This window comes from Triticum dicoccoides, chromosome 6A (assembly GCF_002162155.2).
Source record: "Triticum dicoccoides isolate Atlit2015 ecotype Zavitan chromosome 6A, WEW_v2.0, whole genome shotgun sequence".
Classification (NCBI taxonomy): Eukaryota; Viridiplantae; Streptophyta; class Magnoliopsida; order Poales; family Poaceae; genus Triticum; species Triticum dicoccoides.
Genome location: NC_041390.1, coordinates 167,590,308 through 167,654,827, shown reverse-complemented (window position 1 = coordinate 167,654,827; position 64,520 = coordinate 167,590,308). Strand labels below are relative to the sequence as shown.

General features: G+C 46.4%; 2 protein-coding genes across 2 annotated transcripts; both read left to right on the top strand.

The window, feature by feature from the left end:
- Positions 1-3,996: 3,996 nt before the first annotated feature.
- On the top strand, positions 3,997-10,537 carry LOC119316451 (putative UPF0481 protein At3g02645). The gene is made up of 2 exons (XM_037590769.1): positions 3,997-4,581; positions 9,124-10,537. The coding sequence occupies exons 1-2, from the start codon at positions 4,193-4,195 to the stop codon at positions 10,430-10,432; spliced, it is 1,698 nt and encodes a 565-aa protein (XP_037446666.1). The 5' UTR covers positions 3,997-4,192; the 3' UTR covers positions 10,433-10,537.
- Positions 10,538-57,315: 46,778 nt separating this feature from the next.
- On the top strand, positions 57,316-59,527 carry LOC119319036 (protein trichome birefringence-like 19). The gene is made up of 3 exons (XM_037593555.1): positions 57,316-58,171; positions 58,339-58,893; positions 59,062-59,527. Exons 1-3 carry the CDS (start codon positions 57,539-57,541, stop codon positions 59,317-59,319), a joined length of 1,446 nt encoding a protein of 481 aa, XP_037449452.1. The 5' UTR covers positions 57,316-57,538; the 3' UTR covers positions 59,320-59,527.
- The last annotated feature ends 4,993 nt before the right edge of the window (positions 59,528-64,520 follow it).

Below are 64,520 nucleotides of genomic sequence, written 5' to 3'. Positions count from 1 at the left end.
AACCCTAGTCGCGCCGCCGCCGGCCACTCCCCACCCCTCCCCCTGCTTTGCCGCCGCCGGAGGGAACGCAGGCGAAGCCGTGCGTGACCCAGGGAAGGCGGCGGCGGGGCTCTCTTCATCGGCTCTGTTCCCGCGCCGTGTCGCAGCCACCAGGTGGTTCTAGATCCGCGCCGCTCCGGGGCGGCGGCCTCTCGTCCTGGCGGGAGGGCCGCGCGACAGAGGGCGTCGGTGGCGGTGCTGCTCGGCGGCTGTTGCCCTGTGGCGGGCTGCGAGGTCAGATCTGGATCCCTCAAGGTGCGGCGCCCTGCGCGAGTTCGTGGCAGCGCTGGGGGCTCTCCACGGCCATGGGGGCGCGGTGCAGGCCGCCCATGCTCCGGTGGTGCTGCCCAGGGCGCGTGCCGGCGTCGCTCTCGTTGGTGGTCCGGGCAAGGCAAGCTTGGCGGCGGGGTTGGATCTGGCTGGTGGTGGTCGGGGTGAGATGGTCAGGATACGGTATGGCTGGATCTCTACTCTGGTCGACGCTGGTGCTCGCGGTGAGCAGTGGCGTCACCAGAGGTACCTTTTTGCTTGCTCCGGCGGGGACGCTCGTCGACGAGTTGCAGGAGGTGGTAAGGTCTCGTGCTCTTTGCTTTGCCAGACTGGGCGGCCGGCGTAAGCGGTGAGGTTCGAGGTGCGATGCTTCAGGCGAAAGCCTGGTGTCGGCCTTGTGTCGACAGCGGTGACGGTGACGCCTTTGGGCGCCATTTTTTCCTTCTTGGAGGAGTCATTGTGAAGCTCCCGCAGCTCATCCTTACAATGTGCTCCGGGCGAAAGCTTAAGATCCACTGTTGGATCGGACTACGACGATGTCCTTGATGTCGTTACCCCCTTGGGGGCGCAGTCTGGGAGCCATTGATCCGTTGTTGGTCGTTTCTAGTCTTGGCTCGAGCACGATTGGTCAGGCTGGGGATGTGGGGTGTCTGGTGGTGGTGGTGGAAGCGATCTATGGGTATGGCTACTGCCTTGGTCATCCTGGTGTTATCTGTTGACCTCTCTTTTGGGGGCTAGTGGCGTCGGTGAAGTCTCGGAGCTCAGTGCCCTTCGGCGACGCATGAGGTTTGGTTGCCTCGCATAGTGTTCTGGTTCTCTCTATTTGTGATGGTGGCCGTGGTGTGGCTCAGAGGAGGTGTAGGGCTGTCTCGGCGAAACATTGCCCTTCGGCGCGGTCGGCGGCTCTCTCTATCACGTCGTGCCTCGGCAGTGGGAAGCCCTTCGACGGTGGTTGCGACTCTCCTAGCTCTTCAAGGTGCAGAGTGATCGCAGTGCAGCAGGCAACTTCTTCTCTACGTCTACTCGGTGTTGATTCTCCCTTCGACTAATCCAACAATGCTAGTTTCCCGTTTCTTCTCGGTCTGCTTATGGTGTTGGGTGCTAAGTTCTTGGTGTTGGCAATTTGTCATAGCTTGTTTCTGGTTCTTCTCTGTTGTTCCTTATTCCTTCTTGTGTGTGTTGGGTGCTACTTCCTGTAGCCGTTGTGTTGTATCTCAGTCTCTCTTATCATAATGAAAATGGTTCAGGCCGGTGTAAGCCCGCCGTAGCACCGTCAAAAAAAAAAACATGATGCAAATATCGATTTCCCCCTATTATTTTTCATGATACTTCCACAAAGAACCAAAGTGTTACATTTTCTTCTCAAAGGATACCATGTCATAATTAAGGAGAGGGTTCTGTAGAGATTAAAATAGGGAGCGGACACCAATAAGACGAACTTTGTACCCGGTGAAGCCATATCTTTTGGAGATAATTGACAGATGAAGCATTTGATGTATTAGAGAAAATAATCAGCATACCTCCAGTGTAGTTGCACTTTGGTTCAATGCAAACAAACTGATTTCTGTTGGGCTTGGATTCTTGTTGCACGTTTTGATGACATTAACAACCTCCTGCTGCTAGCTTTAACAGTGTAAGTAACAATAGATTGTATATTGTCTCCCTGATAGTCAGGGATGACTGCGTAGAGAATTGGGTAAGAAAATCAAAGAAAATATGTACAACTGACAAGATTCTCATTTGGCTAAATAAAATTCAGTTACTCAAGTTTAAAAACTTCCGGTTCAGATTTCCGTAGATGTAGAAAGTTGGTGTGTGCAAGTGAAAGAACCTGCCCGGCAAAAGCGACGCACACCCTCAGCACGTCTCAACAGAGATCCCCAACCAAAACTTCCCTGACGTCCGCGTGTACCGCCGGCCAGGTGCTCGATGCTGAATCGGGATCGAGCAATCCCCATCGCCTGCAATCATCACAGAAATCGTGCAGCCTAAAAACATGGGTGGTAAAATGTGTAAGGATAAGGCTGCGCTTGGATTGCCGTTTTGCGGCGATTTACAGGCGTAATGAAGACACCTGTAAAAATTAGTAGGTGCGGATCGAAGGACTCCTTGGTTGGTCGTTCAGATCCGAGAAAACAGGGCAGTTTTCTGCCTTCCTCCGGAAAAACTATACACACCTTCCACCCTCCGTTTCATTTCCACCCGGATTATACGCGTGCCCAGTATAATACACGCGGAAACAGTTACACGCGTAAAAAAAATACATCTGCGAAACGGCAATCCAAGCGGGCCCTAAGGTGTGGAGTAATTACATGTCGATCGGAACGTCATTTTTAGATTATGAACTATTGACCAAAAATATTCCCAGTACCAAAGCTCCAGGATATGCTCAAATCAGTCAAGTACAGCCAGCATAAACATAACCTGTACGTAGAATTTTTTGTATGAGAGGAAATCAGGATAACGTAATTGCTTGGAAGAACAATGAATCATACATGAACTGGAAAGAGGAAACCTACCCGAGAAACATGCTGGAAGATGTGGTACCGAGAGTGGAAAGGGTTAGCGAAGACTGGCAGGGATGGAAGCATATATAGATCACCCACCATGAATATTGGCTGAGAAACTGAAGTATGATTGCATCTATCAAGTCTCAATGGAGCAGTTTTGATTAGCTGAAGCGTTGGCCTTCATCCCCGCGTCCCCTCGCTTTCTCAATCAGAGCCTGATCGAGGGCATCGGCTGGATCCCCTCTCGCGTGACGACTCGATCCCCTCGCAGACGATCGCCCGCATCGGCTGGACCGATCGACCACATCGCCTGCATCACACGCGCCTCGATCGACCCCCTCTGTCAGCGATGACCTATCTGGCCGACAAACCCGCTCTTCCTCTGTTGAGCGCTCTTTTTTTCTGAAGACGGGGACGGAAGGACAATGACAGATCACTCTGGACCATGGGCGGTAGCTAATTGGGCTGTAGAAATGACCCAGTTAACCAGAGGGCTCCGTTTTTTCTCCTGGAGCAGCAGCCCATTAGGACAGCTGGGCCAGGAATTCTTCACAGCGCTGGAGATTGATAGACACAGCACATCCAACGTCCAGAAACGCCCTAATCTCTAAAACGGACGGCCAAAAATGGAGGGCGCGTGAGAGGGCTGGGTTTCGGCTCAGTTATACTGTCCTAAATATGATTGCTAGTTAATGGACAAATCCAACCTGGCTGGCCCGACTTGAGTCAATAATCAGGGCTCCATTGTCGCAAAAAATAAAAAATAAAATCATGGCTCCATTGAGCTGCACCAACTGGGCGCGTACGTCCGACCGAGATATGCTCATGGCACCATCATTCCCCGACACCCACCACGTACAAAACGTTTGTTTAACACGACGACATTCATGACGTGATGCCCACGCGCATGCGGCCAACACGCACGTACGCATAAGAAGAAGCTCATCCATCGTCTGGCATTAAAATTCCCCGGTCTCTGTCGCGCGTTTCTTCTAAATTCACTCGGTGACGACGACCCTACTAATCTACTTCCGCGCATGTTTCACGATAGCTGTTGATTAGCTTGGTTTTAACTCATGATTACGCACACAACCACCCACCCACTTGCATGCATACTCGATATAGCACCCAACTAACCCAGCAGCACAGTCCATGATGCCCTATTGACCTAGTTAACTCTCCATCAAGTTAGAAGCCATTGGAGGCAACCAGCTCACATGCATGCTACATACAGCTCGGATCGGATCAATTCGGATCGTGCAAGAAGCTAGCTAGCACCAAGTAGCTACTAACGACTAAGCTCAGCTAAGCTAAGCTAGGGGAGGAGAGAAGAGCAGAGCAGAGATCTAGATCGGCGAGCGCTAGCTAGCTCGATGGCGTTGGCGCAGCTGCAGGCGCAGGCGCGGTTCGTGGGGGTGGCTGCCACGAACGCCGGCGTGGAGCTGGAGCTGGACGACCACCAGTCGCGGTGGGTGAGCCAGGTGCGGCGGCGGATGGAGGCCGGGGCGGAGGAGCTGGGCGCCGTGGCCAAGGTCTTCGACGTGCCGCGGCTGCTGCGGGCGACCAAGCCCGAGGCGTACTCGCCGCAGCACTTCGCCCTGGGGCCCTACCACTACCAGCGGACTGAGCTCAGGGACATGGAGCGCTACAAGCTCGCCGCAGCCAAGCGCGCCGAGAAGCTCTTCACCGGCGACCGCAGGTTCGACGACCTCGTGCAAAAGTTTGTCAAGATGCAGGAGATGATCCGGACCCCCTACAACAGGTACCGTACGTATACTTTTTTTTTCCTTTTTCTTTTTATTAAACTGTACTAACGAGCTACTCGTCTCATTAAGGGTTGGCTCATTAAACTTGTGCTCGTTAAGACTCGACTCGTTAAGCTCGTTAAAATTAACAAGCAAAAAAATCTCTGATTGCTCTGTCCGTTCTAACCTCATTAAGCTCGCGAGCGCTCGTAAGTACTTGTTAACAAGAATTGGGATTGTCTCCCATGGGCTAGGTCGGATTGAGTAGATGGAATAGATATGTTGAGGTGCCAAAAAATGTTGCCACTTATAATAAAAAAAATGTGGTCTGTTGTATATCAGTGAGCTTAACGAGCTGTTCATAAAACTAGCTAGTCTCATTAAGCTTGTTAAGTTTAATGAGCTGAAACATGTGCTTTTTTTTCATAAAAAAGTGAGCAGCAAGCTTAATGAACCAAGCTACCGAGCTTTCATTAAGCTCGTGAGCTACAAGCTTTTGGTCCGACCCTAATTATACACATCCATCTGCCTCATCTCTCTTAGGGGTTATCTTTTATAATCAAGCACTCGCCAAATTAATTCTCTGCGTTATTATTCTGTGTTATTTAAGAACCATGCATGAGTTTTAAACTTCAGACATGAGTGCTATCTTCTCTTGTGCTGCCTGAAATTGAAATGCCAAGTGAGGGTCTACTTTTGTTTTGAATGTTTCTTAAAGGCATGCTGCTGAGAACTTGACAACGCAATGATAAGCACAGTGATTTGACATTTCCGGCAGGCGATCACAAAATCGGTGTCATGTAGCTTTCACGAAACACTTATCCTCAATGATATTCTGTAATCTAGCGTTGTACTATTTGATAGGCAAATATAAAATAGGAACCTTTTTTTATATAGAGGATTGCAACTTGCACTCCCAAACAATAAAATAATAATAATAAATACCATTCAAACTGACGACATGGACGTATACACAGACAGAACATAATACTTTCAATGTTTAACTAGCATTATCCAGTTACTTCTGCAAGCTAGCCACCCAAAAACAAAATGGCAGTGGCACTTTTTTTTCGGAAAGTAGGTTAAACCTCCTGCCTGCATCATTACAATGCATACATTCATTTTATTAATAATTAATCAGAGTATTGAACAATTGCAACTATGATTGAATACTACAACATAAATGAAATAAACATCTACTACACTACTTTTTGCGCAACAACGTCTTCAAGAAGAAGTAATTAAGCGCCCTCGTGCCACCCTTGCCATATCCGGCCAAAAACGTCCAAGACAAGGATTTTTATCCTATTTGGCGAGACCAATCACTGAATGCCAACACACATGCAAGGAGACAACACTTTCAACAAGGTAATGACATAAGTTCATCGCTGCTGAGCCCAACCAATCAAGGCCAAAACAAGAGTTTTCACACCAGACATGAAACAATGTTCTAGCCATTATGTTGAAGACGGATCGTCCAATAATCATGCTAGCTTGTACTTTGCGCTAGACCGGGATGTCACTAGCCGGTCGATGGTAGATGTTCCCATCATTGACCACTGCCCCGACCGTAGGTGGTCGCTCCTGACTCAGTGTGAATGTTGTCACAGCCACTCCACACCTACATCGTTTACCAAATCTATGACTATCATCATCTCATTAGGATTCTAGATGTTTATATTTGTTTCAGTTTCTTCAATCTAATGCACTATGTTTAGTCAATCAATAAAATCAAACTGAGGCAGCCGTATATAGTTGCAACATCTATCAAATTTTTGAATCATGATCTCATTAGGATTCTTGATTTTTGTGTTTATTTCAGTTTCTTCAATCTGATGCACCATGCTTGTCAATAACTCGGATAGCCTATTAATTTTTTTGACTTGTTCCATGAACCTAATAACGTAAACCACATTGCAGTTTTTTTAGCATGGTCGTAATTTTATCTCTGAGCTTTGTTCTGTTTTCATTGCAATTTTTTTTGTTTCATATTGATTTTCCGGGAGTCTTGTGAACCTATAAGAGAGGTAAGATATCATTGCAAGCTTTATACATAAGCAACAAATTATATGCAAGATAAACGCAAGAAATTATTTGTGTGCTAGCAAGGTAAATACAACAACTAAAACGACGAGCAACTGATTTAGTTAAATTCATAACTAGAAATAGAACCAAGTAAAGTGGTTAGTTAAATTCATGAAGAAAACATTCCCAATGCTCTGGTTGAAAAAAAAATGTCGTTCCAAAAGGACTAATTTTAAAAGCAATTTGGAATGTTGATTTTGTTATTTTTACCTAGACCTCCATGAACGTGATTTGGAATCACAAAAAAAATTGCAATGAGGAAGGAAACTAAGCAATGTTTGCCTTCAAAAGAAAATTGAAAATCTTTTGAATTTTTTTATTTGTTTCGATTTTACTATTTATGAAGGAGCATTTGAGTTGGGATTTTTTTTTGGCGAGAGTACTTCAAAGGTGCATCTTATTTTCATAGAAGGCGGCAAAAGTCTTGAACTCGGGATTCCTTCCTTGCGTCTGTCTCTTTCCAGCCACTGCATGACCAAAGAAGCGTGCATTCATTGGATGCATATTCCATATTGCATGGGTGAATGTGGGCATGGATTTTTTCTAACGCATTGTCGTGCCCAACGCATATCTCTTCCACACATCTAGCATGCATGTCAAATCAACATGCAGGCAGGTCCCACAAAGAATCCCTGTATTCTAGTGTATATGAGTTTTTCTTATGACATTCTCTCTCCCCCGTATTGCATATACATCTAGCGTCAAATCAACACCAGACTGGCACAATGAATCTCTCTGTTTCCACTGTACAATTTCAATTTTAAACTACAGCTACGCGAGAGACAGATGGGCTTCGATGGCTAATGGACCATTAAATTACATGCTTAATGAATGATTAATCGTGTGTCTAACTATCTGTGATTAATAGTTTATTGTCAGAAACTTATTGTCAGAAAAAAAACCAATGAAATTAGTTACTGGATAATAACAAGGGAATTTTTAGATGGGTGTCGAGAACTCTGTTTGAAATCCCACAGAACTTAATAAAATACAAAGTAATTATTAGCCATGGCAAAGTTTTCTCTAAAGTTCTTTTGATTTTTATGGCAAAGTTCGGATACCGTGTTAACAAAGTCACCTCATGTTCAATAAAAATCTTCAACTGAGCAACAAAGAACTTTATGTTGACCGTCCAAGAACTTGACTTAGACAATTAAAGAACTTTCTAAAATTAATGAGATAAGTTCTTCATATCTTAGAAAGTCCTTCGAGTTTCTTTCATAAAGTTCAGTACAAATATGCTATTTGATTCAATTTTTATTAAGTCCTTCGGATTTTTTGATAAAGTTCTTCTGAAAATATTCATGTATTGTTAGTATGATTCTTGAGAAATATTTGCAAACTAAATTATTATGTTTCATGTACAAAACTAAGGCAATAATAATTACAGTGACCAAACAGTTCAGAGATAGCATTAGAAAAAGGTCCTCGTTTCTTCCACTAGTTCAGGTAACGATTACAAGATACACATTCAGATCAATAAAAAATTTCCTGAGTATGGAGAGGGACAAAACAAGTGCAGTCTTCTATCCCAAAACTGCAGGAGAGGAAACAGAATAAGATCAATCAATATTCCTAAACTTGCTGGATGAAAAATACATCGGATAGAAGCCACTATCGCACGCGAACCCAGATGCATCTGAAAAGATTGAGAAAAGAATAAAAATCTTGTTTAAGAAAAAATAAGGAGAGGAATCACTGCTACCTAAACTTTTCAAGGAAGACGACGGGGAAGATGAGGAGGAGCTCTAGACTCCTCACTGTGCCTTGCCGCCGAGCCGCTGGACTCTAGATCTGGCCACAACCAAGCTGCTCACGGTGGTGATGATGCTGCTCGTGGTTCGTTGATGCCCAACATCCTCTCACCACCCCCCACCATGGCGATGAGGCAACCACGCTGCTCCATCTTACCTCGATGGCGGATCTGGCGAAAGAGGCAGCAGGGCGTGGGCGGAGGACAATCGACTATCCGTGAGAAGCACGTCTCAGGAGAGGGAAGGGGGCCATGGAAGAGGAGTAACCCGGCGATGCACGGCCATGGCGAGGGAGGAGGGAGCCGGCGGCAAGCCGGATTCGACAGACACGGGATGAGGAACGAGAGAGAGAAGGAATGAGGTGTGGGGAACGGCCGAACGAGAGAGATACGATGTGACATGTATTCCTGCCGCCGTGCCGCGTATAGCGCTGAGAAAATAAAGATATGGGTTGTTGGGTGGAACCAGGTGGGGCATGCTCGTGCGGATCCACATGATGCAGCGACAAAGACGATTCGAGTTGCGCGCGCAACCAGTTAGGCAGAGACATATTCGGGTGAATGCTTCCCTGCATGCATGCGTGAAACAGATGCATGCATGCATTCTTTATATGTTTAGCATTATTGATGTTTTATTAAAGCAAAAGCGCGTTCAATATAAGATGTCATGAAAGTTAATACTATCACTGATCATGTATACGTACAAATACAATGAATGTAGGTTCCTTGAGTTGAATGGGCAGACGCTGGCATGGATGATGGCCATCGACACGTGCTTCCTCCTCGACTTCCTCGAGAGCTACCACGTCGACGGGGCCACCGACATGGTGTCCTCCGCCACCAACTGGATCAACGCCATGGTGCGCGACGCCATGATGCTCGAGAACCAGATCCCGCTCTTCCTCTTCGCGGGCGCGCTCCAGCTCCGCCACGCCTCCGAGGAGGCCGCCGCCGACGCCATGCACGCCGTCCTGGACCGCTTCATCAGGGAGGTGTACCCCATCAAGACCACCGCGCTTGCCATCGCCGGCGACATCGCCAAGCACGCGCACCTGCTGGAGCTCCTCTACCACTTTCTCGTGCCCGCCTCGGCCGTCTTCGCGGAGGACGCCGCGGAGCTCCCGCCGCTGGTCCCAGAGGAGGTTCTCTCCCTCGACGCGCTCGAGCAGCAGATTCCGGACTACGACAAGGTGAAGCAGGCGTGCATGCAGGTGTCCAGCTTCGACGTGGCGCCTGTGCGGTTCATCAAGAAGAACCTCATCTCCAAGCCGATGAGCGCGGCTTCGAGCCTCCCGGGGATGATCATGCGCAAGGTGCCGCTGCTGTCGGCGATGGCGCCGCTGCTCGGGAAGTTCATGGCTTCGACGGACGTCGAGGCGCGGCTCAAGGGCGTGAACTTGTCCACCATAATCAACTCGCCGCTGGCGCAGGAGATCATGATCCCGTCGGTGGCGCAGCTGGCCGCGTGCGGCGTGCGGTTCATGCCGGCTCCAGAGGGCATGGCAGGGATCGGCTTCGACGCGGCCACGGCGACGCTGACCCTGCCGGTCCTCCACCTCGACAGCAACACGGAGGTGATCCTCCGCAACCTGGTGGCATACGAGACGGCCGCCGTGCGCGGGCCGCTCGTGCTGGCGCGGTACACGGAGCTGATGAACGGCATCATCGACACCCCCAAGGACGTGAAGATCTTGAGAGAGTGTGGGATCATCTTCAACACCATGAAGAGCGACAAGGAGGCCGCGGACATGTGGAACGGGATGTGCCGGGCAGTGCGGCCGAGCAAGGTGCCGCTGCTGGACGGCGTGATCAGGGACGTCAACGCGCACCGGAACCGGAGGGCGGCCGTGAAAGCGAGAAGGTTTCTCAAGCGCTACGTGTTCAGGTCGTGGAGGCTGCTCACGCTGCTCGCCGCCGTCGTGCTGCTGCTCATGACGGCGCTGCAGACATTCTGCACCGTCTACGACTGCAAGCGCTGGTTCGGCGGCATACTGGAACTGCCGCAGATAACGCCCGGAGGAGGGCAGTAGCATGCATGTGTGTACAATACATTGCAGTAGGTTGCACATGTGACTATATATATTCAGTAAATCAGTGGTTCTATATCATCAGTACTGAGATAGTGAAAACGAATACTTTCTGCTACGCACTGTAGTTAAGATAATTTGAATGGCCGAAAATTGTTTTCCTTGTGAAAGGCGTCACTAATAAGGAAATGCTTATAGATAGAAATTTAATAGTAGCGCTGGTTATAGGCACAACGCTACTGATACTTAGTAGTAGCGCTGTTTGACACCGAACGCTACAAGTACAACAATAGCAGTAGCGATGGGACCTTTTGCAGCGCTACTGCTAAGTAGTCCCATGGCCACCCGCAGGGACTACACATAGTAGTAGCGGTCGGCTGGAACCAGCGCTACTACTAGAGACATAGCAGTAGCACTGGGCCACCAGCCAACCTCTACCGCTAAGTCTACACGGTGGGCTGAACTTAGCAGTAGCGCTTGTGACGAACCAACGCTACTGCTAATGCTACCTTATCCTCTTCCCCCGCCGGCCCGATCACTCTCACTCTCACACTCTCATCGTCCAACCCCCGTTGTCGCTGCCCGCTGTCGTCGTCGCGCCGCCGCCGCCGCCCACTGTTGTCGTCGCCGCCTCTTCCTTTCTCATCGGTAAGCCGCCTCCCTCCTTCCCTCCTCCTGCTCTCTCCTTTCTCCTCCTCTCCTCCCTCCTTCCCTCTTGCTCTCTCCTTTCTTCTCCCTTCTTTCCCTCCTCGGTCGGCCGCCCTCCTCCTCTCTCTCCTTCCTTCCTCCCCCTCCTCCTCCTCTCTCTCCTCCCTTCCTCCCCCCTCCTCCTCCTCTCTCTCCTCCCTCCCTCCCTCCTCCCTCCTACCTCCCTCCTCCCTCTGTTCTTGTAGATTGTAGGTTCTTTTTTAATGTTTTTCAAATAGAATAGAATGTAGATAGATGGATGGACGGACGGATGGATGGATGTTAGGGCTAGAACTAGGGTATTTTTAGTAAATGTATAGGTCTTTTCAATTTTTAGGGTTAGAACAAGGTATTTTTAGTAAATGTTAGGGCTAGAACTAGGATGTTTTTAGTAAGTGTTTAATAGAAATAGTTTATTTAGGAAGTGGTTAATAGAACTAGTTTATTTATAATAAGTGGTTAATAGAACTAATTTATTTATAGTAAGTGCTTAATAGACTAGTGAATAGGTTTTTTGAATATACAAAAGTTTTATTAATAGAAAATTTTAGTAATATAACTTTTTAGGTATAGAAAATTTTCAATTATAGAAATCTATTGAAATGCTATATGAGAAATTTTTAGGTATCAAATTTAATAAGAAAAATTTTTAGTAAGAAAATTTAGGTATAGAAATTTTTTGTAATTTTGTTTTTCAATATAGAAATGTATTGGAAAATTTAATTATTTTTATGTCATAATCACTTTGTCATCAAAGAATGCTATATGAGATTTGATGATCTAAAATTTTACTCGGTGGAATATGCAGGCTTTGTGGAGTCGTGTCTCCTTGGAGTGAACGTCATCTGAGCTATCTCTACTTCCTCTACACCCGAGTTGGTGAGCTAAAAGTCCACCTCCTCCTTCTGTACTCCTTAGTGTTGAATAGAGTACAACTAGGGTATTTAGTTATGCTTCTTAACCAAATGAAATGTTCAGGTTATAAGATATATTGAAATGTTTTTGTCAATATTGAACCATTGAAATGCATCGTTGTATGTGTATGGACATCTTTGTATCGCAGGGAGAATCCGAGTGGCCTATGTTTTGCCGGAGTGTTGATTCATTTCCGTTCTGGCAAATTTCAGGCGCTCGATATGTCCTATTTTAGCAAAGGTCATGCCGGATTTTTCGATGAATTTAAGCATGACTTGTGCTAGAATATGTAGGAAATATCAAGTGCTCCGGATTTTCTAGAAAGAGAATTAAACGACATTTCGAGTTGACTTTAAGTCTGTCGGGGCTCCATACATGACAGTCAAAAAATCAGCGAGGGAGAGTCTTCACCATATATGAGAGAAGAAGAATGCTAACTGTTGTCGTGGGGGTCTCTTCTCCTTCTTCTCTTTGTGCTAGACCTTTGTTATGCACTAGGGAAAGAAGGAGTAGTGACCATCATCGACGGTCGAAAAATTGGTGAGGGAGTGTCCATCATATATGAGAGAAGAAGAAAGCCGATTTTTGTCATAGGGGTCGCTTCTCCTTCTTTTCCTTGTGCTAGATATTTATAATACACTAGGGAAAGGAGGAGTAGCGACCATCACCGACGATCGCAATATCAGAGAGGGAGTGCCCACCATATACGTGAGATGAGAGCTTAGGAAGAAAGACTCGACAAACCTAATGTCAACCCGTTGCATATTGAGTAATAGTGATCTATGTGTTGAGTTTCCTGATAGTTGCCTTCGATCGATTTTCAATTAATGTTTCAACTATGAACATATGAAATGTCTGACAACGAAAGGGAATTCATTATGTGCGAATACTGCAAAGACGAGCGTGACCTGTGCGACAGGCCTCACCTAGTTGGTGAGCATCATGTTAGATGAGAACTTCAAAGTGGATACAGTAAGTCACAATGACAAGTCTTTTTCGTAATTAAGCATGACTTCTACTACTTTTGCTTCAACTTATAATTTTAATTTTTTACTATTCTACTAGTGTATCCCGTGCCATGCAAGAATTTATGTCTTGGATAAGATCGGTTTCAGTACTATGGAAAGTATGGAGGTAAAGAGAGTTCACTTGAGGACCGAGTATGGTTATACTTTTGCCGTAAAATTATACAATGCAGACACCTACTCCTATTTTGAATGCAAAAATTGGAGAGCACTATGCAAGGCTTATGCATTTGAGCCTAATATGCTTATCACTTTTGATATTTGTTCGGAAGATGAAATTGAAGGTAATATCGACATCTGGGTCGATGTGCAGACGCCTCCAGTTCTATCATTATGTGAGTTTTTCAACCATATTTGTTAAGTAATTTATATTGTCAATTTAAAAATAATTGACAACTAATTTCTATTGACAGCTTATTTCCATTTAAGCAAACATGTCCGGCGCTTGGTAGACAGCACCTACTACTCTTCCGGGGTTGAACTAAACTGCGAGGAGATAAGTCATTATGTTCCATGGCTTGAGGATCTTGATACTGTCAAGACAGGTTCTTTTCCTGGACTTCGAAATATTAGTACTCAAAACGTGTGACCACTACGGTCACATTATTTAGGAAAGATGGTAAGATTTTTACTATTTGTCCTCAGTGCATCTTTTGCATACATTTTTTAAGCTAAACTTCATTGCTAAGTATGCTATTATGATGTTCTTCAACAGGGACTCCTGATGAATGTTGTGCCTCGTTGGATAGAGCCTAAAGGTCGCGTGACAATGGTTAGCTTACGGCCAAGACATCCTACATTACACAACGTGAATTCATGATTTCTCAAAGCGAGCAAGTCTTAATAGTCAAAGATTGGAACAAAATTGCGAAGAATCGTAGCAGAGAAGTACTAGGGGCAACAACCAAAAGTGCAACCCACAATTAGGAGACAGGTTCATCTGCATTCTTTAATATGATGAAGCAGGAGTGCTACACATATTTTATGCTATTTAACCTAAGAGAGAGCGGCAAGAGTGATTAGCTAGCTAAAATGAGTTTGAAGATGATGTGTGTGCTACACTAGGACTATGATGATTAAATAGCTAGTATTGACGATAATGACTATGATGATTATTATTAACTAGTGTTGGTGGTGATTATATAGTACACTATGACTATGATGATTAAATAGTGTTGGTGGTAATGACTGATGATTATTAGCTAGTGTTGTTGGTGATGATATAATGCAAGAGTTTTTATATTAATATGACGATGATGTTGATCATGATAGAATGTGGATTAGGTCCAAGTATTTCACCTACTGTTGTATATATTGTATATAAAACCAATACAAATACAGTGAAAATAAGCTGCATTTTTAAAAATACAGGAAAAATAAGCAGTAGCGCTTTTTCAAAAGAAACGCTATTGCTACTTACTATTATCAGTAGCGCTTTTCCCTACCAAGCGCTATTGCTAATTTGGTATAGCAGTAGCGCTGCAAAACCAGCGCTACTGCTACCAGTTAGCTGTAGCGCCTTACTGATAGCACTTGTACAAGTGCTACTAGTAGCTATAAAACCAGCGCTACTACTAGAGTTTTCCTTAGTAGTGTGCACTTGCGTTTATATCTAGTTGTCTAGTGTCACCAATCCAGAAACGTGGCAATTTCATCACATCTCTTTTTGTGCCAACTAGAATGATTAATCTCTTCTTATTATTAGATTTCGTAAGAAAAATCTTTATTAAACCAAACATAAAAACTTATTTCTAGTTTGCTTCCTGGCAGCTATTATAGTTGTTGTATGGCAACTTCCAGGGGAAAAACTCTAGAATGAGTTTGCACACACTCATTTACCATAATGTAGATGGCATTTTTAAAAAAAATTCTCCATGTCTACATCACACACACTTCTTTTAGAACTTGCCATCATGACGAAAACAAACAAATATCTTAAATTGTCATGTGAAACATCATAAACAATTTTTGTTGTATGGATTTTCCCATTTTTAAAGGTGACCCAGGAAAATGGAGTCCCGCGGGGCGACTCCGCCGCCCACTACCCCTGACAGCAAACCCATTCGCCGGTGGGTCGGTGGGAGGTTTTGGGCGCTCGCGGGAGATTCGGATTGTGAAGATGAAGATGAAGACGCCGACCCTCGAGGTTCACCGGAGGCGCCGTCGCCGACACCGTTGGACACCTTGTGCGAGGTGCTCTGGGTGGGGTACTCGGAGGAGGTCCTTGCGGGCCTTGTCGACACGGCCGTACCAGACGGAGATCCGGCAAGGGAAGGGTTATGTGCGGCGGAGACCGTATGAAAGGGCATTTCCCTACTTTATGTTTTGGATGATGATGACAACCCTTTGTGGTCTAAATGTGTGCTATATGTTTCAGGTTCTCGATGCTTAGGCTTACGTCGGATTGCCATTACCTCTCGAAGGAAAAGATCAAAGACGTGTCCTCTATGGTTTTATTTTCTTTGGTCGTAGAGTACCCGTACTATCAAGAGGGAATCCTCATTAGGAAGCTCTGGGGGAATCAGTTCACGTACACTTTTCTCACCCTCTCTTTGCCTTCCTCCGGTGTGTGTGAGTGAGAGAGTTTTCCTTGCCTCTTCCCCTCTTTTCTTTTCTGCTCACTGTTTCTGCCCAGCGGTTGTACCGCTCTCTGGAGCGGTTGTACCGCTGGGTCTTGTCGCTCACCAGCTGTGCTCGAGCGGTTGTACCGCTGCCTCCGGGCGGTGGTACCGCCACCATGCTCTGCAACAGCTGGGGCGGTGGTTCCGTCCATGCACCGCTCAAGTACCGCTCTCGCTTCTGGTTTGATGCGGTTCTTGGGTGATAGTGGCCCGGTTGGTCCGGTCGTTCCACGATGACCGGTACCACCGGTGGTCCGAGCGGTTCTTCCTCTTAGGACTTAGCCACCCAAGAGCTCAAGGCCATACGGTTGTTCCGGCCAGGCACCACTCAAGTACCGGTCAAGCTCCTATTTTGATGCGGTGATTGTGCGGTGGCCAGGCGGTTAGTCCGGTTATTTTTCTGAGCCGGTACTACCGCCCCCTTGGTCCGGTTGTACCGCTTGGTAGGGTTCTGCAGATACACCATGAGTCCCGGTTGTACCGGGACGAGGACCGGTTGTACCGCTACAGTGCTAAATTCGCAGTAACGGTTGGAAATTGAGGGTGACTATATAAGGGAGCTTCTCCCACCTTCCTCTCCTACCTTTGACCTCTCTCACTCCACCATTGATGCCCTTCAAGCTCTCTTGCCTGATCTCTCTCTCTAGCCACTCAAACTTGTTGATTTGCTAGGGATTGAAGGAGGAGACCTAGATCTACACTTCCACCAAAGGATATTTGGTTCCCCCATACTTTCTTGTGTGGATTTTGTTACTCTTGGGTGTTTGAGCACCCTAGACGGTTGAGGTCACCTCGGAGCCATATTCCATTGTGGTGAAGCTTCGTGGTTTTGTTGGGAGCCTCCAATTAAGTTGTGGAGAGAGCCCCAACCTTGTTTGTAAAGGTTCGGTAGCCGCCTTCAAGGGCACCAATAGTGGAATCACGGCATCTCGCATTGTGTGAGGGCGTGAGGAGAATACGGTGGCCCTAGTGGCTTCTTGGGGAGCATTGTGCCTCCACACCGCTCCAACGGAGACGTACTTCCTCTCAAAGGGAAGGAACTTCGGTAACACATCCTCTTCTCCACCGTCCCCACTCTTGGTTATCTCGTGCCTTTATTTAAGCAAGCTTACTTGTTTCATATCTCTTGCTTGCTTGTGTACCTATCCTCGTTGCATCATATAGGTTGCTCACCTAGTTGCATTTCTAGACAACCTATTTTGATGCAAAGTTTAACTTGTTAAAGAAAAGCAAAAAAATTGTTAGTTGCCTATTCACCCCCCCTCTAGTCAACCATATCGATCCTTTCAATTGGTATCAGAGCCTCGTCTCTTTATTAAGGACTTCACCGTCCAAAGAGTATGGTTGATACCATAGACGGTGTGGAGGAACACTCCGGTGTGAATCCGATCTCGTCTACGGGAGATGGGGGAACTTCGGTCTCTCGTGAGGAGTTCAATGTGGCCTTGGAGACATTGAAAACCTCCATGACGACCGAAGTCGAAAGCATGTTTACTAAATTTCTTGAGGGGCTTAAACTATCCACCGCACCGTTGAAAGTGGGTGATCCCGCCAACAAGGTGATGGATGCTATCCCCGACAAGGGGGAAGCTAGTAGTGAAAAGGCTCCTTCTTCTAGTGGCAAGAATGGCACTGACATCTTTGCCCATGTGGAACCACCACTTGTTTATGGTGGATCGGTTCCTTCCACTCATTTGAATCATGCCGGTCCTCCCCCTAAGATTGTGAAAAATGAGGATTTTGATTCTTGGGTTTATCGCTTTAAACGTCATTTAAATCATGTGAACACTAACCTTTGGAGAATCATTGAAGAAGGTTTCTATCCACATGATCCAAGAAACTTCACTCCTCGAGAAGCCGCGGACAATCAATTCAATGAGAATGCTCTCTTCATCATTCAAGATGCTATTCCACCCGAAGACCTACCTCATCTTTGTCCTTTCGCCTTGGCCAAAGATGCATGGCATTGTGTCATGTCTCTCTACCGGGGAAGCGCAAGCATTCAACGCTCCAACTATGAAGTGGTACAAGATGAGGCCGATGAGTTTGCAATGAAGGAAGATGAAGAACCTCGTGAGCTCTATCGGAGAGTAACCAAACTCGCGGTCTCACTACGAGATCACGGGAGCAAGGACACGGATGACAATTGGATCAAGCGCAAATTCCTCAAGGCAATGATGCCCTATCACAAGGCCATGTCCTCCGTCATTCGTCAAAGACCGGACTTCCACACTTTGACCTCAAGCGAAGTGTTGGATGAGTTTGTGGCCATGAACATTTTGGACAAGACCGCCGACAATGCGGTGCTCCGTTCTCAACGGGCAAAGAAGCCTAACCTTGCATTGAAGGCCAAGCTCATAGTGGAAGACGGAGAAGAGGAAGAAGAGGAGAGCAACCCCGAAGATACGAAGTATGCATATCATGAACACATGGCACTTGCTTCAAGGCAATTTTGGAGCAAGAAAAACTCAAGGTCAAACTTTAGCAAAAACAACTCGAGTGGTACAAGGGGCAAGAAATGTGTAAGGACTTGCTACAATTGCGGCAACGTGAGTCATTTTGTTGCGGAATGCCCGTATGAGAAGAGGGAAGACAATGGTGGCAAACTCATCCGAAAGGACAAGGCCAAGTCGTTCCTCAACAAGAACAACTTCACCAAGAAGACTCATCCCAAGGCCTTGGTTGTGCAAGAAGAGTACAATGAGGATGATGACGATGATGAAGATGATGAGTCGGTTGCCATGGCCTCCGTTGCCATTGCAACAACGTCACGGGTGTCTCTCTTCGACTCACCCAACGAGAGCATCACCGCCAAGTGCCTCATGGCTAAAGCCACCAACAAGGTAACCTCCAACATCAAAACTACCATCATTAATCATCCTTCCCAAACGGATAGCATTAATGAATTTGAGGGAGCTAATGTGGAGGCTAACGAGTTTGAGGCCTTTATGGGCAAACTCAAGGATATATCCAAGAAGCACTTTATTGCTCTCTTGGAACAACTTGGTGAGGCCAATGACATGATCGAGGCTCACGAAGACACCATCTCTAAGATGGAAGAACATAGTCGTGACTATGTCGATGAGATTTCGGATCTTTCCAATGCTCTTGAGGAAGAGCGTGGTCTTCGTTTGGCTCTTGAGGAGTCACACAACGTAGATCATGCTAAGTTAGAGAAAGATTATGATCATGCCCTCGTTGTTTCTCGTGTGCTAAATTCCGAGAAGGCCAAACTCGGGGTTGATCTTGCTAGACTCAAAGAGGAGTTTGATATACTTGACAAGGCCCACAAGGCCTTGAAGGGTATTCACGCTAGTCTCAAGGAGTCTCATGATCAACTCCAAGTGAAGCTAACTAAGGAGAAAGCTACTTTTCCTCATATGGTTTTAATTGATAATGCAAATGCTACTAACTCGTGTTGTGAGCATATACATCTTGTTGAGGAAAATGCTAAGTTGAAGGAGCAACTTGAGAGAGGTCTTGCGACTTGCATACAAGGCAAGAAGAACCTCAACGATCTCTTGACCAACCAAAAGGGAGGTGTGGCCAAGGAAGGGGTTGGGTACGTCCCCGACTCCAAGAACAAGAAGAAGAATGACAAGACCAAACTGCCTCCTCCTCTCATGCAAACCTTTGTGAGGGAGGGAGAGAGTGCCCCCGAGGAGAAGAAGAAGAACAATGTCAAGAAGGGCAATGTCACCCCTCCCAACAAAGCCGGCGATTTTAATCCTTCTTATGTGTTATGCCGTGCTAGTGATGGGCATGTTTATGCCAAATTTGTTGGTTCTCTTCATGAATACATTGAATGGTCTATTTGGGTTCCTAAGACCCTTGTTACTAACATCAAAGGACCCATTACAAAATGGGTACCTAAAACCAAGCATTGATCTCTTGTAGGTGTTTGCTTCCGGTGGTGGATCATAATTGCTTGATAGCAGAGCTACAAATCATATGACCGGAAGCAAGGACTTGGTGGTGGACGTGCACAAGGTTCCATCTATGCCCACCAATGTCGAGTGGGGTGACGCCTCATCTTCTAAGGTATTGGGACTTGGCAAGGTGGTCATCTCTCATGATCTCACGATCGAGAAGGTCATGCTTGTTGAGTCCCTTGCATACAATTTACTTTCCGTTCGTCAACTTGCAATCATGGGCTTTGCCACTTTCTTTGATATCGATACCGTGGCCCTCTTGTGGAGCAAGACTCTTAAAGTAGCCTTTGTTGGGCATGTCGAGAACGGTCTATATGTGATTAACTTTTCGGAGCGACCCACTAAGACCGTGACATGCCTAATGGCTAAAGTTGATGTGGGATGGCTTTGGCATCGCCGTTTAGCCCATGTCAATATGAGATCTTTACAAAGTCTCCTCAAGGGGGACCATGTCCGTGGACTAACGAATGTTGGTTTTGCTAAAGATCGTGCTTGCAGTGCCTGTATTGAAGGAAAGCTACATGAGAAGGCTCACCCTCCCACGACTATCATTTATTCAAAGAGGCCTTTGGAGCTCCTTCACATGGATCTCTTTGGGCCTCCATCCTTTGATAGTCTTGGAGGTAGGAAGTATTGCTTGGTTATTGTGGATGACTACTCAAGGTACACGTGGGTGTATTTCTTCAAGAGGAAGAGCAAGACCCAACAAACCATCATTGACTTTGCAAATGAAGCACAACGTCAACACAATGCAAAGATCTTGACAATAAGAAGTGACAACGGCACCAAGTTCAAGAACTACACCTTGGATGAATTTCTTAGTGATGAGGGAATCAAGCATCAATATTCCGCACCATACACCCCTCAACAAAACGGTGTTGCGGAAAGGAAGAACCGGACATTGATGGATGCGGCAAGGACCATGATGGCGGAGTTCAAGTCTCCGTACAACTTTTGGGCCGAAGCCATCAACACCGTGTGTCATGCATCCAATCGGCTCTACCTCCGCAAGGGCTTGAACAAGACTTCATATGAGATACTCACCGGTAACAAGCCCAACCTCAAGTACTTCCGGGTGTTCGGGTGTAAGTGTTTCATTCTCAAGAAAGGTGTTCGGTTGTCTAAATTTGAGGCTAGAGCTCATGAGGGCATATTTGTTGGTTATGCTACAAACTCTCATGCTTACCGTGTCCTCAATAAATCCATGGGACTTATTGAGGAGACATGTAACGTGGAGTTTGATGAGAATAACGGCTCCCAAGTGGAGCAAAGTGGCACTTGTGATGTAGGTGATGAAATTCCTCCTCAAGCCATAAGAAGAATGGGTGTTGGTTTTATCCTACCCATTGAGGAACCCCTTGTGGCCGAAGGAGAAGTACAATGCTCCACTCAAGTGGAGCCATCACCAACCCAAGGCCCACACGCTTCCGAAGAACAAAGTGAAGGCCCTCAACCTCATGAACAAGACCAAGGGCAAGATCATACTCAAGACGGTGTTGACACACCAAGTGATGCCCAAGGTCAAGTTCTTTCCCCCGAGCAAGTTCAAGATCAAGAACAAGTTCATGATGGCGCTCAAGATGATCAAGTAACCGCTCCTCAACTCACCACCGAGGAGGAATTGGAGCGTCGTGCCGCCAAGATTGCATCCAAGCTCTCCACCAAGGATCATCTCATGACGAATGTGCTTGGAAGCTTAAGAAAGGGGGTAAGCACTCATAGACAATTAGCAAATTATTGTGAGCATCACGCGTTTGTCTCTTGTGTGGAACCCCACAAGGTCTATGAGGCGCTAGAAGATCTGGATTGGCTCAATGCCATGCACGAAGAACTCAACAACTTCGAGCGCAACAAAGTGTGGAGATTGGTGCCAAGGCCAACGGGGAACCACAATGTCATTGGAACCAAGTGGATATTCAAGAACAAGCAAGATGCCCATGGGATTATCATTCTCAACAAGGCTCGTTTGGTAGCACAAGGCTACTCCCAAGTCGAGGGTATCGACTACGGTGAAACCTTTGCTCCCGTTGCTCGTCTTGAATCCATTCGCTTGTTAATTGCATATGCTTCTCATCATAATTTTAAGTTACAACAAATGGATGTGAAGAGTGCTTTCCTTAATGGTCCCATTAATGAATTGGTTTACGTCAAGCAACCCCCCGGGTTCGAGGATCCCTACTTTCCCGATCATGTGTATCAACTCGATAAGGCGCTCTATGGCCTTAAACAAGCCCCACATGCGTGGTATGACCACCTTACCGAGTTGTTACAAGACTGTGGTTTTGAAGTTGGGCTAATCGACCCACTCTTTTTACTAAGGTCAAAGGGGAGTTGTTTGTGTGCCAATTATATGTTGATGATATTATCTTTGGTTCTCCTAATAAAGCTTTCATTGAGGAATTTGCCGCTCTCATGACCTCAAAGTTCGAGATGTCCTCCATGGGAGAGTTGAAGTTCTTTCTAGGGTTCGAAGTGAAGCAAAGAAGAGAAGGAACTTTCATCAATCAATCCAATATACACTTAAGACATGCTCAAGAGATTCAAGCTAAGTGACGTCAAGCCGGCTTCCACTCCAATGCCCACCAAGTGCCAAATTGACTTAGATCCCAATGGTAAAGTGGTGGATCAAAAGGTATATCGTTCCATGATTGGATCCTTGCTTTACCTTTGTGCATCTACACCGGACATCATGTTGAGTGTGGGAATTTGTGCACGGTTTCAAGCTGCACCTAAGGAAAGTCACTATGTGGCGGTCAAACGAATATTTCGATATTTGGCTCATACCCCAAACTTTGGCCTATGGTACCCCAGAGGATCAAACTTCCGGATAGGATGTCCACTTCCGGAGGGTGCCAATTCCTTGGTTGCTCTTTGGTAAGTTGGTCTTCCAAAAAGCAAAGTTGTGTGTCTCTCTCGTCCACTGAGGCGGAGTATGTTGCTGCCGGTAGTTGTTGTGCTCAACTCCTATGGATGAGGCAAACTTTAAAGGATTACGGTGTCACTTGTGACAAAGTGCCTCTTTGGTGTGACAATGAAAGTGCCATCAAGATCTCTCTCAATCCGGTACAACATTTCAAGACAAAGCATATTGAGATCCGGTATCACTTCATCCGGGATCACATTAGACGAGGAGAGTTCGAGCTCAACTATGTCAACACTCATGACAACCTTGCAGATATTTTCACGAAGCCCTTAGATGAAGCAAGATTTTGCGAGTTAGGGCATGATCTAAATATCATTGATTCGAGCAATGTGGCTTGAACCCTTGCACACCCTACCACGCTCAACTTGTTGTCTAGTTTAGGTGTAGGCATGGACATAGGGGGAGTGTTGTTCTCTCAATGAACTCTCCCTTCCCCCATTATGCATAAATTGATTGTGTCTTTCACATTAGCCATATTTGATGGTACTTGTGCTTCAAAGACGAGTTTTGGTCATGGACCCAAGGATAATTCTTTGCGGTGCCATACCAATTGACTCAAACATAGGTGGCCTCGGCTACCGTCCTCTCTTCGGGGAGTTGGAGTTAGCATTGCTGTTCTCATGTTGTTTTCTCTCTTTCTCTCTTTGCTCTTTGTGTTAGGTTCTCCTAGGGTGTTGTTTCTCTCCTGTCTTTGTGCCCCTTCTTCCTCCCTCCGGATTGCACTCATTTGATCTTGGTTTGGGCTTGGGTGGTCGGGCGGTACAACCGGTACCACGAGCGGTTCTACCGCTGGTACCAGGTTGTGCCGTCCCAAGGGTTTCCGTTCGGTACTTGGGCGGTTCCACCGCACAATCCCACAGTAACCCACATCCGGTACTACCGGTTGTTGCCGTGCGGTACTACCGCTGCCTTCCAGGCACCGGAAGTACCGCCTCCATCCACCGGTCTGTACCAGACGAGCGGTACAACCGCTGCCCTAAGAGGTTCTACCGGGGCGTGCGTACGGGCCTATATATATCTCGACGGGGCTGAAGGTTTGTCTTTTTCCCTTCGTCCTCATTCCTCTTTTTCTTGCCCTAGCCGCCGGCCATCTCTACCCCTGCCCCAGAGTGCATCTCGCGCTTCGGATCCTTGGCTCTCCGTGGATTCTCTCCGCAGAGGCCTTCCGATCTCTTCCCATGGATGGTGGATATGCCTCGTGTTCTTGTTGGAAATATGCCCTAGAGGCAATAATAAAAGTGTTATTATTATATTTCTTTGTTCATGATAATAGTCTTTTATTCATGCTATAACTGTATTATCCGGAAATCGTAATACACGTGTGAATACATAGACCACAATATGTCCCTAGTGAGCCTCTAGTTGACTAGCTCGTTGTGATCAACAGATAGTCATGGTTTCCTGGCTATGGACATTGGATGTCGTTGATAACGGGATCACATCATTAGGAGAATGATGTGATGGACAAGACCCAATCCTAAGCCTAGCACAAAGATCGTGTAGTTCGTATGCTAAAGCTTTTCTAATGTCAAGTATCTTTTCCTTAGACCATGAGATTGTGCAACTCCCGGATACCGTAGGAATGCTTTGGGTGTACCAAACGTCACAACGTAACTGGGTGGCTATAAAGGTGCATTACAGGTATCTCCGAAAGTGTCTGTTGGGTTGGCACGAATCGAGACTGGGATTTGTCACTCCGTGTAAACGGAGAGGTATCTCTGGGCCCACTCGGTAGGACATCATCATAATGTGCACAATGTGACCAAGGGGTTGATCACAGGATGATGTGTTACGGAACGAGTAAAGAGACTTGCCGGTAACGAGATTGAACAAGGTATCGGTATACCGCCTATCGAATCTCGGGCAAGTACAATACCGTTAGACAAAGGGAATTGTATACGGGATCGATTGAGTCCTTGACATCGTGGTTCATCCGATGAGATCATCGTGGAACATGTGGGAGCCAACATGGGTATCCAGATCCCGCTGTTGGTTATTGACCGGAGAACGTCTCGGTCATGTCTACATGTCTCCCGAACCCGTAGGGTCTACACACTTAAGGTTCGATGACGCTAGGGTTATAAAGGAAGTTTGTATGTGGTTACCGAATGTTGTTCGAAGTCCCGGATGAGATCCCGGATGTCACGAGGAGTTCCGGAATGGTCCGGAGGTAAAGATTTATATATGGGAAGTCTTATTTTGGTCGCCGGAAAAGTTTCGCATTTTATCGGTATTGTACCGGGAGTGCCGAAAGGGGTCCGGGGGTCCACCGGGGGGGGGCCACCTGCCCCGGGGGGCACATGGGCTGTAGGGGGTGTGCCTTGGCCTATATGGGCCAAGGGCACCAGCCCCAAGAGGCCCATGCGCCAAGGAAACTTGGGGAGGGAAGAGTCCTCAAGGGGGAAGGCACCTCCGAGGTGCCTTGGGGAGGATGGACTCCTTCCCCCCTCTTGGCCGCACCCCTTCCTTGGAGGAAGGGGCAAGGCTGCGCCTCGCCCCTCTCCCTTGCCCCTATATATAGTGGAGGGGTGGGAGGGCATCCATACCTGAAGCCCTGGCGCCTCCCTCCCTCCCATGACACCTCCTCCTCTCCCATAGGTGCTTGGCGAAGCCCTGCAGGGTTGCCACGCTCCTCCATCACCACCACGCCGTTGTACTTCTGTTGGATGGAGTCTTCCTCAACCTCTCCCTCTATCCTTGCTGGATCAAGGCGTGGAAGACGTCACCGGGCTGTACGTGTGTTGAACGCGGAGGTGCCGTCCGTTCGGCACTAGGATCTCCGGTGATTTGAATCACGACGAGTACGACTCCTTCAACCCCGTTCTCTTGAACGCTTCCGCTTAGCGATCTACAAGGGTATGTATATGCACTCTCCTTCCCCTCGTTGCTGGTTTCTCCATAGATAGATCTTGGTGATTCGTAGGAAAATTTTGAATTTCTGCTACGTTCCCCAACAGTGGCATCATGAGCTAGGTCTATTGCGTAGATTCTTTGCACGAGTAGAACACAAAGTAGTTGTGGGCGTTGATTTTGTTCAATATGCTTACCGTTACTAGTCCAATCTTGTTTTGACGGTATTGTGGGATGAAGCGGCCCGGACCGACCTTACACGTACGCTTACGTGAGACAGGTTCCACCGACTGACATGCACTTGGTGCATAAGGTGGCTAGCGGGTGCCAGTCTCTCCCACTTTAGTCGGAACGGATTCGATGAAAAGGGTCCTTATGAAGGGTAAATAGCAATTGGCATATGACGTTGTGGTTTTGCATAGGTAAGAAACGTTCTTGCTAGAAACCCATAGCAGCCACGTAAAACATGCAAACAACAATTAGAGGACGTCTAACTTGTTTTTGCAGGGTATGCTATGTGATGTGATATGGCCAAGAAGAATGTGATGAATATATGTGATGTAAGAGATTGATCATGTTCTTGTAATAGGAATCACGACTTGCATGTCGATGAGTATGACAACCGGCAGGAGCCATAGGAGTTGTCTTTATTTATTGTATGACCTGCGTGTCAATGAACAACGCCATGTAATTACTTTACTTTATTGCTAACCGGTAGCCATAGTAGTAGAAGTAATAGTTGGCGAGACAACTTCATGAAGACACGATGATGGAGATCATGATGATGGAGATCATCGTGTCATGCCGGTGACGATGATGATCATGGAGCCCCGAAGATGGAGATCAAAAGGAGCAAAATGATATTGGCCATATCATGTCACTATTTGATTGCATGTGATGTTTATCATGTTTATGCATCTTGTTTACTTAGAACGACGGTAGTAAATAAGATGATCCCTTACAACAATTTCAAGAAGTGTTCTCCCCTAACTGTGCACCGTTGCTACAGTTCATCGCTTCTAAGCACCACGTGATGAACGGGTGTGATGGATTCTTACGTTCACAAACAACGGGTGTAAGACAGATTTACACACGCGAAACACTTAGGGTTAACTTGACGAGCCTAGCATGTACAGACATGGCCTCGGAACACAGAGACCAAAAGGTCGAGCATGAGTCGTATGGAGGATACGATCAACATGAAGATGTTCACCGATGATGACTAGTCCGTCTCACGTGATGATCGGACACGGCCTAGTTGACTCGGATCATGTAATCACTTAGATGACCAGAGGGATGTCTATCTGAGTGGGAGTTCATAAGATGAACTTAATTATCCTGAACATAGTCAAAAGATCTTTGCAAATTATGTCGTAAGCTCGCGCTGTAGTTCCACTGTTTAGATATGTTCCTAGAGAAAATATAGTTGAAAGTTGAAAGTAGCGATTATGCGGACAATAGAAAGCTTATGTCCTTAATGCACCGCTCAGTGTGCTGAACCCCAAACGTCGTTTGTGGATGTTGCGAACATCGGACATACACGTTTAGATAACTACGTGATAGTTCAGCTAAATGGTTTAAGTAGAGGCACCAAAGACGTTTTTCGAAACATCACGGAACATATGAGATGTTTCGAGGGCTGAAATTGGGATTTCAGGCTCGTGCCCACGTCAAGAGGTATAAGACCTCCGACGATTTTCTTAACCTGCAAACTAAGGGAGAAAAGCTCAATCGTTGAGCTTGTGCTCAGATTGTCTGAGTGCAACAATCACTTGAATCGAGTGGGAGTTGATCTTCCAGATGAGATAGTGATGTTTCTCCAAAGTCATTAACACCAAGCTGCTAGAGCTTTGTGATGAACTATAACAAATCAGGGATAGATATGATGATCCTTGAGATATTCGTGATGTTTGACACCGCGAAAGTAGAAATCAAGAAGGAGCATCAACTGTTGATGGTTGGTGAAACCACTAGTTTCAAGAAGGGCAAGGGCAAGAAGGGATACTTCATGAAACGGCAAATCAGCTGCTGCACCAGTGAAGAAACCCGAGGTTGAACCCAAACCCGAGACTAAGTGCTTCTGTGATAAGGGGAACAACCACTGGAGCAGAATTACCCTAGATACTTGGTAGATAAGAAGGCTGGCAAAGTCGATAGAAGTATATTGGATATACATTATGTTAATGTGTACTTTACTAGTACTCCTAGTAGCACCAGAGTATTAAGATACTGGTTCAGTTGCTAAGTGTTAGTAACTCAAAATAAAAGAGCTACGGAATAAACGGAGACTAGCTAAAGGTGAGCTGTCGATATGTGTTGGAAGTATTTCCAAGTTTGATGTGATCAAACATCGCACGCTCCCTCTACCATCAAGATTAGTATTAAACTTGAATAATTGTCATTTGGTGTTTGCGTTGAGCATAGACATGATTGGATTATGTCTATCGCAATACGGTTATTCATTTAAGGAGAATAATGGTTACTCTATTTATTTGAATAACACCTTCAATGGTCTTGCACCTAAAGGAATGGTTTATTGAATCTCGATCATAGTGATACACATTTTCATGCCAGAAGATATAAGATAGTAATGATAGTACCACTTGCTTGTGGCACTGCCATGTAAGTCATATTGGTATAAAACGCATGAAGAAGCTCCATGTTGATGGATCTTTGGACTCACTTGTTTTTGAAAAGTGTGAGACATGCGAACCATGTCTATTGGTGTATACGCATGAAGAAACTCCATGCAAATGGATCGTTTGGACTCACTTGATTTTGAATCACTTGAGACATGCAAATCATACCACATGGGCAAGATGACTGAAAAGCCTCTTTTCAGTAAGATGGAACAAGATAGCAACTTGTTGGAAGTAACACATCTTGATGTGAGCAGTCCAATGAGTGCTGAGGCAAGCAGTGAATATCGTTATGTTCTTACTTCACAGATGATTCAAGTAGATGTTGAGAATATTTACTTGATGAAACACAAGTCTGAATTATTGAATGGTTCAAGTAATTTCAGAGTGAAGTAGAAGATCATTGTGACAAGAGGATAAAATGTCTATGATATGATCATAGAGATGAATATCTGAGTTACGAGTTTTGGCACGCAATTAAGACATTGTGGAAATTGTTTCACAATTAATACCGCCTGGAACACCATAGTGTGATGGTGTGTCCAAACATCATAGTTGCATCCTATTGGATATGGTGCGTACCATGATGTCTCTTATCGAATTACCACTATCGTTCATGGGTTAGGCATTAGAGACAACCGCACTCACTTTAACAGGGTACCACGTAATTCCGTTGAGACGACACCGTTTGGAGAAACCTAAGTTGTCGTTTCTTAAAAGTTTGGGGCTGCGACGCTTATGTGAAAAAGTTTCAGGTTGATAAGCTCGAACCCAAAGCGGATAAAATGCATCTTCATAGGACACCCAAAACAGTTGGGTATACCTCCTAATTCAGATCCGAAAGCAATAGGGATTGTTTCTTGAATCGGGTCCTTTCTCGAGGAAAAGTTCGTCTCGAAAAGTTGAGTGGGAGGATGGTGGAGACTTGATGAGGTTATTGAACCATCACTTCAACCAGTGTGTATCAGGGCACAGGAAGTTGTTCCTGTGGCACCTACACCAATTGAAGTGGAAGCTTATGATAGTGATCATGAAGTTTCGGATCAAGTCACTACCGTACCTTGTAGGACGACAAGGACGCGTACTGCTTCGGAATGGTACAGTAATCCTGTCTTGAAGGTCATGTTGCTAGACAACAATGAACCTACGAGCTATGGAGAAGCGATGGTGGGCCCAAATTCCGACAAATGGTTAGAAGCCATGAAATCCGAGATAGGATCCATGTATCAGAACAAAGCATGGACTTTGGTGGACTTGCCCGATGATCGGCAAGCCATTGAAATAAATGGATCTTTAAGAAGAAGACGGACGTGGACGGTAATGTCACCGTCTATGAAGCTCGACTTGTGGCGAAGAGTTTTTTCACAAGTTCAAGGAGTTGACTACGATGAGATTTTCTCATCCGTAGCGATGCTTAAAGTCCGTCGGATTCATGTTAGCATTAGCTGCATTTATGAAATCTGGCAGATGGATGACAAAACGAGTTTCCTTACCAGTCTTCGTATGGAAAGGTTGTATGTAATACAATCAGAAAGGTTTTGTCGATCCTGAGGATGCTAAAAGGTATGCTAGCTCTAGCGATCCTTCCATGGACTGGAGTAAGCATCTCGGAGTTGGAATGTGCACTTTGATAAGATGATCAAAGATTTTGGGTTTATACAAAGTTTATGAGAAACTTGTATTTCCAAAGAAGTGAGTGGGAGCACTATAGACTTTCTGATGAGTATATGTTGTTGACATATTGATGATCAGATATGATGTAGAATTTCTGGAATGCATATAGGGTTATTTGAAAGGTGTTTTTCAATAGAAAACCTGGATTAAGCTACTTGAACATTGAGCATCAAGATCTATAAGGATAGATCAAAATGCTTAATAATACTTTCAAATGAGCACATACCTTGACATGATCTTGAAGGTGTTCAAGATGGATCAGTCAAGGAAGAAGTTCTTGCCTGAGTTGTAAGGTACGAAGTTAAGACTTAAAGCTCGACCTCGGCAGAAAAGAGAGAAAGGACGAAGGTCGTCCCCTATGCTTTAGACGTAGGCTCTACAGTATGCTATGCTAAGTACCGCACCTGATGTGTGCCTTGCCACATGTCTGGCAAGAGAGTACAAAGGTGATCAAGGAGTGGATCATCAGATAGCGGTCAAAGTTATCCTTAGAGGAATAAGGATATGTTTCTCGATTATGGAGGTGATAAAGAGTTTGGCGTAAAGGGTTACGTTGATGCAAGCTTTAACACCTATCCGAATGACTCCGAGTAGCAAACCGGATATGTATAGTGGAGCAACCATTTGGAATAGCTCCAAGTGGACCGTGGAAGCAGCATTTACAATATGACCTAGAAATTTGCGAAGTACATACGGATCTGAATGTTACAGATCCGTTGACTAAAACCTCTCTCACAAGCAGAACATGATCAAACCCAAGAACTCATTGAGTCTTAATCACATGATGATGTGAACTAGTTTAATGACACTAGTAAACTCTTTGGATGTTGGTCACATGGTGATGTGACCTGTCAGTGTTAATCACATGGTGATGTGAACTAGATTATTGACTCTAGTGCAAGTGGGAGACTGTTGGAAATATGCCCTAGAGGCAATAATAAAAGTGTTATTATTATATTTCTTTGTTCATGATAATAGTCTTTTATTCATTCTATAACTGTATTATCCGGAAATCGTAATACACGTGTGAATACATAGACCACAATATGTCCCTAGTGAGCCTCTAGTTGACTAGCTCGTTGTGATCAACAGATAGTCATGGTTTCCTGGCTATGGACATTGGATGTCGTTGATAACGGGATCACATCATTAGGAGAATGATGTGATGGACAAGACCCAATCCTAAGCCTAGCACAAAGATCGTGTAGTTCGTATGCTAAAGCTTTTCTAATGTCAAGTATCTTTTCCTTAGACCATGAGATTGTGAAACTCCCGGATACCGTAGGAATGCTTTGGGTGTACCAAACGTCACAACGTAACTGGGTGGCTATAAAGGTGCATTACAGGTATCTCCGAAAGTGTCTGTTGGGTTGGCACGAATCGAGACTGGGATTTGTCACTCCGTGTAAACGGAGAGGTATCTCTGGGCCCACTCCATAGGACATCATCATAATGTGCACAATGTGACCAAGGGGTTGATCACGGGATGATGTGTTACGGAACGAGTAAAGAGACTTGCCTGTAACGAGATTGAACAAGGTATCGGTATACCGACGATCGAATCTCGGGCAAGTACAATACGGTTAGACAAAGGGAATTGTATACGGGATCGATTGAGTCCTTGACATCGTGGTTCATTCGATGAGATCATCGTGGAACATGTGGGAGCCAACATGGGTATCCAGATCCCGCTGTTGGTTATTGACCGGAGAACGTCTCGGTCATGTCTACATGTCTCCCGAACCCGTAGGGTCTACACACTTAAGGTTCGATGACGCTAGGGTTATAAAGGAAGTTTGTATGTGGTTACCGAATGTTGTTCGGAGTCCCGGATGAGATCCCGGACGTCACGAGGAGTTCCGGAATGGTCCGGAGGTAAAGATTTATATATGGGAAGTCTTATTTTGGTCGCCGGAAAAGTTTCGCATTTTATTGGTATTGTACCGGGAGTGCCGAAAGGGGTCCGGGGGTCCACCGGGGGGGGCCACATGGGCTGTAGGGGGTGCGCCTTGGCCTATATGGGCCAAGGGCACCAGCCCCAAGAGGCCCATGCGCCAAGGAAACTTGGGGAGGGAAGAGTCCTCAAGGGGGAAGGCACCTCCGAGGTGCCTTGGGGAGGATGGACTCCTTCCCCCCTCTTGGTCGCACCCCTTCCTTGGAGGAAGGGGCAAGGCTGCGCCTCCCCCCTCTCCCTTGCCCCTATATATAGTGGAGGGGTGGGAGGGCATCCATACCTGAAGCCCTGGCGCCTCCCTCCCTCCCATGACACCTCCTCCTCTCCCATAGGTGATTGGCGAAGCCCTGCAGGGTTGCCACGCTCCTCCATCACCACCACGCCGTTGTACTTCTGTTGGATGGAGTCTTCCTCAACCTCTCCCTCTATCCTTGCTGGATCAAGGCGTGGGAGACGTCACCGGGCTGTACGTGTGTTGAACGCGGAGGTGCCGTCCGTTCGGCACTAGGATCTCCGGTGATTTGAATCACGACGAGTACGACTCCTTCAACCCCGTTCTCTTGAACGCTTCCGCTTAGCGATCTACAAGGGTATGTATATGCACTCTCCTTCCCCTCGTTGCTGGTTTCTCCATAGATAGATCTTGGTGATTCGTAGGAAAATTTTGAATTTCTGCTACGTTCCCCAACAGTTCTTTGCCTCTAGTTTTTGGTTAGGGTTATTCCTTGCCTAGGGCTTTACCCATCTTTCCGCGTTTAGTGTTCGATCTATGGCTTAGAAGAGTTCTTTGTTAGCCTCCTGTCTTGTTTGCAGCACTTAGAATTCGGAATATTACTTGTGTGATTCGTATGCCTTGGTTAGATCTATCTTCCCTGGTAGTGCCACTGTCAGCGGTTCTACCGCCCCTACGGGCGGTACAACCGCTGGAGCGGTACTACCGCCCCTATGGGCAGTACAACCGCTGGAGCGGTACTACCGGCGGAAGATCCGGTACAACCGGTGTATATCAACCACTAAGCACTGTTCTATCTTCTCTGTTGTTGCAACTTGTCCTTTTCTGCTAGTGGGTGCATTCCTCTCATCCTTGTTGGTTTTTTTGTGTGTTCTTTTCGTGTGTGTGTTCAGGTGGCTCTAGTTCTCGCTCTGCTCCTCGCAAGACCAAGAAGAGGGCACGAAGGACCTTGCGCCTGGTTGTGTCAGATGATGAAGAAGTTGTGATTCCCACCAAGCCTACTCGCCGTGAAAAGTCTGCAGCTGCTAAGCAACGTGTTGTCATGCCGTTGCATCGTTGGAAAGCAAAGGATTGGGAAGCCTACCACTCAAAGAATCCGTATGAGGTTCCCATTGCTCCCCGTTGGACCACTGTTCAGTTCCGGAATGAGATGCAAGTGCGGATTGTTCATGAACTCTTTGAGCACAACAAGAACAGATATGCCAAGCAGTGGACAATTGATTTTGATCATTGGAGAAACAACATGGAGTATTTTGGTGAGGCACTAGCTCTCTGCGAGGAGTTTGATCTTGTCAAGATCATGTCAGTCAACTGTGACTTTGATGTTCAACTTATCCATCAGTTCTATGCCACGGTTCATTTTGGAGAAGATGATGCGCGCACTCTCACCTTCATGTGTCGCGATGAATTGTTTCACGTTCCCTGGAGGGCTTTATGCAATGCTATTGGGTACGAGGATACCGGTCTGCAAGGAAGGGGTGGCATTTGCCCTCATGATTTTCCTGATTCCATGCCTAAGAGAAGCTTGCCCCTCTATACATTAGGGGCCGTGGGATTATTGGAGAATCCAAGGATTTGGAGAAGGTATATGACATCATGCACCGAGTGTTCCGCAATGTGCTCTTGCCCAAGGTGGGCAATCAAGATGAAATTCATGGCTATCTGGTTGATTTGATGGTTGCTATGAAGACCATGGTGGGGACAGGGGCAACGTTTGATGTGTCAAATTGGCTGTGGCATGAGATGTACAACATGGTCATCTACCGTAAAGTCCCAATCTACACTCCATTTGTCATGTGCTTTATGAACTCTGTGTGGGCTGTTCGTCGTCCTGGAGAGCTCCTCACTTCTCCAGACAACCTCACTGTTCATGAGGTCAAGCTCCTTAAGAAGAAGAAGCATGCCGAGCCTCGCTTCCCTGAACATGCTCCTGAGGATGTCTATGCTACTTCTGACGATGAGGACTTTGAGCTGGAGCCAGGGGCCAAGCCTTCGTGGGTGGCCAAACTTACTGCCAAGGTAAAGAAGACCTTTTGTCTCTAGGCTGACATCCAGAAGAAGATGTATGAGGCACATGTCAATGAGAAGCTCGCACGGTGTCGCCAAATTGCAATGATGAAGCACCTCAACATGTAGGTTCAGAGTGGCTCTGAGAAGAGCATCACCCCAGAGGAGCGTTGGATCTCTACCTATAGCACCTGGACTGATGATGAAGCCCCTCCCCAGCCATCATCCTTGTTTGCAGCAGCTGACAATGCCATGGAAATATCTGATCACGACGATGATGACGACTCTGATGATGAAGATCCAGATGCGACTGAGGAGTCAGAGGAGGACGCCTGAGCTTTGGGTCGCTAGCTTCGCTCTTTTCCTTTTTGGTGTCTTGATGCCAAAGGGGGAGAGGGTTCTATAGGTCTCGGGGATTTGCTTGGGTTGTTTTCTCTTGTTCTCGTGTTTTTGTGTTTGTTTGTGGACTTGTTTCATTCCGTGCTGTGTGTGTGACTTGCTAGACTTTCTACTCCGTTTATTCATAGGTCTTTATCATTATTATTGCCTCTAGGTATTATATTGTTTATCCTTTTGAGCTCAGAGTGATGAGTCTATAAAATCTAGGGGGAGTCTAGTCCTGAAAGTGTGCCCATGCTTTCTAATAGCTAGTACTTGTTGGGGCACACATTCAGGGGGAGTTCCGTCTAGATTTCATTGACTTATCTCTTGCAAGTCGTGTGGTTATCATCATCTACCAAAAAGGGGGAGATTGAAAGGGCATTTCCCTACTTTTTGTTTTGGATGATGATGACAATCCTTTGTGGTCTAAACTGTTGGGGAACGTAGTAATTTCAAAATTTTCCTACGCACACGCAAGATCATGGTGATGCATAGCAACGAGAGGGGGAGAGTGTGATCTACGTACCCTTGTAGATCGACAACGGAAGCGTTAACTTGGTTGATGTAGTCGTACGTCTTCATGGCCCGACCGATCAAGCACCGAAACTACGGCACCTCCGAGTTCTAGCACACGTTCAGCTCGATGACGATCCCCGGACTCCGATCCAGCAAAGTGTCGGGGAAGAGTTCCGTCAGCACGACGGCGTGGTGACGATCTTGATGTACTACTGTCGCAGGGCTTCGCCTAAGCACCGCTACAATATTATCGAGGACTATGGTGGAAGGGGGCACCGCACACGGCTAAGAATATGATCACGTGGATCAACTTGTGTCTCTAGGGGTGCCCCTGCCTCCGTATATAAAGGCTCAAGGGAGGGGGGTCGGCCGGCCAGGAGAGGCGCGCCAGGAGGAGTCCTACTCCCTCCGGGAGTAGGACTCCCCCCTTTCCTAGTTGGAATAGGATTCGTGGAGGGGGGGAAGAGGAGAGAGAGGAGGAAGGGGGGCCGGCCCCCTCTCCTTGTCCAATTCGGACCAAGGGGGGAGGGGCGCGCGGCCCATCTCTGGCCACCTCTCCTCTCTTCCACTAAGGCCCACTAAGGCCCATATACCTCCCGGGGGGGTTCCGGTAACCTAACGGTACTCCGGTAAAATCCCGATTTCACCCGGAACACTTTCGATATCCAAACATAGGCTTCCAATATATCAATCTTTATGTCTCGACCATTTTGAGACTCCTCATCATGTCCGTGATCACATCCGGGACTCCGAACAACATTCGGTACATCAAAATGCATAAACTCATAATATAACTGTCATCGTAACCTTAAGCGTGCGGACCCTACAGGTTCAAGAACAATGTAGATATGACCGAGACACGTCTCCGGTCAATAACCAATAGCGGGACTTGGATGTCCGTATTGGTTCCTACATATTATACGAAGATCTTTTATCGGTCAGACCGCATAACAACATACGTTGTTCCCTTTGTCATTGGTATGTTACTTGCCCGAGATTCGATCGTCGGTATCCTATACCTAGTTCAATCTCGTTACCGGCAAGTCTCTTTACTCGTTCTGTAATGCATCATCCCGCAACTAACTTATTAGTTGCAATGCTTGCAAGGCTTAAGTGATGTGCATTACCGAGAGGGCCCAGAGATACCTCTCCGACAATAGGAGTGACAAATCCTAATCTCGAAATACGCCAACCCAACATGTACCTTTCGAGACACCTGTAGAGCTCCTTTATAATCACCCAGTTACATTGTGACGTTTGGTAGCACACAAAGTGTTCCTCCGGTAAACGGGAGTTGCATAATCTCATAGTCATAGGAACATGTATAAGTCATGAAGAAAGCAATAGCAACATACTAAATGATCGGGTGCTAAGCTAATGGAATGGGTCATGTCAGTCAGATCATTCAACTAATGATGTGATCCCGTTAATCAAATAACAACTCTTTGTCCATGGTTAGGAAACATAACCATCTTTGATTAACGAGCTAGTCAAGTAGAGGCATACTAGTGACACTCTGTTTGTCTATGTATTCACACATGTATTATGTTTCCGGTTAATACAATTCTAGCATGAATAATAAACTTTTATCATGATATAAGGAAATAAATAATAACTTTATTATTGCCTCTAGGGCATATTTCCTTCAGTCTCCCACTTGCACTAGAGTCAATAATCTAGATTACACAGTAATGATTCTCACACCCATGGAGCCTTGGTGCTGATCATGTTTTGCTCGTGGAAGAGGCTTAGTCAACGGGTCTGCAACATTCAGATCCGTATGTATCTTGCAAATCTCTATGTCTCCCACCTGGACTAGATCCCGGATGGAATTGAAGCGTCTCTTGATGTGCTTGGTTCTCTTGTGAAATCTGGATTCCTTCGCCAAGGCAATTGCACCATTATTGTCACAAAAGATTTTCATTGGTCCCGATGCATTAGGTATGACACCTAGATCGGATATGAACTCCTTCATCCAGACTCCTTCATTCGCTGCTTCCGAAGCAGCTATGTATTCCGCTTCACACGTATATCCCGCCACAACGCTCTGTTTAGAACTGCACCAACTGACAGCTCCACCGTTTAATGTAAACACGTATCCGGTTTGCGATTTAGAATCGTCCGGATCAGTGTCAAAGCTTGCATCAACGTAACCGTTTACGATGAGCTCTTTGTCACCTCCATATACGAGAAACATATCCTTAGTCCTTTTCAGGTACTTCAGGATGTTCTTGACCGCTGTCTAGTGATCCACTCCTGGATTACTTTGGTACCTCCCTTCTAGACTTATAGCAAGGCACACATCAGGTCTGGTACACAGCATTGCATACATGATAGAGCCTATGGCTGAAGCATAGGGAACATCTTTCATTTTCTCTCTATCTTCTGCAGTGGTCGGGCATTGAGTCTTACTCAACTTCACACCTTGTAACACAGGCAAGAACCCTTTCTTTGCTTGATCCATTTTGAACTTCTTCAAAACTTTGTCAAGGTATGTGCTTTGTGAAAGTCCAATTAAGCGTCTTGATCTATCTCTATAGATCTTGATGCCTAATATGTAAGCAGCTTCACCGAGGTCTTTCATTGAAAAACTCTTATTCAAGTATCCCTTTATGCTATCCAAAAATTCTATATCATTTCCAATTAGTAATATGTCATCCACATATAATATCAGAAATGCTACAGAGCTCCCACTCACTTTCTTGTAAATACAGGCTTCTCCAAAAGTCTGTATAAAACCAAATGCTTTGATCACACTATCAAAGCGTTTATTCCAACTCCGAGAGGCTTGCACCAGTCCATAAATGGATCGTTGGAGCTTGCACACTTTGTTAGCTCCCTTTGGATCGACAAAACCTTCCGGTTGCATCATATACAACTCTTCTTCCAGAAATCCATTCAGGAATGCAGTTTTGACATCCATCTGCCAAATTTCATAATCATAAAATGCGGCGATTGCTAACATGATTTGGACAGACTTAAGCATCGGTACGGGTGAGAAGGTCTCATCGTAGTCAATCCCTTGAACTTGCCGAAAACCTTTTGCGACAAGTCGAGCTTTGTAGACAGTAATATTACCGTCAGCTTCAGTCTTCTTCTTGAAGATCCATTTATTCTCAATTGCTTGCCGATCATCGGGCAAGTCAACCAAAGTCCATACTTTGTTCTCATACATGGATCCCATCTCAGATTTCATGGCTTCAAGCCATTTTGCGGAATCTGGGCTCACCATCGCTTCTTCATAGTTCGTAGGTTCATCATGATCTAGTAGCATGACTTCCAGAACAGGATTACCGTACCACTCTGGCGCAGATCTCACTCTAGTTGATCTACGAGGTTCAGTAGTATCTTGTTCCGAAGTTTCATGATCATCATCACTAGCTTCCTCACTAACTGGTGTAGGTGTCACAGAAACAGTTTTCTGTGATGCACTACTTTCCAATAAGGGAGCAGGTACATTTACCTCGTCAAGTTCTACTTTCCTCCCACTCACTTTTTTCGAGATAAACTCCTTCTCCAAAAAGTTTCCAAACTTAGCAACAAAAGTCTTGCCTGCGGATCTGTGATAGAAGGTGTATCCAATAGTCTCCTTTGGATATCCTATAAAGACACATTTCTCCGATTTGGGTTCGAGCTTATCAAGTTGAAGCTTTTTCACATAAGCATCGCAGCCCCAAACTTTCAGAAATGACAACTTTGGTTTCTTGCCAAACCATAGTTCATAAGGCGTCGTCTCAACGGATTTTGATGGTGCCCTATTTAACGTGAATGCGGCCGTCTCCAAAGCATAACCCCAAAATGATAGCGATAAATCAGTAAGAGACATCATAGATCGCACCATATCTAGTAAAGTACGATTACGACGTTCGGACACACCATTACGCTGTGGTGTTCCGGGTGGAATGAGTTGCGAAACTATTCCGCATTGTTTCAAATGTACACCAAACTCGTAACTCAAATATTCTCCTCCATGATCAGATCGTAGAAACTTTATTTTCTTGTTACGACGATTTTCAACTTCACTCTGAAATTCTTTGAACTTTTCAAACGTTTCAGACTTATGTTTCATTAAGTAGATATACCCATATCTGCTTAAGTCATCTTTGAAGGTGAGAAAATAACGATATCCGCCACGAGCCTCAATATTCATCGGACCACATACATCAGTATGTATGATTTCCAACAAATCTGTTGCTCTCTCCATCGTACCGGAGAACGGCATTTTAGTCATCTTGCCCATGAGGCACGGTTCGCAAGTACCAAGTGATTCATAATTAAGTGGTTCCAAAAGTCCATCAGTATGGAGTTTCTTCGTGCGCTTTACACCGATATGACCTAAACGGCAGTGCCACAAATAAGTTGCACTATCACTATCAACTCTGCATCTTTTGGCTTCAACATTATGAATATGTGTGTCACTACTATCGAGATTCAATAAGAATAGACCATTCTTCAAGGGTGCATGACCATAAAGGATATTACTCATATAAATAGAACAACCATTATTCTCTTATTTAAATGAATAACCGTCTCGCATCTAACAAGATCTAGATATAATGTTCATGCTCAACGCTGGCACCAAATAATAATTATTTAGGTCTAATATTAATCCCGAAGGTAGATGTAGAGGTAGCGCGCCGACTGCGATCACATCGACTTTGGAACCGTTTCCCACGCGCATCGTCACCTCGTCCTTAGCCAATCTTCGCTTAATCCGTAGTCCCTGTTTCGAGTTGCAAATATTAGCAACAGAACCAGTATCAAATACCCAGGTGCTACTGCGAGCATTAGTAAGGTACACATCAATAACATGTATATCACATATACCTTTGTTCACCTTGCCATCCTTCTTATCCGCCAAATACTTGGGGCAGTTCCGCTTCCAGTGACCAGTCTGCTTGCAGTAGAAGCACTTAGTTTCAGGCTTCGGTCCAGACTTGGGTTTCTTCTCTCGAGCAGCAACTTGCTTGCTGTTCTTCTTGAAATTCCCCTTCTTCTTCCCTTTGCCCTTTTTCTTGAAACTAGTGGTCTTGTTGACCATCAACACTTGATGCTCCTTTTTGATTTCTACCTCCGCAGCTTTCAGCATTGCGAAGAGCTGGGGAATAGTCTTATTCATCCCTTGCATATTATAGTTCATCACGAAGCTCTTGTAGCTTGGTGGCAGTGATTGGAGAATTCTGTCAATGACGCAATCATTTGGAAGATTAACTCCCATTTGAATCAAGTGATTATTATACCTAGACATTTTGAGTATATGCTCATTGACAGAACTGTTCTCCTCCTTCTTGCAGCTATAGAACTTATTGGAGACTTCATATCTCTCAATCCGGGCATTTGCTTGAAATATTAACTTCAACTCCTGGAACATCTCATATGCTCCATGACGTTCAAAACGTCGTTGAAGTCCCGGTTCTAAGCCGTAAAGCATGGCACACTAAACTATCGAGTAGTCATCAGCTTTGCTCTGCCAGATGTTCACAACATCTGGTGTTGCTCCAGCAGCAGGCCTGGCACCCAGCGGTGCTTCCAGAACGTAATTCTTCTGTGCAGCAATGATGATAATCCTCAAGTTACGGACCCAGTCCGTGTAATTGCTACCATCATCTTTCAACTTTGCTTTCTCAAGGAACGCATTAAAATTCAATGGAACAACAGCACGGGCCATCTATCTACAATCAACAATACATAAGCAAGATACTATCAGGTACTAAGTTCATGATAAATTTAGGTTCAATTAATCATATTACTTAAAGAACTCCCACTTAGATAGACATCCCTCTAATCCTCTAAGTGATTACATGATCCAAGTCAACTAAACCATGTCCGATTATCACGTGAGATGGAGTAGTTTCATTGGTGAACATCACTATGTTGATCATATCTACTATATGATTCATGCTCGACCTTTCGGTCTCCGTGTTCCGAGGCCATATCTGTATATGCTTGGCTCGTCAAGTATAACCTGAGTATTCCGCGTGTGCAACTGTTTTGCACCCGTTGTATTTGAACGTAGAGCCTATCGCACCCGATCATCACGTGGTGTCTCAGCACAAAGAACTTTCGCAATGGTGCATACTCAGGGAGAACACTTCTTGATAATTAGTGAGAGATCATCTTATAATGCTACCGTCAATCAAAGCAAGATAAGATGCATAAAAGATAAACATCACATGCAATCAATATAAGTGATATGATATGGCCATCATCATCTTGTGCTTGTGATCTCCATCTCCGAAGCACCGTCATGATCACCATCGTCACCGGTGCGACACCTTGATCTCCATCTTAGCATCGTTGTCGTCTCGCCAATCTTATGCTTCCACGACTATCGCTACCGCTTAGTGATAAAGTAAAGCATTACAGCGTGATTGCATTGCATACAATAAAGCAACAACCATAAGGCTCCTGCCAGTTGCCGATAACTCGGTTACAAAACATGATCATCTCATACAATAAAATTTAGCATCATGTCTTGACCATATCACATCACAACATGCCCTGCAAAAACAAGTTAGACGTCCTCTACTTTGTTGTTGCAAGTTTTACGTGGCTGCTACGGGCTTAAGCAAGAACCAATCTTAGCTATGCATCAAAACCACAACGATAGTTTGTCAAGTTGGTGTTGTTTTAACCTTCGCAAGGACCGGGCTATAATATGCCCTAGAGGCAATAATAAAAGTATTATTATATTTCATTGTTCATGATAATTGTATTTTATTCATGCTATAACTGTATTATCCGGAAATCGTAATACACGTGTGAATACTTAGACCACAATATGTCCCTGGTAAGCCTCTAGTTGACCAGCTCGTTGTGATCAACAAATAGTCATGGTTTCCTGACTATGGATATTGGATGTCGTTGATAACGGGATCACATCATTAGGAGAATGATGTGATGGACAAGACCCAATCCTAAGCATAGCATAAAAGATCGTGTAGTTCGTTTTGCTAGAGCTTTGCCAATGTCGAATATCTCTTCCTTAGACCATGAGATCGTGTAACTCCCGGATACCGTAGGAGTGCCTTGGGTGTATCAAACGTCACAACGTAACTGGGTGACTATAAAGGTGCATTACAGGTATCTCCGAAAGTAGCTGTTGGGTTGACACGGATCGAGACTGGGATTTGTCACTCCATATGACGGAGAGGTATCTCTGGGCCCACTCGGTAATGCATCATCGTATTGAGCTCAATGTGACCAAGGTGTTGGAAACGGGATCATGCATTACGGTACGAGTAAAGTGACTTGCCAGTAACGAGACTGAACAAGGTATTGGGATACCGACGATCGAGTCTCGGGCAAGTAACGTACCGATTGACAAAGGGAATTGCATACAGGGTTTGATCGAATCCTCGACATCGTGGTTCATCCGATGACAACATCGAGGAGCATGTGGGAGCCATCATGGGTATCCAGATCCCGCTGATGGTTATTGACTGAGAGCGTCTCGGTCATGTCTGCATGTCTCCCGAACCCGTAGGGTCTACACACTTAAGGTTCGGTGACGCTAGGGTTATGAAGATATGTATATGCAGCAACCCGAATGTTGTTCGGAGTCCCGGATGAGATCCCGGACGTCACAAGGAGTTCCAGAATGGTCCGGAGGTAAAGAATTATATATAGGAAGTGCTATTTCGGGCATCGGGACAAGTTTCGGGGTTATCGGTATTGTACCGGGACCACCGGAAGGGTCCCGGGGGTCCACCGGGTGGGGCCACCTGTCCCGGGGGGCCACATGGGCTGTAGGGGGTGCGCCTTGGCCTTCATGGGCCAAGGGAACCAGCCCCTATAGGCCCATGCGCCTAGGGTTTCCCCCTAGGAGGAGTCCTAGTGGTGGAAGGCACCCCTAGGTGCCTTGGGGGGGAGGGAAACCTCCCCTAGGCCGCCGCCCCCCCCTAGTAGATCTCATCTACTAGGGCCGGCGCCCCCCCTTGGCACCCCTATATATAGTGGGGGAGAGGAGGGACTTCATACACCAGCCCCTGGCGCCTCCATCTCCCCCCCGTTACGTCTCTCCCTCGTAGTCTCGGCGAAGCCCTGCTGCTGTGACGCCCTGCATCCACCACCACGCCGTCGTGCTGCTGGATCTTCATCAACCTCTCCTTCCCCCTTGCTGGATCAAGAAGGAGGAGACGTCTCCCGTCCCGTACGTGTGTTGAACGCGGAGGTGCCGTCCGTTCGGCGCTGGTCATCGGTGATTTGGATCACGTCGAGTACGACTACATCATCACCTTGCAAGCTTCCGCACGCGATCTACAAGTGGTATGTAGATGCAAACTCTCTCCCTTGACTCGTTGCTTAGATGAACTCATAGATGGATCTTGGTGAAACCGTAGGAAAAATTTTAATTTTCTGCAACGTTCCCCAACAGTGGCATCATGAGCTAGGTCTATGCGTAGTTCTCTTTGCACGAGTAGAACACAATTTTGTTGTGGGCGTGGATTTTGTCATCTTACTTGCCTCTACTAGTCTTTTCTTGCTCAACGGTATTGTGGGATGAAGCGGCCCGGACCAACCTTACACATACGCTTACGTGAGACCGGTTCCACCGACTGACATGCACTAGTTGCATAAGGTGGCTGGCGGGTGTCTGTCTCTCCCACCTTAGTTGGAGCGGAATCGATGAACAGGGCCCTTATGAAGGGTAAATAGAAGTTGACAAAATCACGTTGTGGTGATTCGTAGGTAAGAAAACGTTCTTGCTAGAACCCAATTGCAGCCACGTAAAAGATGCAACAACAATTAGAGGACGTCTAACTTGTTTTTGCAGCGATTGATCATGTGATGTGATATGGCCAGAAGTTGTGATGAATAATGAATTGTGATGTATGAGATCATGTTCTTTGTAATAGGATTCACGACTTGAATGTCGATGAGTATGACAACCGGCAGGAGCCATAGGAGTTGTCTTTATTTTTGTATGACCTGCGTGTCATTGAATAATGTCATGTAAACTACTTTACTTTATTGCTAAACGTTAGTCATAGAAGTAGAAGTAGTCGTTGGCGTGACAACTTCATGAAGACACGATGATGGAGATCATGATGATGGAGATCATGGTGTCAAGCCGGTGACAAGATGATCATGGAGCCCCGAAGATGAAGATCAATGGAGCTATATGATATTGGCCATATCATGTCACAACTATATAATTGCATGTGATGTTTATTATGTATTATGCATCTTGTTTACTTAGGACGACGGTAGTAAATAAGATGATCCCTTATAAAATTTCAAGAAGTGTTCTCCCCTAACTGTGCACCGTTGCTACAGTTCGTCGCTTCTAAGCACCACGTGATGATCGGGTGTGATGGATTCTTACGTTCACATACAACGGGTGTAAGACAGTTTTACACAGCGAAAACACTTAGGGTTAACTTGACGAGCCTAGCATGTGCAGACATGGCCTCGGAACACGAGACCGAAAGGTCGAACACGAGTCGTATGGAAGATACGATCAATATGAGAATGTTCACCGACGATGACTAGTCCGTCTCACGTGATGATCGGACACGGGCTAGTCAACTCGGATCGTGTAAACACTTAGATGACTAGAGGGATGTCTAATCTAAGTGGGAGTTCATAATTTGATTGGAACTTTATTATCATGAACTTAGTCTAAAACCTTTGCAAATATGTCTTGTAGATCAATGGCCAACGCTAATGTCAACATGAACTTCAACGCGTTCCTAGAGAAAACCAAGCTGAAAGATGATGGCAGCAACTATACGGACTGGGTCCGAAACCTGAGGATCATCCTCATAGCTGCCAGGAAACAATATGTCCTAGAAGGACCGCTAGGTGACGCTCCCGTCCCAGAGAACCAAGACATTATGAATGCTTGGCAGTCTCGCGCTGATGATTACTCCCTCGTTCAGTGCGGCATGCTTTACAGCTTAGAACCGGGGCTCCAAAAGCGTTTTGAGCATCACGGAGCATATGAGATGTTCGAAGAGCTGAAACTACTTTTCCAAGCTCATGCCCGGGTCGAGAGATATGATGTCTCCGACAAGTTCTACAGTTGTAAGATGGAGGAAAACAGTTCTGTCAGTGAGCACATCCTGAAGATGTCTGGGTTGCACAACCATATGACCCAGCTGAACATTAACCTCCCAGATGAGGCGGTCATTGACAGAATCCTCCAGTCGCTCCCACCAAGCTACAAGAGCTTTGTGATGAACTATAACATGCAGGGGATGGAAAAGACCATTCCTGAAGTGTTCTCGATGCTGAAGTCAGCGGAGGCTAAAATCAAGAAAGAACATCAAGTGTTGATGGTCAATAAGACCACTAAGTTCAAGAAGGGCAAGGGTAAGAAGAACTTCAAGAAGGACGGCAAAGATGTTGCCGCGCCTGGTAAGCCAGTTACCGGGAAGAAGTCAAAGAATGGACCTAAGCCTGAGACTGAGTGCTTTTATTGCAAGGGGAAGGGTCACTGGAAGCGGAACTGCCCCAAATACTTAGCGGATAAGAAGGCCGGCAACACCAAAGGTATATTTGATATACATGTGATTGATGTGTACCTTACCAGTACTCGTAGTAACTCCTGGGTATTTGATACCGGTGTCGTTGCTCATATTTGTAACTCACAGCAGGAGCTGCAGAATAAACAGAGACTGGCGAAGGACGAGGTGACGATGCGCGTCGGGAATGGTTCCAGAGTCGATGTGATCGCCGTCGGCACGCTGCCTCTACATTTACCTACGGGATTAGTTTGAACCTTAATAATTGTTATTTAGTGCCAAGTTTGAGCATGAACATTGTATCAGGATCTCGTTTAATACGAGATGGCTACTCATTTAAGTCTGAGAATAATGGTTGTTTGATTTATATGAGAGATATGTTTTATGGTCATGCTCCGATGGTCAATGGTTTATTCTTAATGAATCTCGAACGTAATATTACACATGTTCATAGTGTAGATGCCAAAAGATTTAAAGTTGATAACGATAGTCCCACATACTTGTGGCACTACCGCCTTGGTCACATTGGTGTCAAGCGCATGAAGAAGCTCCATGCCGATGGACTTTTAGAGTCTCTTGATTATGAATCGTTTGACACGTGCGAACCATGCCTTTTGGGCAAAATGACCAAGACTCCGTTCTCCGGAACAATGGAGCGAGCAACCAACTTGTTGGAAATCATACATACCGATGTGTGCGGTCCAATGAGCGTTGAGGCTCGCGAAGGATATCGTTATGTTCTCACTCTCACAGATGACTTGAGTAGATATGGGTATGTCTACTTAATGAAACACAAGTCTGAGACCTTTGAAAAGTTCAAGGAATTTCAGAATGAGGTAGAGAATCAACGTGACCGAAAGATAAAATTCTTACGATCAGATCGTGGAGGAGAATACTTAAGTCACGAATTTGGTACACACTTAAGGAAATGTGGAATCGTTTCACAGCTTACGCCGCCTGGAACACCTCAGCGAAACGGTGTGTCCGAACGTCGTAATCGCACCCTATTGGATATGGTGCGGTCTATGATGTCCCTTACCGATTTACCGCTATCATTTTGGGGATACGCTCTAGAGACAGCTACATTCACTTTAAGTAGGGCACCGTCTAAATCCGTTGAGACGACACCGTATGAATTATGGTTTGGAAAGAAACCTAAGCTGTCGTTTCTGAAAGTTTGGGGATGCGATGCTTATGTCAAGAAACTTGAACCTGAAAAGCTCGAACCCAAGTCGGAAAAATGCGTATTCATAGGATACCCTAAGGAAACTGTAGGGTATACCTTCTACTTAAGATCCGAAGGCAAGATCTTTGTTGCCAAGAACGGATGCTTTCTGGAAAAAGAGTTTCTCTCGAAAGAAGTAAGTGGGAGGAAAGTAGAACTCGATGAAGTACTACCTCTTGAGCGGGAAAGTGGCGCAGCGCAGGAAACCGTTCCTGTGATGCCCACACCAACTGAAGAGGAAAACAATGATAATGATCAAGGTACTTCGGATCAAGTAACTGCTGAACTTCGTAGGTCCACAAGGACACGTTCCGCACCAGAGTGGTACAACAACCCTGTCCTGGAAATCATGTTGTTAGACAACAATGAACCTTCGAACTATGAAGAAGCAATGGCGGGCCCGGATTCCAACAAATGGCTTGAAGCCATGAAATCCGAGATAGAATCCATGTATGAAAACAAAGTATGGACTTTGACAGACTTGCTCGATGATCGGCGAGCGATAGAAAACAAATGGATCTTTAAGAAGAAGACGGACGCGGATGGTAATATTACCATCTATAAAGCTCGACTTGTCGCTAAGGGTTATCGACAGGTTCAAGGGATTGACTACGACGAGACATTCTCTCCCGTAGCGAAGCTAAAGTCCGTCCGAATCATGTTAGCAATTGCCGCATACTATGATTATGAGATATGGCAGATGGACGTCAAAACAGCATTCCTTAACGGGCATCTTAAGGAAGAACTGTATATGATGCAGCCGGAAGGTTTTGTCGATCCTCAGAACGCTAACAAAGTATGCAAGCTCCAGCGATCCATTTATGGACTGGTGCAAGCATCTCGGAGTTGGAACATTCGCTTTGATGAGATGATCAAAGCGTTTGGGTTTATGCAGACTTATGGAGAAGCCTGCGTTTACAAGAAAGTGAGTGGGAGCTCTGTAGCATTTCTCATATTATATGTAGATGACATACTCCTGATGGGAAATAATATAGAATTTCTGGACAGCATTAAGGCCTACTTGAATAAGTGTTTTTCAATGAAGGACCTTGGAGAAGCTGCTTATATATTAGGCATCAAGATCTATAGAGATAGATCGAGACGCCTCATAGGTCTTTCACAAAGCACATACCTTGATAAGATTTTGAAGAGATTCAGAATGGATCAGTCCAAGAAGGGGTTCTTGCCTATGTTACAAGGTGTGAGACTGAGCTCAGCTCAGTCACCGACCACGGCAAAAGATAAAGAAGAGATGAGTGTCATCCCCTATGCTTCAGCCATAGGATCTATTATGCATGCCATGCTGTGTACCAGACCCGATGTAAACCTTGCCGTAAGTTTGGTAGCAAGATACCAAAGTAATCCCGGCAAGGAACACTGGACAGCGGTCAAGAATATCCTGAAGTACCCTAGAGGCAATAATAAAAGTATTATTATATTTCATTGTTCATGATAATTGTCTTTTATTCATGCTATAACTGTATTATCCGGAAATCGTAATACACGTGTGAATACTTAGACCACAATATGTCCCTGGTAAGCCTCTAGTTGACCAGCTCGTTGTGATCAACAGATAGTCATGGTTTCCTGACTATGGACATTGGATGTCGTTGATAACGGGATCACATCATTAGGAGAATGATGTGATGGACAAGACCCAATCCTAAGCATAGCATAAAAGATCGTGTAGTTCGTTTTGCTAGAGCTTTGCCAATGTCGAATATCTCTTCCTTAGACCATGAGATCGTGTAACTCCCGGATACCGTAGGAGTGCCTTGGGTGTATCAAACGTCACAACGTAACTGGGTGACTATAAAGGTGCATTACAGGTATCTCCGAAAGTAGCTGTTGGGTTGACACGGATCGAGACTGGGATTTGTCACTCCATATGACGGAGAGGTATCTCTGGGCCCACTCGGTAATGCATCATCGTATTGAGCTCAATGTGACCAAGGTGTTGGACACGGGATCATGCATTACGGTACGAGTAAAGTGACTTGCCAGTAACGAGACTGAACAAGGTATTGGGATACCGACGATCGAGTCTCGGGCAAGTAACGTACCGATTGACAAAGGGAATTGCATACAGGGTTTGATCGAATCCTCGACATCGTGGTTCATCCGATGAAAACATCGAGGAGCATGTGGGAGCCATCATGGGTATCCAGATCCCGCTGATGGTTATTGACTGAGAGCGTCTCGGTCATGTCTGCATGTCTCCCGAACCCGTAGGGTCTACACACTTAAGGTTCGGTGACGCTAGGGTTATGAAGATATGTATATGCAGCAACCCGAATGTTGTTCGGAGTCCCGGATGAGATCCCGGACGTCACAAGGAGTTCCGGAATGGTCCGGAGGTAAAGAATTATATATAGGAAGTGCTATTTCGGGCATCGGGACAAGTTTCGGGGTTATCGGTATTGTACCGGGACCACCGGAAGGGTCCCGGGGGTCCACCGGGTGGGGCCACCTGTCCCGGGGGGCCACATGGGCTGTAGGGGGTGCGCCTTGGCCTTCATGGGCCAAGGGCACCAGCCCCTATAGGCCCATGCGCCTAGGGTTTCCCCCTAGGAGGAGTCCTAGTGGTGGAAGGCACCCCTAGGTGCCTTGGGGGGGAGGGAAACCTCCCCTAGGCCGCCGCCCCCCCTAGTAGATCTCATCTACTAGGGACGGCGCCCCCCCTTGGCACCCCTATATATAGTGGGGGAGAGGAGGGACTTCATACACCAGCCCCTGGCGCCTCCATCTCCCCCCCGTTACGTCTCTCCCTCGTAGTCTCGGCGAAGCCCTGCTGCTGTGACGCCCTGCATCCACCACCACGCCGTCGTGCTGCTGGATCTTCATCAACCTCTCCTTCCCCCTTGCTGGATCAAGAAGGAGGAGACGTCTCCCATCCCGTACGTGTGTTGAACGCGGAGGTGTCGTCCGTTCGGCGCTGGTCATCGGTGATTTGGATCACGTCGAGTACGACTACATCATCACCTTGCAAGCTTCCGCACGCGATCTACAAGTGGTATGTAGATGCAAGCTCTCTCCCTTGACTCGTTGCTTAGATGAACTCATAGATGGATCTTGGTGAAACCGTAGGAAAATTTTTAATTTTCTGCAACGTTCCCCAACAGGCATAGCCACACTCGGTTCAACTAAAGTTGGAGAAACTGTCACCCGCAAGCCACCTATGTGCAAAGCACGTCGGGAGAACCGGACTCGCGTAAGCGTACGCGTAATGTCGGTCCGGGCCGCTTCGTCCAACAATACCGCCGAACCAAAGTATGACATGCTGGTAAGCAGTATGACTTATATCGCCCACAACTCACTTGTGTTCTACTCGTGCATATAACATCAACATACAAAACCTGGCTCTGATACCATTGTTGGGGAACGTAGTAATTTCAAAATTTTCCTACTCACACGCAAGATCATGGTGATGCATAGCAACGAGAGGGGGAGAGTGTGATCTACGTACCCTTGTAGATCGACAATGGAAGTGTTAACTTGGTTGATGTAGTCGTACGTCTTCACGGCCCGACCGATCAAGCACCGAAACTACGGCACCTCCGAGTTCTAGCACACGTTCAGCTCGATGACGATCCTCGGACTCCGATCCAGCAAAGTGTCGGGGAAGAGTTCCGTCAGCACGACGGTGTGGTGACGATCTTGATGTACTACTGTCGCAGGGCTTCGCCTAAGCACCGCTACAATATTATCGAGGACTATGGTGGAAGGGGGCACCGCACACGGCTATGAATATGATCACGTGGATCAACTTGTGTCTCTAGGGGTGCCCCTGCCTCCGTATATAAAGGCTCAAGGGAGGGGGGCCGGCCGGCCAGGAGAGGCGCGCCAGGAGGAGTCCTACTCCCTCCGGGAGTAGGACTCCCCCCCTTTCCTAGTTGGAATAGGATTCGTGGAGGGGGGAAAAAGAGGAGAGAGAGGAAGAAGGGGGGCCGGCCCCCTCTCCTTGTCCAATTCGGACCAAGGGGGGGAGGGGCGCGCGGCCCATCTCTGGCCACCTCTCCTCTCTTCCACTAAGGCCCACTAAGGCCCATATACCTCCCGCGGGGGTTCCGGTAACCTCCCGGTACTCCAGTAAAATCCCGATTTCACCCGGAACACTTCCGATATCCAAACATAGGCTTCCAATATATCAATATTTATGTCTCGACCATTTCGAGACTCCTCGTCATGTCCGTGATCATATCCGGGACTCCGAACAACCTTCGGTACATCAAAATGCATAAACTCATAATATAACTATCATCGTAACCTTAAGCGTGCGGACCCTACGGGTTCGAGAACAATGTAGACATGACCGAGACACGTCTCTGGTCAATAACCAATAGCGGGACCTGGATGTCCATATTGGTTCCTACATATTCTATGAAGATCTTTTATCAGTCAGACCGCATAACAACATACGTTGTTCCCTTTGTCATTGGTATGTTACTTGCCCGAGATTCGATCGTCGGTATCCTATACCTAGTTCAATCTCGTTACCGGCAAGTCTCTTTACTCGTTCTGTAATGCATCATCCCGCAACTAACTTATTAGTTGCAATGCTTGCAAGGATTAAGTGATGTGCATTACCGAGAGGGCCCAGAGATACCTCTCCGACAATCGGAGTGACAAATCCTAATCTCGAAATACGCCAACCCAACATGTACCTTTCGAGACACATGTAGAGCTCCTTTATAATCACACAGTTACGTTGTGACGTTTGATAGCACACAAAGCGTTCCTCCGGTAAACGGGAGTTGCATAATCTCATAGTCATAGGAACATGTATAAGTCATGAAGAAAGCAATAGCAACATACTAAACGATCGGGTGCTAAGCTAATGGAATGGGTCATGTCAATCAGATCATTCAACTAATGATGTGATCCCGTTAATCAAATAACAACTCTTTGTCCATGGTTAGGAAACATAACCATCTTTGATTAACGAGCTAGTCAAGTAGAGGCCTACTAGCGACACTCTGTTTGTCTATCTATTCACACATGTATTATGTTTCTGGTTAATACAATTCTAGCATGAATAATAAACTTTTATCATGATATAAAGAAATAAATAATAACTTTATTATTGCCTCTAGGGCATATTTCCTTCAGTCTCCCACTTGCACTAGAGTCAATAATCTAGATTACACAGTAATGATTCTCACACCCATGGAGCCTTGGTGCTGATCATGTTTTGCTCGTGGAAGAGGCTTAGTCAACGGGTCTGCAACATTCAGATCCGTATGTATCTTGCAAATCTCTATGTCTCCCACCTGGACTAGATCTCGGATGGAATTGAAGCGTCTCTTGATGTGCTTGGTTCTCTTGTGAAATCTGGATTCCTTCGCCAAGGCAATTGCACCAGTATTGTCACAAAAGATTTTCATTGGTCCCGATGCATTAGGTATGACACCTAGATCGGATATGAACTCCTTCATCCAGACTCCTTCATTCGCTGCTTCTGAAGCAGCTATGTATTCCGCTTCACACGTAGATCCCGCCACAATGCTCTGTTTAGAACTGCACCAACTGACAGCTCCACCGTTTAATGTAAACACGTATCCGGTTTGCGATTTAGAATCGTCCGGATCAGTGTGAAAGCTTGCATCAACGTAACCGTTTACGATGAGCTCTTTGTCACCTCCATATATGAGAAACATATCCTTAGTCCTTTTCAGGTACTTCAGGATGTTCTTGACCGCTCTCCAGTGATCCACTCCTGGATTACTTTGGTACCTCCCTGCTAGACTTATAGCAAGGCACACATCAGGTCTGGTACACAGCATTGCATACATGATAGAGCCTATGGCTGAAGCATAGGGAACATCTTTCATTTTCTCTCTATCTTCTGCAGTGGTCGGGCATTGAGTCTTACTCAACTTCACACCTTGTAACACAGGCAAGAACCCTTTCTTTGCTTGATCCATTTTGAACTTCTTCAAAACTTTGTCAAGGTATGTGCTTTGTGAAAGTCCAATTAAGCGTCTTGATCTATCTCTATAGATCTTGATCTAGTGGCTTCTTGGGGAGCATTGTGCCTCCACACCGCTCCAACGGAGACGTACTTCCTCTCAAAGGGAAGGAACTTCGGTAACACATCCTCTTCTCCACCATTCCACTCTTGGTTATCTCGTGCCTTTATTTAAGCAAGCTTACTTATTTCATATCTCTTGCTTGCTTGTGTACCTATCCTCGTTGCATCATATAGGTTGCTCACCTAGTTGCATTTCTAGACAACCTATTTTGATGCAAACTTTAACTTGTTAGAGAAAAGCAAAAAAATTATTAGTTGCCTATTCACCCCCCCCCCTCTAGTCAACCATATCGATCCTTTCACCGTAGAGGTGCTTCGCCGGCGAATGTCACCGACGGCGGTTTGGCCATGGAAAGGGCCCATCCCTAAGGTACGTCTTCCTACGCTAAATCTGCAAGATTTCTTTCGACCGAAAACATGGACGGTGGTTTCAAGACGTCATAAGAAGAAAAGGCCGGTGGTGGAGATGCCGCCGACGGTGGTGACCGATCCGATCGCAGTGATTTGGGATCAGCGGCAAGAACGTTTGAAATTGCTGCTGGGCCAGGATGGGCAGGAGCACCAATCGGCGGTCATGGGCCCTGCGAGTCCTGGGTATTCGGAGGTGGACTCTAATGCGCCTGCGAACGAGCCATGGCAAATTTTTTTATATTTTTTTGTGTTATTTCACATTTTTGCCATGACATTTTTTACTTTATTTTTTCCATGTCAATTTTTACCTTATTTGTTCAACATGGCAATTTAACTTTTAAATTTTCCTTTTCTACATGGCAATTTTAATTTAATATACATGGCAAATTTACTTTATTCGCTCATCTAAAATATACTTCTATGGAGCATTACAAGTTTAGTTTTTATTTGCCATGGCAAAAGTACATTTCATCCCTGGCAATTTTTGCCTTTTCCACCGTTCATGGATTTTTTTTGCTTCTTTAGACTATTTTACATTTACTTTACATAATTGTAATCCACTTTTTTTGCCTATTGACGTATATAGCACAGAAAACTATACTTTTTCAATCCATATTTTACTTGCCACCATGATATAGATGCAAATTGCCATGAACTTTTCTTCTTAGTTCCTTTTTCCACAAAAAAATGACCTTTTTGATCATGGCACATTTTGCTTATAAGAACGATGGCATTTTTTGGTTTTGAACCATTGTGATTTTTTAGTAGTAGCTTGTTTGTCACTCTATGTATTACGACAAATTTATCTTTTAGTTTTTAAAGCATGGTAAATCTGGGCTTTATTAGTCACAGGCAAAACTGGGGTTTTTGTTTACTGTAAAAACTGGGCTAAACTGGGTTCTTTTATTTAATATGAATCTGGGCCAAACTTGGCATGTATGGGAGCTGCACGGGATGGTCGCGCTGTGAGGCTTCTCATGCTGAATGAGCTCGTTCGGTCGATGTCCCCTGGTAGCGTACGATTCGTTCGGTCTGGGGCTCTCCCAGACCAGACGCCAGGCAGATATCAGAGTCTTTTATTCATCTTCTCTTCAGTACCAACACGCAAAATATGACTATGCTTAATAGTTTCAAAACTCCTGCCATAATGCTCAGCCATGTAGAGGAGGATTTCTTCTTTAGGTTGGCCTTAAGTAAAGGATATCGCTTGTGTTCGGTGCGCCGGCTAAAACTTCAGCCGGTCACGCATGACACGTAGAGCGCTCCCTGCTCCTCCCACGACGCACGAGACATGTCCTGTGGAGCCTGCGCACCGCCCCACCCCACCTTTTCCACTTTCCTTATCCATCCACGCACTCATCTATCGTCCCCTTCCCCTGTTTCTTTTCCCCACCGAATTCTCCTCCTTCTTTGCCATGGACGCCCGCCTTCCTTTCTCTTTTGCCATGTGGTGGCTGTGGCTAGTGCCCTCCTCCCCCTTCTATGCTTGCGGTTCTGCACTCCCCCTTCCCTCTCCTCCCCGCTTTGCACCCTGTGGTGCCGCGACCCGCCATGGCCGTCGCACACACACACGCATCCCTTGTGCCAGGTGGTGGCTATGACTGCCGCCCACCTCCACTTCTTCCCCGGCGATGGCTACCCTGTAAGATTTTGGCTGGAACCCGCATCTGCTTGTGCTACAACCAGGGGCACGAAATTGCTGCGACCGACCACAGCATCGCCTGCGGCACTGACGGCGTTGTGGTACGCGGCAAGGTTTTTGCTGCTATTGGTTGTAGAAAAGCTGCAATCGGTTGTCCAGAAGCTACAACCGGCATCACAAAAGTTGCGACGACGGTGACCCGCGGGATGACAATAATTGTTCTGAGGGAACCAACCCGATTTCTTTTTGCTACCATCGGCTTTGTTTTTTGCTGGAACTAGCATCCATTTTTGCTACCACTATCACATTTTTTTTTGAAACCAGACGATTTTTTTTGCTACCATAATCTTTGTATTTTGCTGGAACCAGCCATTTTGATTGCCACCACCGGCTTTGTGTTTTGCTGGAACTAGCATCCAAATTTGCTACAACCGTGTGTGGTTTGTGCTGGAACTAACGTATTTTTGCTACCAGCGTATTTTTGTTCTGCTGGAACCAGCCCAATTTTTTGCTACCACCGGCTTTGGCTGTGAGCGACCCGTGTAATCATTAATGCTGAAACGGGGGTCGGCAGCACCGGCGAGGAGGAATGGATTTTGTGGCCGGCGCCATGGCGACGCAACCATGAATGCAGGGAAAGTGAGGAAAAGCTGCTGCGGGTCAACTGTTTTTTGTTGCGTTTTGACGACGGCGAGCGTCGGCGGTGAGCTTCGACGGCGAGCATCAGAGGCGAGCAAACCGGCGACCTCGCCGGGAGCGCACGCACAGCTGCGGGAGGAGAAGATTGGCTGCAGGAGGAGAGCGTTTTTTCTTGAAAGCGTTGACTAGAGAAAGAAGAATGGGTTGGGGATTGAGATGCCAGATCGGACGGACCCTACTGACTACATCGGATGGCTGAGGCGCGACCGGCCGAAACTTTGGGCCGGCGCGCCGGCGCCTATCATCGCCCTTAAGTAAATCACCCTCCGAAAAGTATTTAGCTCTTAATAGAATAGTAGCACAAAGGAAATCAGGATTATCAATCAACCGGCATGCCTGCTTAGCAAGAGAAAAGAATTCTATGAGACCAAGTTTCACGCGAGACCTATTCTGATGGATGACACGTGGCATTCATAAATCATAAAGCACCCTACCCCCATTTAAAATCAGGAGAGGAGAGAGATTAGACACTTTGTGATTTGTGAATGCCACGTGTCATTCATTAGGACAGGTCTCACCTGCTAACCGTGAGACCTGGTCTCATATAATTTGTTTCCCTTAGCAAGGAGGGGCAAGATTAAGGGTGCGTTTGGATTATAACCAAAGCCGACCCTACCAAAATATTGGCTCGCCCTTGAATTTTGGTAGTCGTTAGGATGGTTGCCAGCGAATTGGCTCGCCCAGCCCGCCAGCGCCGCGCCCATGTATTTCTCGCCAACGCGCGGGCGATTCCAGGGCGCTCAAAAGCTGCTCCAAAATATTGGCAGGGCGACTTGCCCCCTCTGATTGGTGGGTCCCATGTACTTTTTTTTTATTTCTATATCTAGTGCATGCAAGCTTGTGTTTCGGTTTTTTAAAATTGTAATTAATGATGTACCCACACAATTAGCGACCGCATGCACCGGGATAAGCCGCTTCTGTAGGAACTTGCTATGCGCGTCAGTTTTCTTTTTGTTGTTTTTTTCTGTTTGACTGCAAAACAGGCTTTCGTCATGTTAGAAAGTTACGGAAGACAAATATTTTTATCAAAACGGTATGTTGCAAACGAATTGTTGATCTCTTTTTATTCGAATGAAACAAATTGTTGATCTATTCTGCCAACTTTTTGGACATACGATGGCTACAAACCAAACAGAAACAGCTAGTGAAAATTTTGGTCATACCTTTGCATTGGTCATGCCAAAAATTTGGTGGGGCTAGTTTGGGCTCAAACCAAACACACCCTAAGACAATTGATATCACTTGGTAGTTGAGAATGGATGCCCCCTTCCTCTTAATTTCTCAACCACGGTTGGGAATGGGAGAAATGCAGTTGGTTGTTGGGAACCTGGGATGCCCCCCTTCCTCTTTTCTCCGTCACGGCTGTTTTTACTCCTTTCTGTCCTTGAAAAGTCAAAGCACGCACCCTCGGAAGAATCAAGGCGCTCTCGTGGTTGAAAAGTCAGAGCTCCTTTTCCTCTTTATACATGAACGCAATGTTCGTACGTACGCGTGGGTCGAGTGCACCTTTATCATTCGGACAGTTTTTCTGGTTGAGAAAAAATAGTTTAGCATGTGCCTGTATATAGAAAGCTAATCCGTGGTAGATCGAACGTCGGATGCAGACGAAACTGCTGTTTCCAGTCCTAACCATAACCAAGCAGAAACCCACGGAAACTGCAGCAAATCATCAGCTGACGTCCATTTTTCCTTTCCGGATAGCGTCCTGCTTACGATCTGTTTTGAAATGCTAGCAATACCAAGTCTGCTTACGATCCTAGACGAGACTTGCATGCTCCCATTCGTGCTCCTACATACTTGGCCTGATTTGATTGTAACAAACAAAATAAGGTCCGTTCCCACCCGCTTAAAATCAGCGGGAGAGATGATTACATTATAAAGAAAAAAGGAAAAAAGACAGATGGGAGCAAGCCGGATCCGGCGATCCTACTAGTAGTCTGTTTCAGAACCTGCAGATTTGTGTGGCCGCCTGAATTTGACTCGCTCGCGACGTGCATCGTCAGAATGCCACAACCACCAGAATTCAGAAGGAAGGCACGGGGTGACGTGCCCAGGAGAATGCTTCGTCAGAGAGAGTCTTAAACTATGGAACGAGGCAAATGCATGCAATCTACCGCGGTCCGTCGCTAAAGGAGAAACGGCTTTGACCCCCGCCGGCCGCCGCCAAGAGAACGACTAATTACGCCACACGCGCTGCGTACGCCTTCTTCTTCTTCTTCTTCTTCTTCTTCTTCTTCTTCTTCTTCTTCTTCTTCTTCTTCTTCTTCTTCTTCCACATGCGACTCTGCCCGTCACCTTCCTCAACTCCTCATCTCGATCGCGTACGCCAACGCCCCTCGACGATGAAGCCCCACAAGAGCAGCCCCTTCTCGCGGAAGGTCTCCGTCGCCGTTGCCACGCCGATCCTCCTCCTGCTGGCCCTCGCCGTCGTCTCGCTCTACGACTTCAACTTGGCCGAAACTTACCACAACATACGCCGCGCCTCCTCTTCATCCTCTGCATCTCCTGGCCCTGCCACCACCTCCTCGTCGCCCACGGCTCCGGCTACCGTATCATCGTCAACTTCGCCGGCCAACTCCTCCTCGTCGTCATCGTCTACGTCGGCGGCGTCTCCAGCCACCGCCGTCGAGGCCTGCGACCTGACGCGGGGCCAGTGGGTGCCGGACGACGAGCCGCCGTACTACACCAACCTGACGTGCCCGTTCATCGACGATCTCCAGAACTGCATGAAGTTCGGCAAGCCGGGCGGTCTCGACCTCATGCGCTGGCGGTGGAAGCCTGACGGCTGCGACCTCCCCCGCTTCGATGCCGGGCGGTTCTTGGAGGCCATGAGGGGCAAGTCCATGGCCTTCGTCGGGGACTCGCTCGCCAGGAACCACGTCAAGTCACTGCTCTGCATCCTGTCGCAGGTGCGTGCGAACACGGCAGATCTGCTCAGTTGGACAAACAACCCATTGCTCTTGGCAACTCGAGTCGAGGTCACGGGAATAGCATGTCCCCGACTCATGCATGGCACGCCGGTCGTCCACTTCTAGCCGCTAGCTGCTGATGCAACCGGCGTTTGAACATGTTGCAGGTGGCAGAGCCGGTGGAGCTCGTCACCACGACGGAGACGGACGTGACGGGGAGGGCCGTCCGCCGAGACTTCCACTACGGCAGCCACGGCTTCAACGTCTCGCTCTTCTGGTCGCCATTCCTGGTCAAAGCCAACCTCTCCAGCGCGGCGCTCGGCCTGGGCCTGTGGGACGTGCACCTCGACACGGCGGACGCCCGGTGGGCGGCGCACATCGCCGACTTCGACCACATCGTCCTGTCCGGCACCAACTGGTTCTTCCGCCCCTCGGTGTACTACGAGGGCGGCCGGGCCGTCGGGCGCAACGACGGCGCCAGCGGCGCCCACAACGCGACGGAGGCGCCCGTCTCCGGCGCGGTGCGCGCCGCGTTCCGCACGGCGCTCGGCGCCATCGCAGCCCGAGAGGGGTTCCGCGGCAAGGCCGTGGTCCGGACGGTCACGCCCGCGCACTTCGAGAACGGGGAGTGGAACACCGGCGGCGACTGCGTGCGCACGCGGCCGCTCCGCCGCGGCGAGCGCGCCCGCGACGCTGTCGTGGCCGAGTTCCGCGCCGCGCAGGTGGGAAACGGAGACCATGCAATGCATGCAGCCCCATACGCATGCCCCTCTCTCTTTCTCGACGCAGCAACAAGAAAGTTGGCTGCAAACGCGCGCGGAGACGTGACGCGAGTGGCTGGTGACGCAGTCTGATCTCTGATGGTTTGTCTTTGGGCTGTGCGTGCGCAGGTTGACGCGCTGAGGGAGACGGAGGCGGCACGGCGGCGGAACCGGAGCGGAGCGGAGCTGCGGTTGCTGGACATCACGGAGGCGATGGAGCTGCGGCCGGACGGGCACCCGAGCCGGTACGGGCACCCGCCGGGCGGGAGCGTGGAGGGGAGCTTCGTGGTGGACTGCCTGCACTGGTGCTTGCCCGGGCCGATCGACCTGTGGAGCGAGCTGCTGTTCCACATGCTGGCGGCTCATCCACCACAGCGTGCTGACTGACATTGAGTGAGTTCTTCTGCTAATGCATCGAAGCCAGACTTGTGTAAATTGATCTTCTTTTTTGCCGCATTAATTCAGAGCAAAGTGAGTTCACGGTTGCCAATCATATTCATACCATGGCCTGTCTGTCTGTGCGTGTCTGCAGCAGTAGGGTTTCTGTAAAAAAAAAACTGAGAAAAATGGTGTGCACGGCACGCTCTGAGCTCCACCGCTGAAAGGCAATGCGCAAACTCTTCCCTTCCACGTCTCCGGAAAAAAAGTATATGAGACCAGGTTTCATATAAATCGGGTGAGACCCACCCTAATGGAAGTCACGTGGCATTCATAAATCACAAAACATCTAATCTCCTCCTCCCCTCCCCCCTTGATTTCAGATGGGGATGGGGTAGATGCTTTGTGATTTATGAATGCCACGTGTCATCCATCAGGGTGGGTCTCACCCGAATTATATGAGACCTGGTCTCATAGAATTATTTTCTCACGTCTCCTAAGCAAAGACAACATGTCACGTGCTGACAATTTTGAATGCTGCCTCCCAGAAAGATTCAGATATACTACGCCTATGTCCATTAATGTAAGATTTTTTCCTTTTTAATTTAATCAGTCAAAATTTCTTACCTTTTCTTTTTGCGAGTGAGTCAAAATGTCTTACATTATCCCGCAAAAAAAAATGTCTTACATTAGTGAAGGTACCAGTACTTGGCAAACGGAAGCAGCGGCATAGCCACGTAGTAGCCGGGGCGGAGACGGGTGGAGAGGCATTGTGGCGAGAGTGAATTTTGAGGCTTTAGGAGAGATCGAACTCTCCCTTCATGTAGGGGAGATGGACTATTCCTTGATCACTAAAAAATATTGTGCAAACACGAGGTATTTTTTTGCTCAACTCCCCCGAGACCACAAAATTACCGAGGAAAGAGAACTGGATATGCTCTTAAGGTGGTGCCATATATCACGTTGGTGCTTGAAATTGTCATTCTGCACTTAGATGCAACCATGGCAAACAGTAAATTCTGAAACAACAACAACAACAACAACAACAAGACAACCTCTCGATCCCAAACAAGTTAGGGTGGACTAGAGTCAAAACCTATGAGATATCGAAACCAAGTCATGGTTCTCGCACATAGATAGCTAACTTTCAGATCTTTCTTTACGTACTCCTCCCATGTCAAGTTTGATCTACCCAAACTTCTCTTGACATTATCAGCACGCCTTAACCATTTGCTATACACTAACGCTTCTGGAAGCCCTGCCTATATATGCCCGAACCATCCGAGACAATGTTGGACACTATTCTTTTCAATCGGTGCCACCCAACTCTATTACGTATATCATCATTTCAGAACCGATCCTTTCTTATGTGGCTACATATCCATCTCAACATGCGCATCTTTGCTACACCTAACGATTGGACATGTCGCCTTTTAGTTGGCCAACATTCAACTCCGTACAACATCGCATGTCAAATTCTATAGAGCCTACCTTTTGGCTTTTGTGGCACTCTTTTATCACAGAGAACACCAGAAGCTTGGTGCAACTTTATCAATCCATCTTTGATTCGATGACTCACATTTTTCATCGATATTACCATAGACTCAAATATCAAAAAATATCCTTCTGGAGCACCACCTATCCATCAAGACAAACTTTCTCATACTCTCGTGCCTAGTAGTAACGAAAGCGCACCTCAGGTACAACATAGGAACTCTACATATGTTGTCTCAACATAGCCGACCCAAGCGCAGATAAAGAAAAAGGTTGTGATAAACTTGGTGATCCAACGTAAAACTCATCCACTCCTATGAAGATGAAACCCAAAAAGAACAGTAAATTTCAAAAATTGAAAGAAAAATAAAAAATGATTTTTAAGCAAACATTCTTGACTATCCTCCCTACATATAAATTTTCGTGAAGAGATTGCACTCATGGTGCTTCTGGTAAAAAAATGAGACCCAAATGCTTCAGAAATGAGCCATTTTACAATATCAATTTGTTTTTTTATATCATGAGCACATTGAATGCCTTTTCTCACGAAATACTGCATGAGAATAAACATTCAAACATTTGTGTTGTATATATTTTTATATTCTTTTACTATTACTTTGGATTTTTTTTCTGTTCGGGATGCGTGTGCACCAGGAGCAGAAAGTCGAAATACCTTAGTGCTTGGTGCTTGGAATGACTGACCTCGCATGTATTGTCGGTCTCTCAGAGGAACATCTATTTTGCAATTTGCACTGTAGATGTGACTTGTGAGTCGGGGTTGGCTTGGGCTGGGTTTAGTTTCACTCACAGAGGACGACTCCACGACGGAGTGTAGCAGTGACAAAGAAGCTGATCAACCCACCTCCACGACCGCACCAACGGCGATCATCTCTTGTGTTGCTGGCTGTCGGTCGGGCGTACCAGTTCCTTTCCGACTGTGGGGTCTTTTCCAACTTCGACAAGTGCAACTATATAGGTAAATCGCGATCTTTCTTCAATTGTCCCTTTTTTGTGTGATAATTGGATACACTTCATTGCTATGCCAATTGTCGAATTGCCTTCAATTTGTAATTAAGGCAAGAGCACTAAAGACCCAAAAACTTGTAATGAATGTTATGGTTTAGTTCACAAAGTTATAAAAGTAATCAAACCATCCTTAAACTTGCACTGCATGGGATGGTTTAGTCTAGAGCCAATCATGAGTGGACCAATGGCGCCTCGCTTGCCGCATCATGGCAAAGCAGCTCGCCCCAACATTTTTGCAAAAAAACCCTTAACCTTCTAGAAATCACGTGAGCGGTTCAATCCAGCTTATGTTTAGGGGCGCGCGGTACAATCACCGCGGAGTAAAACCTCCTTTGTCCTCCTAATCTCCTCCTCTTGCTTTGTCTTTTTCCTAACACTTGTTGTTTGGGGTGCATTACGGTTGCTACATGAGGCCCGCCACAAGCCTAAATGCCTAATCAATTGGCTCGATCAACAAACGTCAATACTAGTTCACAAAGAAAAAAAAACATATGTGAATTGTGTAAAAAGGATGCCTTTTTATTCTACTTTATGATTTTTTTACCTTTTCATATTTTATTCATTTGCAACAGGAGAAAATAGAAAATTATAAGTTCAAGCCAGAACACGCGGCAAAAAATAATAATAGAAAATACAAAAGAAACCCTCTAGTTACACACATATTGTCACGCTAGCCGTTGCACGTGGAGCACTTGTGTGTAGTAAGTTGCATATCTAGTGATGGACATGTAACTGGGGGTTACATATGTGCCCTCTGATGCACTGTCCATGCTGTTGTGCACGGCGCAGTCATGAATGCGTATGCTGTCCTTGCGGGGGTCTGATCGTGTCACCTCCGACATCGAAGCAAGGCCGGTGCCAAATGTTGTGCCAGCCACATTGCTATGCTCGTTGCGGTCGTCGATGTGTACGTCGTCCTTGCAAAGGTGTGCCCGACGAAGGAGAACTACAGAGCTCAACTACGTGTGTGCATGGCATGCCGTTAGAGCATCTCCAGCCGCGCCCCCAACAGGTCCTCCTTATGCGTTTTTGCCTCACCGGCGCCGAAAAAACGACTCAGTCGCGCCCCCAGAAGCCCGTTTTTCGCTAGCTCGGCCGAAACTGGTGCCGGCGGACCCAGGCCGAACCCGGCGCCCTGCGGGGTGATACGTCTCCAACGTATCTACTTTTCCAAACACTTTTGCCCTTGTTTTGGACTCTAACTTGTATGATTTGAATGGAACTGACCCGGACTGACGCTGTTTTCAGCAGAATTATCACGGTGTTATTTATGTGCAGGAGCAAACGTTCTCGGAATGACCTAAAACTTCATGGAGCCACTTTTCAGAAAATAAGAAAAATACCTGCCAAAGATGAAGACAAGGGGGCCCACCGTCTATCCACGAGGGTGGGGGGCGCACCTGCCCCCCTAGGGCGCGCCCCCCTACCTCGTGGGCCCCCTGTAGACCTCCCGACTCCAACTCCAACTCTATATAACTTCTTTCGGGGAGAGAAGAAAGGAGAGAAGAAATCATCGCGTTTTACGATACAGAGCCGCCGCCAAGCCCTAAAACCTCTCGGGAGGGCTGATCTGGAGTCCGTTCGGGGCTCCGGAGAGGGGAATCCGTCGCCATCGTCATCATCAACCATCCTCCATCACCAATTTCATGATGCTCACCGCCGTGCGTGAGTAATTCCATCATAGGCTTGCTGGGCGGTGATGGGTTGGATGGGATATATCATGTAATCGAGTTAGTTTTGTTAGGGTTTGATCCCTAGTGTTCACTATGTTCTGGGATTGATGTTGCTATGACTTTGCTATGCTTAATGCTTGTCACTAGGGCCCGAGTGCCATGATTTCAGATCTGAACCTATTATGTTTTCATCAATATATGAGTGTTCTTGATCCTATCTTGCAAGTCTATAGTCACCTATTATGTGTTATGATCTGTTAATCCTGAAGTGACAATAATCGGGATACTTACCGGTGATGACCGTAGTTTGAGGAGTTCATGTATTCACTATGTGTTAATTCTTTGTTCCGGTTCTTTATTAAAAGGAGGCCTTAATATCCCTTAGTTTCCGTAAGGACACCGTTGCCACGGGAGGGTAGGACAAAAGATGTCATGCAAGTTTTTTCCATAAGCACGTATGACTATGTTCGGAATACATGCCTACATTATATCAATGAACTGGAGCTAGTTCCGTGTCAACCTAGGTTATGACTGTTACATGATGAACCTCATCCGGCATAATTCTCCATCACCGATTCATTGCCTACGAGCTTTTCATATATTGTTCTTCGCTTATTTACTTTTCCGTTGCTATCATCACTATAAAATATCAAAAATATTACTTTCACTACTGTTACCTTTTGCTACCGTTATCACCACTATCATATTACTTTGCTACTAAACACTTTGCTGCAGATATTAAGTTTCCAGGTGTGGTTGAATTGACAACTCAGCTGCTAATACTTGAGAATATTCTTTGGCTCCCCTTGTGTCGAATCAATAAATTTGGGTTGAATACTCTACCCTCGAAAACTGTTGCGATCCCCTATACTTGTGGGTTATCAAGACTATTTTCTGGCGCCGTTGCCGGGGAGCATAGCTCTATTCTTTGAGTCACTTGGGATATATATCTTCTTATCATTATGAAGAACTTGAGAGATCCAAAAACCAAGATCTATCCCTCAACTACGAGGGGAG

What these genes read in the sequence shown, in the direction of transcription:
- LOC119316451 (XM_037590769.1), top strand. Translation starts at nt 4,193, where the DNA reads ATGGCGTTGGCGCAGCTGCAGGCGCAGGCGCGGTTCGTGGGGGTGGCT. An exon ending in ATCCGGACCCCCTACAACAG is followed by an intron (nt 4,582 to 9,123) that starts GTACCGTACGTA and finishes CAATGAATGTAG; the next exon opens with GTTCCTTGAGTTGAATGGGC.
- LOC119319036 (XM_037593555.1), top strand. Translation starts at nt 57,539, where the DNA reads ATGCGACTCTGCCCGTCACCTTCCTCAACTCCTCATCTCGATCGCGTA. An exon ending in TGCTCTGCATCCTGTCGCAG is followed by an intron (nt 58,172 to 58,338) that starts GTGCGTGCGAAC and finishes AACATGTTGCAG; the next exon opens with GTGGCAGAGCCGGTGGAGCT. An exon ending in CCGAGTTCCGCGCCGCGCAG is followed by an intron (nt 58,894 to 59,061) that starts GTGGGAAACGGA and finishes GTGCGTGCGCAG; the next exon opens with GTTGACGCGCTGAGGGAGAC.